The 63,035-nt window shown below is 47.2% G+C and overlaps 3 protein-coding genes across 4 annotated transcripts; 2 read left to right on the forward strand and 1 right to left on the reverse strand.

Moving 5' to 3' along the window:
- The first annotated feature begins 10,565 nt into the window (after positions 1-10,565).
- Positions 10,566-47,107, forward strand: notch3 (notch receptor 3). The gene is made up of 33 exons (XM_080856878.1): positions 10,566-10,836; positions 12,690-12,756; positions 25,613-25,755; positions 26,014-26,349; positions 27,377-27,499; positions 27,674-27,907; positions 28,072-28,227; positions 28,452-28,637; positions 29,932-30,045; positions 31,804-31,917; positions 33,560-33,793; positions 33,883-33,993; positions 34,147-34,339; positions 34,604-34,749; positions 35,201-35,434; positions 35,689-35,841; positions 36,102-36,330; positions 36,589-36,790; positions 37,081-37,237; positions 37,358-37,542; positions 37,649-37,781; positions 38,048-38,302; positions 38,411-38,523; positions 38,729-39,267; positions 39,538-39,864; positions 40,137-40,285; positions 40,440-40,665; positions 41,056-41,146; positions 41,256-41,424; positions 41,584-41,885; positions 42,129-42,276; positions 42,376-42,473; positions 42,694-47,107. The coding sequence occupies exons 1-33, from the start codon at positions 10,776-10,778 to the stop codon at positions 44,185-44,187; spliced, it is 7,422 nt and encodes a 2,473-aa protein (XP_080713004.1). The 5' UTR covers positions 10,566-10,775; the 3' UTR covers positions 44,188-47,107.
- A 1,362-nt stretch (positions 47,108-48,469) lies between these two features.
- On the reverse strand, positions 48,470-53,077 carry LOC308379661 (retinol dehydrogenase 8). The gene is made up of 7 exons (XM_080856895.1): positions 53,019-53,077; positions 51,605-51,739; positions 51,159-51,320; positions 50,490-50,669; positions 50,288-50,381; positions 49,819-50,002; positions 48,470-49,263 (listed from the first exon to the last, which is right to left on the reverse strand). Exons 2-7 carry the CDS (start codon positions 51,699-51,701, stop codon positions 49,048-49,050), a joined length of 933 nt encoding a protein of 310 aa, XP_080713021.1. The 5' UTR covers positions 51,702-51,739; positions 53,019-53,077; the 3' UTR covers positions 48,470-49,047.
- An 862-nt stretch (positions 53,078-53,939) lies between these two features.
- shfl (shiftless antiviral inhibitor of ribosomal frameshifting) lies at positions 53,940-60,218 on the forward strand. 2 transcript variants are annotated; one of them, XM_080856891.1, is made up of 10 exons: positions 53,940-54,058; positions 54,741-54,876; positions 55,022-55,071; positions 55,178-55,231; positions 56,834-56,881; positions 56,981-57,022; positions 57,701-57,856; positions 58,079-58,182; positions 58,325-58,482; positions 59,448-60,218. In XM_080856891.1, exons 1-10 carry the CDS (start codon positions 54,032-54,034, stop codon positions 59,702-59,704), a joined length of 1,032 nt encoding a protein of 343 aa, XP_080713017.1. In that variant the 5' UTR covers positions 53,940-54,031; the 3' UTR covers positions 59,705-60,218. The 2 variants fall into 2 exon arrangements, with proteins under 2 accessions (XP_080713017.1, XP_080713018.1); XM_080856892.1 differs by lacking the exon at positions 53,940-54,058 and adding an exon at positions 54,330-54,460.
- The last annotated feature ends 2,817 nt before the right edge of the window (positions 60,219-63,035 follow it).

Genomic DNA, 63,035 nt, shown 5'->3' on the forward strand with positions numbered 1-63,035 from the left:
TCCACTGTAAAGAGGAGAAGCAGCTGCAGGGCTGCGCTGTGTGATAATATCTCTCTGGATCTGCTCCTGCTGCTGCTGCTGCTGCTGCTGCTGCCAGCTCGCTGTTCGTGTCCCGTGCTGTGCCTATAGTGAGGAAGGTGAAGAGGAGGAAGAGTCTGTGGAAATAACCAGACATGTAATGTGACACCCCTTCAGTGAGGTTTGGACACAAAGGGCCAGGGGCCCCCATGACGAATTTCATGATCAGAGGCAGCTTTGCCGACAGAGCAAACAGCCCTGTTGACTTTGGCATCGAGTGATGGGCATCAGATTTGCCAGCACTGGCAAGATTCACGCCCATCCCCCAACAAGCCCTCATCCTCTCAATAAAACCATAAATGCCACCAAAAAAATGGCACATCAATGAAGTGCTGAGAGCTATCAGCTTAAAAGTGTTTACCGAGCTGCTCAGAACCAGTGGGCCAAGTATCTGTTTGTCTGGGAGATGTGGCGAAGATTACAAAACGTAACCTATGCCTATGAGTGCCTATGTCTTGATGAGTTCCTCTCACATCTTTGTGGCAAGAAGGTCTCTGTGTGGTGTGTCTTTGTTTGCGACTTGGATAATTAATCTTGAGGCGGCCAGGTTTGTTGTAGTTTCGGCACCTTTTGTAATGGTGGCTTGGCAAAGTGTCTGCCTGGCTGACGTTCAAAATCTTGTGCTGTCAGATTTGAACCACCCACCCCCTGCCTCCCTCCCTCTCTCTCTCTCCTTTCTATCCTTGTCCCTCTGCCCTTGTTTTCTAATGGAGAAATCACTCTGGAGCTTAGTGCAGAGCCGGAGGGTTGTGCAGGGACAGGTAAGGACAGGTGGGGCTGTGATTGCAGTTTCGCTCTGCCCACAGCGGAGGTGTGGGAACCGCGGAGCTGACAGTAGTGCATGAGTAACACGACCCCGAGGGAGTGTGGCGTAATCTAAGCAAACGCTTTTCTTTTCTCTTTCACCCGCTGATAAACACACGCACAGACACACTCACACACATGCCTGTGTACGCACACATACAAACAAACACACACACACACACATACACACACACACACATACAAACACACACACACACACACACACACACACACACACACACACACACACACACAAACACACACACACACACACACACACACAACTAGCTACACAGGCACAAACCACTAATGCAGGTATATTAATATGTGCGCCCAGACACCATCAACAATCACAAACATAACACGAAACACCAGAAAGGAGACCACACTTGAGAAGTTCACCTCTGCTACCAAAATAGCACTTATCATTGCAAAGGTTATATTTTACGACCCGCAACTACAATCAAACTGTATGTAGTGATCTTAGAAATGATGGGAACAATTAACTGATATTAAAAATGTATGAAAAATTAAGCCATAAGTTATCTTCAATACAGTTTCACAAGAATCACAAAATCAAAAGAAGCAAACAGAACAAATTACCTTAAATGATCTTTCACATTTTGTTCTGTAAACTGATAAATTAAATTAGGTGCAGGTTGCAGACATGGATACTACAGTTAGTACAAATGACACACAAACAGGCTATGACACGATACCTGTGCGATATTGTGGATAATTTACCAATACAGTGAGAGCAGGCCACGCCCACCATCTAAATGCCACCCACTGTCTACTGTGGTGACAAACTACAACACCCTTGTTTCTGCTTCAGTCACTAGCGCGCCACTCTCTCTGCGTGAAGAATTTCATACTTTCAATGCCACACGTCTCTGTAAGAGAAATGTCATCATCCTTGTCACCCATAACATTCATTGGAACTAACCTTGTCATCCAAAACATTCATTGTAGCTAACCTTGCCTTTTGAACTTCAGACAATAAATGACTTAAAGTGATCCATCCAGATCATCTATATAATTCTGCATAAATTGAAATGTTCAATCACTCTTGCTGGGATAAAATTAATATCTGTATTATGCAGGTCTACCATGATTGTGTTATTCAACGATAGGATAGCCTTGTAGAGAAAAGATGAAGAGGAGCAACAATAGATGATAGATATTATACAACATCATAGGATGGGGGTGTGGGCGGGTGGGTGGGATATCTTGGAGATGCTGGGAGTGGTGGGATGGGGCTGGGGGGGGGGGGGTGGGGGGAGGTGGGGGGGGAGTGCAGTGGGCTGGCAGCTGTCGCCGCTGTGTAGGGGCCCTTAGGTCCCGGCCTACCCCTAATGGCCAGACCAGCTGTCGTAGTTCTGCCTGTGAGGGCGCGGGGCTGCGGGAGGCGCGGAGGGCATGAGAACGGCCACCCCCCTGTCCTGGGGGGCGGGTCCCCGGCCTGTCTCCCCTCCTCTGAAAAGGGGGTGATTGATGGCGCGGGCTTGACACCAGGCTCCGGGAACAATCGACTCGGGGAGGGACAGAGGACCGGCAGAGCGCTGGGGTCCCCCTCCAAGTCTTTCTGCTCGCCAGGGCCTTTTTCTTCTCCCTCTCCACGCCGGGCACGGGGTTCAATTGAAGTTGTAATTCAGTCATTTTTCTCAATATGTCTCGTTCTGACGTTTCTGGTCGAACATATGCCACTCTTAACACCATCTTCAAAGAGCCCTTAACCACAGCCCCGGGGGGAATAATGCATTCCGCAAGTTGTTTGCTTTGCGATTATTTGTCAGATTATGACCAAATCTGGACACTGCTTTTGACGACTGGCTAGCGCAAGTGACCCCAGACATTCCTATGGACAAGACTCCCTGCCAGCAGCATGGCCTTATTTATCAGCCTCTGCTTGGCCTGTTTTCTTAACCCAGTGGGGCTGTGAGGGTGTGGAGCAGCATGACCACTGGACCCTTCAGGTGATGCCTCACAGCAGAGGCAGACCCCCAGCCCCGGGCCGCAGCTTTGGCTTATCTGTGGGCATCTGGGCTACGCTGCAACTCTGGGACCCTTTAAGCACAGTGCCTGACCCCCGTGCATAACCCCCCACCCACCCACCCTGCCTTAAGGAACACCCCCCCACACACACACACAAACACACACATACACACACAAACACACACACACACACCCAGGAACCTCTGAGCAGCCCTTTCAACAAGTCGCCAGCGCCTCCCGTCCTCCAGCGAGATTTACAGCGGCAGGGGAGGAGGAAGACGAGAGGGAGGAGGAGCAGGAGGAGGGGAGGGGGGTAGGAAGGGGGCCACTGTCCGGCAGCTGTTCGCAGTGGACTTAACCAGCTATTTCACACGGAAACACTGCCATGGCACGCTGAATTCCTCCAGCTGCCTCTGCTCCAGGACCATCCCAAACAGATACCCCACCACCCCCCAACCAAAAAAAAAAACCCAGACTTGTGCAACTTCATTGCAGAAGATATTGAGGATGATTCTTCAATGTTGGGGGGGTGGGCGGAACAAGGGGACTGAACTGCTTTGGGGGTGACTGTGTTCTTCGAAGGCAGAGCTGACGGGAGATTTAAGTGGGTCCCACAGCCCCTGAGGTCTCATAGGTTCCAGGGTTTACCCGGCGTGCCACAATTAAAGCCACTCAGAGAGCCACGGATCACTTCCAAACGGAGTCAGAGGAGGCGAGGAGAAGGGGAGGTGAGGGGGTGATGGGTAGGGGATGGGGGGACGCAAGAAAGAGCAGAGCGAGTCAAGCAGACAGAGACAAAGGGTGGGAGAAAAGAAGTGGGAAGTGATCCAGAAAAAGAAAATGTCTCCCTGATCCGGCTAAACATAAACTTCCCCTCTCTCCCACATACTCAAAGTCATATGCACACGGGCTTCAGCCCGTTTAATAAGCGTTTAGAGGGTTTGTGTGAAAGTCAAACACCTTTTCCCACAATCTGGGGGAGAGATCCATCACTCACATGTATTTACCTTAGACAACAGACCCCAGGGTTCTTGTGTGCCTGCCTGTGTTTGTGTGTGTATGTGTGCGTGTGTGTGTGTATGTGTGCGTGTGTGTGTGTGTGTGTGTGTGTGTGTGTGTGTGTGTGTGAGAGAGAGAGAAAGAGAGAGGAAGAAAGACGGAGGGGTAGGGGGGTTTTGAAAGGAGAAAAAGGAAAGACAGAGGAGGTAAGTAATAAGAAGGAAATCTGCCAAAGATACTTAGTGCCCACGCCACACAGTTTGTCATTTCCTTGTCATTAACAAATCAGCACACCAACAGAGACCATTTGGTGTGGACTGCAGCCTGACAGTGAGCCAGATTAATATCTTCAAACATTTATTGTGAAGTTACTGTTGGTGTGAAACAGCGTAAACGACAAGCATGGGATAGTTGTCAGACATCCCGTTGGGTTTGGCTGCACTTTCTCAGGGAGCAGGAGAACGGTTGTTGAGGAGAAATTGGACAAACCACAATGAGTGGGGACAAAAGGCCAGATGATATTTTGGCTTGCCTGCACTTATCATCCTGGGAAAGGCAGAGGTGTCTCAGCTCAGGGAGATGACCCACAAGTTTCCACTCTGAAAAACAAGCACCAGAGGAAATGCCTTATCGATGCAGGAAAAAAGGTGGGTTTATTTCCTCTAAAGCTGTTAGACTCTGAGACATGCCATATGTCTCAATGTATACGTATCGAAAAGATAACCTACTGACAGTATTCACTTTGAGGACATTTATCAGTCCTCGACTGATAACTGTACGTATAGTATTCAGGCATAAGACAACAATACCATATCCCAGGTGTCTGGTAGACCAAGCAAGCTCTTTAACAAGTTCTGTATGACGTCACTCTCAGGAACGAGCCTCACTCCAAATGAGCCTGTTGCTCTGCAGTCCTGGGTCTGCCTGTGACAGGACGAAAGATGGGGTGGGTATGCATCTGTGTGTGTGTGTGTGTGTGTGTGTGTGTGTGTGTGTGTGTGTGTGTGTGTGTGTGTGTCTGTGTGTCTGTGTGTGTGTGTGTGTGTGTGTGTGTGCGTGTGCGTGTGTGTGCATGTGTGTGTGCGTGTGTGTTATCATTGGAAAAGTGGCCAGGCACTGTCACATCACTTGGATTTAATCATGCCGTGTTCCATCAATACTGATTTCCATCATTTGGGAAAACACACGGCCAAGCAAACATTGCCTCATATTCTTATAATTACTATAAAAACAATCCTTCTCTTTATTTTCTCAAATGCAGTGAGTAAGCAGATCATTCCAAGGGCGAATCTGTCCCCATGCACTTATATAATATAATATAATTAACGAAGACCGGAGTCACACCCTGCAGCTTTAATCAGAAGAACTATAAGAGCGAGAGATTGGTTACGGAGGGTGAACACAAATACAAACACAGCCACCTCATTGGTCACAATGTGTGTCAGTAGGGGGGGCCCAGGCTCCTGATTGGCCGTGACGGGTTTGCTGGAGGGGGACTCTTAATCTGCTCCACACTCTCAGCGGGCGCCGTGAGGCTTTTCCCACATAAATCAGGCTGGCCTGGGTGGTAAAGTCATCACATCCTCTCCGTCCACAGGGGCTGTTAGCGCTCAGAGGTCATGTAGCATGTTAGCACACACAGTTCACACCAGACTTACATGGCCTCCGGAGACTGTTTGCACAACCAGGCCAACTCATTCACTTCCCATCAGCCGATAAACTTGCAAAGGAATGGGTTGCTTGATCCACGCTCACAAGAGGAAATTCATTGTTGCTTCATTTTTAAATCTTGATCTCAGCGAGGCTGTTTGCCAGCCTAAAGTACCGTGTACTGTGTTCAACTCTCCCCGCACGACACCCCACCCCCAACCAACTCTCTTGTTAGTGAAATCGCCTTTAGAGTTGCTCTCTTCGTAATTTTTTTCTTACTGACCCCCGCAGGGTATCAGGACCCTCTCCTGGGCTCTCAGAAAGAGAGAGAGGGTTAAGAAGCTAAGGAGAAGCTTGGGGGGGGGGGGGGGGGGGGGGGGGGGGGCTGAGGTAGAGAGGGGTGGGGGGGGTAAGGGGGCCGAGGATGTGTGGCTGGGCTCTCTCCGCAGGGTGGTCCTCTTTCACTGAGCGAGTTTAACCCCCAGCTTTCACTCGCCACAGGGCAAACATACAGTACCATTCAGAGGCCACAAAGGCATATACAAAAGCTACAGACCCACGTACAGGCCTGTGCTGCATCACAATAGCGGCAGAAACATGTGGGCAACGTTTGGTCTCGCAACAGTATTACAACAAGCTGTTTACACGATGACCAAGAGCATTTGAATAAACTGTTTTTAGGGGGGTATGAGGCAGTGATTGTGTTTTGTTCATAAGAACTATTCAAGCCATAATTATAAAGGACTTTTAATGAATTTGCATTTTTATATGAGTTTGGTTGTTTGTGTATGGGCATGTTTGACTGTGTGTGTCTATGTGTCTGGGAGGGGGTGTGTGAGAGAGAGAGGGAGAGAGAGATAGAGATAGAGAGAGAAACTGGGGGCTGTGTTTCACAATATAAATGTACTGCACTGCTGACCACGGTGATGTGAAGAGTTCACAGGAGGACAGGGGGATAGTTCATTCTTTTCCCCATCAGACACCAGGGCAATAAATCATGGCCGCCGCCATCCTCTTGTTTGTCTGATTTTACTTCCCTGCTGGGCCTTGCGAGAATCCTGTCACCTGCTTTTCCCTTGTCTGTCTCTCTCCCTCTTTCACACACAAACACACACACACACACACACACACACACACACACACACAAACACACAAACACAGAAAATACAGAAAGAAATGAATTCATAATTCCTTACATAGTATCCATTACACGTGATTTGACAAGAACCTGTTGGACAACATGCACAGAGTCAAGAGTTTCTATGTTGTTTTCATTCTCTATGAAAAGATCTCCTTGAGGGGTCGGATTCCACAAGCCAGACAAAAAGAGGAATGTGCTGATTTCAACCTCCCTACCCCCATATGTGCAACTCAATTGATCAGTTTTACACTGTGAACAGACAGTGTCAGATCTGCGTTGGAATGTGAAGCATTGAAAGTGCCAAGTGTTACGGCCAAGCCATAACAGTGAATAAAAGAAACTGTAACAATATAAGTTTAAGGCTTAATGTTGCAGAAACACAAAAATAAAGCTTTCACGCTAAATGAATGCCTTAACACCAAACGCACTGCGCTGGCAGAGCCAATTGAAATTATGGGGCAATATAAGACTTTCAGAGGGGATTCAGTCATTTCAACCATCCCTGAAATCACCCCGAGATACATCCACTATGTAGGCCAAGCATTCACTCGCAAAATGGTGTCCCTGCAGTTCCATCTCGGCCCAGGCTCTCTCAGACAATAGCACATTCACTGCTCCCTGAAATGTAAATATCAACTTTTCTCCGCAGTTGAGCTCGAGACATCCTAATAGAAGCTCTGAATGTAACGGTAAATAACTCAACTGTGATTAAGAAAAAGGTTTTCTCATGGATATTTACCAAGAATTCAAATTAAAAAATCACATCTAAAGAGTTTAGCCCTTTTAATCACACCAAAACAATTTGTTTCTATTTCGCAAAAACAATTTTATGTCTTACCCCTGTTTCATGGTCATTACATTTTGGCACCATGAGGCTGCACCATAAAGTAATTACCATCTCATTCAGTGAACCCCCTTTTTGGACCCCTAGTGCTTCAAACAGTCTACAAAGGCTGCCAGATCTCGTTACATTTTCCCAATTAAAGAGACACTCAACTTATCAGAAAAATGGGGGGGGGTGGGGGTTGAATCCGGGAGCTTTCACACATAGCCCTACATTTAAAAAAGCTGCGATCATTTTTTAACACTGTTGCCCATCTGTGAAATGGACAGCAGCCCTGTGACAGTCAGCGCTTGTACTGTGTTACCTCCGTCATCTTCAAAGCTGTGTCGCGGCAGAGCCACCTAAGTGGAACCGTGCCAAGCAGCCTGTCTGCCGTAACCGCAGGGTGACAGACAGACAAACAAAGCTCCCTAGCGCTTCACCAAGCCAAGCCAGTGCAGCCTGTAGCCATGCATGTATCAACTGCAACAAAAACAACACACAAACACACGCAAAACAAAAGAAGCGTCTCAGGGAAAAATGGGACCAGAGGTGGGACTATCCTTTCCTTTTAATCTCTCACTTCCAGTGGCGGGGAGAGAGAGAGAGAGAGAAAGAGAGAGAGAGAGAGAGAAACATAGAGAGAGAGAGAGAGAGAGAGAGAGAGACAGTGAGTTAAAGAGAGAGAGAGAGTAATCGGCCTCTCCGGCACGCCTCAGAGATGTGAAGGGAAGGGGCACATGAATGCTGGCTCCTAACAAGGGGTTAAGTGTGGAGTTTGACCTTGCTAAGGGCAGCAGGCTTGACACGGGGAGACGAGATGAGTTGAGTTCTGATCAGGAGATGAGTGGCAGAGGACTCATCTGTGTTCTGGTGAACTACCTCCACACTTGACATTGTTAAGAGGACATTGCAAAATTTCCCAGAAGGCTCTGTGGCCAGAGCCTGCACTCAGTTTCTAAACCACAGGACCTGTGACCGCATACTGACACACCCTATATCGCACTCCCACACATTGCTGGCCACTCAGACTCTTGTGCACCTGCTAATCCAAACTGGGAGAAGTACACATGTTGTAACAATGGCAAACTTTGGGGACACACCCTTCATCTACCTGCTTTTCTCTTGCACAGGGGCCTCGAGGTCTCTGCGCAAACTTAACTGTGCAACAGTACACAGACATACACATACACCTTCGCTCGATCTCTCGCACACACAGCACAGTACACACGCATGCTTACACACACAGTCACTTTCTCTCTCTTTCACACACACACACAGCGTATCTGATAGAAAAACAGACACAAACACCCCTCAAGGAGCTGGCATACTGCCCACAGTGAGAAAAGATTTCAGACAATCTATTACAGCGTATACAAAGACTGTATGCCACAGTATGACATTCAAAATCCCATCGCTTAAGGCTCTTGTGTACACTCCAGGCAGATTAAATTTAGTGTGACAGAGGTGGGTTTATTTCCTCTAAAGCTGTTAGACTCTGAGACATGCCATATGTCTCAATGTATACGTATAGAAAAGATAACCTCCTGACATGTATTCACTTTTAGGACATTTATCAGTCCTCGACTGATAACTGTATAGTACTCATTCATAAAGCAACAATACCATATCCCGGGTGTCTGGTAGACCAAGCAAGCTCTTTAACAAGTTCTGTATGACGTCACTCTCAGGAACGAGCCTCACTCCAAATGAGCCTGTTGCTTTCACAGTCCTGGGTCTGCCTGTGATTTATTCAAGGACAGGACGAAAGATGGGGAGGGTACGCATCTGTGTGTGTGTGTGTGTGTGTGTGTGTGTGTGTGTGTGTGTGTGTGTGCAGGGAGGGGCGCAGTAGGGCTGCAACATTTCTGAATGTCAGCTCGCTGCCCCCTCTTCCTCCAAACCCCCTGCAGAGAGAAACTATGTCATAATGCAGAACTCCTTTTATCATTCAAATCGCAGGCATTGTCTCTGTAAGCGACCGGCTCCGCGACGAGGCTGGAAACAACTGCGGCACTATACGTCTCACAAAACGAGTACACCCAGCGCAGGCTGCCTGAGAGCCCGAACAGAAAGAACACTTTCTTGCAGCTTGTGTGGAGTGGCATGAGGAGGAGGGGGGGTGGAGGCGGTGGGGTAACAGAAATGTCTGCTCTCATTTCCATCATGTAAACACAATTCATGCTTTTATCGGGGCAGCATCATGGGTAAACACACAAACAAACAAGCACCCATGCGCAGACACACTCCTTTTTGGATTACAAGGGCCCCAGTGTTTCAGAACAGTAGCTAATCGGCCTGTTTGAAGAATAAGTTATTATAGTCCCTCAATAATGAGAGCAAGTATAACAGACATTTGGGTGTAGATATGAGTTGACATAGTGTAGACATACAAATCAAATTCATTAAATAAAACCTTTGAATGAAAGGAACAATAGTTGGCCTAGAGAAGCTTTCTAAATTATTCTCAGATGCAGGCTCCAGTTTTATGCTGCCCAAGCAAGTACGGATGTAGACTGGATAATGGATCTAAATATGAAATCACTCCAAATGTGTTACGCAAGACAATAATTAGTAAGGCCTTATTTGAGGAATCCTGGAAGTACAAAATTTGCCAAAGTAAAAAAGACCATGTCCTGAGTATATGCTATGTCACTCAAATGAAACAGCTCATTAGGCCTACAATTCAATAGGAAATCGTTGACAATTCCAAACTAGTTGTTGAGCGCAGGTTACATTTTGGATTCCTCAAGACAAGATCAACTTGGTGTGCTGTCTCACGCGACTGCTGTCAAGAGTCTGCGTCGAAAAGACAGCCAGTGTAGCTGCTGCCTCATTAAGTATGAACATAACGTCACTAAAACGGCCATAAGGACACACTTTGGAGAACCCACATTCACACTTACGTAGCTTGTCTTTTTGTTGGGAACTACTTGCCTCAGGCGGAAGGACACGACTCTAGGAGTGGGATGTGCGGAATAGATTGAATAGAAGGGGCGGAGTAATACGAAGTTGCCCCTCAGTTCGAAGAGAGGCAAGTAAAGTTTTTCAAAAGTTCCTGGAGGTGTTTGTAGACGCACTGCTGCCTGTCCGAGCAGCAGAGAACTGCAATTGGATTTAATTTAAAACACCATTTTATGTTTTTAGTTAATGTGAAAATATTATAAATCTACTTTATGACGCTACGTATCGAAGTTTCTGGGACCTTTTATCTTTGCGTGAAAATTTGAAGGATGTATTATTGGTAACTCTTCTGAAGAAGAATTGGAACAAATTTCCACAGAAATGGGGATTTACAATATTTGGATATTTTTATCATTTTTATGTGTTGTACAACATGTTGATGGTAAGAACATTCACCAGTCATTTACCCTGTTTACCTTTTCAATTTCTTTCGTGATATGTTTTGTTGAATTGCACGCGCAGCTGCATGTCTGTAACAATCAACATGAATGTGGGAGAAAAGTGTCATTAGAAACATAATGTTGGCTAAAAGTGTCATTAGAAACATAATGTTGTTGTTGTATAGATGTTGTTTTAGTCACTTTCTTAACTCATGCTGGTAAGATTTATCCAATGGTTTGTGAAGACGAAGCTGGATTTTAAAGTTGGTGGTGAAGTAGGCTAATGTAGCCTACGAGTCTGAACGATACATATCGGAACGTGTCTTAATCAATGATGTAGCCTTAAATGTCTTGTGCATTTGTTTGCATAAACATGGATTGGTTAATTAGTGTGTCGATGACAAAGATTTACATCTTGTCCTCTGTTTTGGAAATAATTACGAGGGATGCTCTCTGAAGCCTGCATCTAGCCGGCATGTGGTGCAAGTGAAAAGACCATCTTCAGGCGAATATGTGCTAGAATTGAATGTATAAGCACAGATATTCAGATAAGCACATCCTTGTTTATCGGAATGGTTGTTGTGATGAGCTGTTAACTTGTGTGGCGTTAACTACAAGGGAACTGCATTGTCTGCGGATGCTCTCCATTGTGAATCACTTTTTTCCCTTGTCCACACAATCTGTGCTCACTGCTCCGTTGTTTTAAATGGGTCTGGGCATGTGGGTGATTATGACCGGCGGGGCCGTGAGAACAGCGCTGTGACTGCAATCGCAGGAAAGCAACAGATGAAATGGGCAACAAGTTGCATTCAGCCCCAATGACGTGGAAGAAGCGAACAGATGTGTTACAGTTTGACAGTGTATAAGCTGTTTTGGTTATCTAGTTTTCAATGAGACAGGGCCAGTATAGTTTAGTTTACGATTTTTTTTATTTAGAGGCTGCTGATTGCTTGTGTTCGAGCGGCAGTGATGAGCTTCAATTCCCCCCTACGTTTACGAACAAAGAGCTATTAACATTTTCATCAGGGGTGGGGGGGATGGGTTAATGATGGTGAGAATATTATCCAATAGATAAACTAACTACAGCCCTCACCTATGACGCAGGTGCAAGGCCCAAATAAGTTTTTATTTATTTGTTATATTAGTAAGCATATTGTAGAGCTGACCTGAGGTCTAGTAAACACAAAGTAAGTTGGTATTTTTTCTAATTAGATATTAATTTCTAATTTATAAAACGTACATAGGATAAACTGAATTTTAAATGGCTTAAATAGACTACAATTCTAAGTGAACGTAACGGTAAGATGTAAACAAGTTTATCAAAGTATTTATAAAATAAAAAACTATGCTGGTAATGGCAGGAAACTCACTTGAAAACCTTAATATCCCTATATCAAAATCAAGAATCTGTGTGAAAGTATTTGAATCCTATCTCATTTCCATGTGTACACCCATCACAGCACGCATCTTCATTCTCTTGCTGATAAGGCATTATCTTCGCTAGCTGAAAAGTAAACATGAGCTTGAGAGCCGACGGCGATGTTAAAATGCCTTCAAAGAAGCGGGAAAGGTGGAAAGGTTCATCTCCATAAAATGATGGAGTTTGAACGATGGAGGTATAAGACATTTTGTAAGAGTCTGTCATCTCAACAACTTTTTTTAAACTCTGACAACACCAATGTCCCCAAATCTTTCTGGATTAAACCCGGTGTTAACATTACCAAATCAAACACACACATTACAAAAATGTTTTCTGCACTCTGCTTACATTGGGGGGAAAAAATAATTTTGAATAAATTAAATATTTAAAAAACTCATTCCGATTCTTCACACCATTTATTCTCCCTTCCAACAGGACTCCGCTGTGTGGATTCATACCGACCCTGTGAGAATGGAGGAATGTGCATAGGCTCCAAATGCATGTAAGTTCTGTGCTGTTTCTTTAACCTTACTCCCAACACAAGGTTTTATATTGTGCTATTGTTTTGTACGAGGCCTTAAATGATTGTGTTTGATTTACCCCTCACTTTCTCCTGCACTTGGTTTTATTCCAGACTTTAGTTTATTGTGAAGCTAAAGGGACTCTCTTTGTAAAGTGATGGTTAATTTAGTTTGCAGTGATCTTGTGTATCAGGGCGATTGTCCGGCCTTGGTAACTAGTGACAGATTGAGTACATGGATACACTTGCAGCTGCGCAGCCCCAGAGAAAGGGATTGGAATTTGGCCAAACAAAAGGGAACGGTTATCACTCTTCTTTGCATCTTCAGAGGGCACACACACCACTGTGAGCTTTGCATGAAAGTGTCTCAACTATTTGGCAGCAAAAGGCTTTTCCCATCACACGTGTGTGTGTGTGTGTGTATGAAAGAGTTTTGTTCTGCACTGTTGGTGCACAGTGACCAAAAAATGAATCATAGTAGTCAGGCCACGACTCGTAGCCTCCATGACACACCATCCACTTGCACCTGTCTGGGGGAATTGAGAAACATAAATTACTGGATTAGAGTCCCTATCCCATGGTGTGAATGTGTGCTTTCTCCCCAGGCCTGTGCAGTGTGTCTCATTAGTTTTTTTCCCCCCTCTAAGGCCACTCTTCACTTCTGTGTGTGGATTCTAATGCAAAGTGATTGTTATCACATGAAAGCCCTGAGGCTGTTGTTTTTAGGTTCCCGCCTGATTTGGAAATGTGTGTGTGTTCCCTAACCCCTCATTCACGCTGGTTAGTTTTCTTTTTCCATTAGGAAAAGCTACGTGGGAAACAGTCTTTGCTGTTAAGTCCATCACCAGTGCGGGGCTATTAGGCTTTTTGCACAAACTAAAGACCGTACATTAACCCAATTGAAATGGAAGGTATACCTCCCCTGGTAAATGGCAGAATGTTGTGAGAAAACAAAGAGGGTGGTTTCTCTGGGTTTCTCTTTGTGATTTTCTGTGGATGGTTCGTCACCTCAGGCCCTTTCTACAGTAACTTTTATTACTTTATGGTTTGTGACCACTCCCTAGCCCTCAGTGATAAGGTCACAGCCTGGCGAAAGATTGTGCTCAGTACACCCATTGACATGGGAAAGAATACCACAGACTGCCAACAGAGTAGTTTGTTTGGCCTTCCACAAGTAGATTGTTTTGTTTTATGTGGAAATGTTCACAAAATAAGACATCTGGTAGGTTTTCTCTTACTTTTTGGTCCCTCTTTGATGAGTCCACCATTCTCCATTCACCATTTTAAATTTCATTGCCTGAGGTGTGCTTTTTTCACAGGGTAACGAGCCAGGTAATGATAGTCCATTGTTGTCAAAACTACCAGGCTCATGTTTCTAGAATGAAGTTGTTCCCATACCAATGTTGGAGAGGCTTTCTGTAAATTAATATTCTCATTCAGCCCTTTTATTCTTAAAGAAAAGCGGTGGTCTGGCGTAATGAAGAGAATGGAATCAAACATTTGAATCCGTCATAAGACATTAACTACTGAAAACCCATATAGTTATACATGGACATAGAAGTCCAGTGTACTTGCACATATGTGATTGTGAGGTCAGGTTGTATTACACAGACTGCTAGCAATACTAGGAAACAAGAACCTTACTCTTCCATTTTAATTTGTTGGAAGAAGTTATTGTGGGTCTGGAGACACAGGTCGTGTGTCAGTACAGAGAGCAAGCCTGACTATGTTCAATCATTACCCTGCCACGTCAGGGTGCATGGTGCTCAGGCAGCAGGTGGGTGAATGTGTAATGGCATTTACAGCCCTGAATTGTTCGCTCATTTACTATCCTTTGTCTGAGTTTGTGTCAGTCCTTTAGTTTTTCGCCAATGACCTCTAAATCAGAGCATTGGAGCTATTGTCTCCCCTAGTTTTCGTACATGTATGGGCCAGTGCTTACTCTTTCAGCCACTTTGTGTGTGTGTATATAACAAAAGGGGCGAGGAGGACTTTTGTAATGGCCCTATTTGAAATGTCCCTCTTGGTTAAACGCCAACAACGAATGGCATTTCTTTAGGTGAAAGAGTGGGTTTCTTCCCAAATGGGGACTGTAAAATGTCATACCACACAAGGTGGTAACATGACCATGCAGAGTGGCCCAGGCACTGGAGAGTTGTCAGACCAGTCTTGTGTGGTAGGAGGTTTGGGGCGACCCGCTCCACCCCACCCCCAGCCCCTTCACCCGCTCCCTCCCTCCCCTCGGGATACCAACGTAACCAGAGATCCAAAACGGCAGAAAAGAACCTTTATTCCCCCCAGATACCTCCCTGTAACAAGGCACCACTGGGACAGAGAACCGAAAGAAGGGGAGAGAGCACAAGAATAGAAAGGGCACCGGAGAGGAGGAACAAAACAAGAGGGAAAAGAGCCAGTAAGAAATGCAGTAGCGCGCAGGTAACTTCATCGAAGTGGGGCCCTCACTGAACAGGTGCAGGTTTCTAATAAACACCAATATAGGTTTCCAACTCGTTTTTATTAGTGCGATTCTCATAGGAAAAGCTTTAGGCTGTTTGCACTCCACCTGTTGAACATGAGTGTGTTTTTTTTCCCCTTCTTGGCCGTGAGCCAGTCGATAGTTGATAGGTTGTGCAATGGCTTTACACTTACTTCCTTCCTTGAAGTGTGAAAGCTCTCCGGTATCGGTAATATTATTTGAGTGTGGTTCCTGGGGCAGGTACTGTGTCTGTCTGTCCTAGATATACCCGTATCTGTTGGCAAACATACAACACCATACCTGGACTAGAGTTTGTGGGGGGGTGAGAGAAGGGAGAATGAAGACAGAAAACCCTCCTACTCCCCTCTGGTCTAGAGTTTCCCCTGCTCACCTGTAAGGACCTCAGCTGTGATCAGTCCTGAGTGGCGGTCTGAGGCTGTTGTTTAGCTGTTAGAAGATTACAGGGGTAATCCTTCAGAGGCCTGCTCCCCCGAGTGAGCCCATTCAAAGGGGCCATATTGAAGTGTTGTAAAAAAAGGGGGAGAATGTAAAGGAAGAGCAAGGCAAGTCTGTGCTGGTGGCAAAGACAGTTCAGCCTTATGGCCACAATCAACTTACCACACACAGGGTGGTGTGCCATGCTTTACTTCTAAGGACTGATTTGAGGTGTGTGTACGGGGTGAGGTGTTGCTGTCTAGCTCACTTCACTAAAAGTGAAAACCACCTGCTAACTCAAGTGGTGTGTGTGTGTGTGTGTGTGTGTGTGTGTGTGTGTGTGTGTGTGTGTGTGTGTGTGTGTGTGTGTGTGTGTGTGTGTGTGTGTGTGTGTGTGTGTGTGTGTGTGTGTGTGTGTGTGTGTGTGTGTGTGTGTGTGTTGGTGAACACGAGAGTAGGGCCACAGGACATATGTCGCAATGGCATTGTTCTCTTGTCTCTCGTGAAGACACCATGGAGTGACGTGTGCACTTGTAAATGAAGAGTCCAGGAGGGGGGGTGCCAGTCTCGGACGAAGAGTCAGGAAGTCTAGTTAAAGTGTAGCAGGGCCCCTGGGCTCATCCCGACCTGGCCTGGCCCCCATGTGCTGAGTGTGCAATACGAGTCCCTGTGTCCCTGAGCGCTCAGTGAACGCTCCGGGCCTGGAGGGAAGATAATTAGGCAGATTGAGAGGGTGTCATTCAGAAAGGATCCAGCTGGAAGAATCAGGGGTTTTCAAGAGAGGAGGGTGGGGGTGGGTTAGGGAGTCCTTTGGTTGGGGGGGTTGGGGACTGAGAGGGTGGGGGAGGTTTGGGCTGTGGTGCGGGGGACAGCTGGTGGATGTTGTGATGGTAATCCAGTGAAGTCAGAGCTTCACAATGGAGGAGTGGAGGGCCAGGTGCTGCCATTGAGCCGCCCGCGGCCCCCATGCAGAGACAGACAGGCTCGTGGAGGAATGGAGCCGGCAGCCTGCGGGCCCCCTTCCCCACACATGCTCACACGCGGCAAGAGGCGGACGCAAGGAGTCCAGGCCTTTGTCTCCACATTGTGTTCGTTCAGGCGGAGGACTCGAGCCTCTCTTTACTCTCTCTCTGTCCTACTCTCAGCTTCAGTCCGGCCTGGGGAAATGGCTCTTGATTCACAGAAACGGCACTGATTCATGAGATGTCAGCTCTCCTGCTTTAAGGGACAGACAGACAGACAGACAGACAGACAGACAGACAGACAGACAGACAGACAGACAGACAGACAGACAGACAGACAGACAGACAGACAGACAGACAGACAGACAGACAGACAGACAGACAGACAGACAGACGGTACTAGATACAGTGTGTCTCTATGGATTATGGATGGCGTCGCCTTGACCCCAGTGGCCTAGTGAGCCTATAAATTGTAAGTGCTGTGTTTTAATGACCCATGGAAGCTGCCTGCTACGTAGCGGAATGATAGATGAGCGTAGCGAGCTCTGTGTTGAGTTTGGAGCAGCCACTCCAAAGCCAGTAAACTTCTCAGGAGTGTCTGTTATGGTTTACACTTAACATCCCTGGGAGGGCCCCGGCCTGATTAGCATTGCGTGCATTCTCCAACACATAGCGCTTGTGTGCGTAAAAACCCAAATGCAGCGCTGGATACAGAAAAAGGGCCCTGGAGGCTGTGCCTTCTCCTGTCTCTTGAGGTACTTGAGTAGTGGATTAGGCAGGAATGCTTTGTAAGATTCCCCCACCTCCTCTGCCTCTATCGCAGTTACTGTATTGTACCTCACCTCCAGCCCTGCACTTCCAGACAGTCATCTGAGGAATGCCCCAGACAATGCTCTCAACCAGGTCCAATATTAAACGGGCTGGGGGGTGTGGTGATTGTGCTGCAGTGGGGGTCTGTGTGGGGATTGGGAGGGTGGGTTACTGGAATGTCTGGACTCATTCGCAGGCAAGTGCCATCCTCTGTTCATAAGCTAACACGCATTCGAGAGTGTGGGTGCATGGCTCTCTGTTTGACCGACAGATTAAGCTGTCTGACATTTCGGACGGAACAGCTGGCTGTGGTCCCATGAAGTCTCAGTGATTCTACTGAAAATGAGGAACCGTATTTTGTTTTAATCTTGAGTGAGGGGGACAGTGGTTGAGGTATGGGGTCTGTGGGATGGGAGATGGTAGCAGTGGTTCCCAGGCCCTATCGGAGGAAGTGGTGACTTCTGACCTGCCTCTTTTCACTCACATCCTGTATGTCAGACCCCCCCTCAAGAGAGCTTATGATAGGGTGCCTTTCTCACATCTCTGTCTCTCACTCACTCACCCACTGTTTTCATTGGGTCACATTTCACCAACAGTGCTACTGTCCTCAGTGTCACAGGTCTACATGGCAGGATAATTGGCTTCTGTCAGCCTCCGCTCTCCCACACCAAAGACCCAGCTCTGGTCTTTTCTTATCAGGGTCTGTAGATGTTGCAGTTCTACAACCTCTTAAAGCCAAGACAAAAACTCATGACTTGAGATGGCAAAATTCTCTTGTCTCTTTCGGGCCCCTTTCTCAATTTGCTGTGGTTTTCTCATTAAGCACAGAGCAAAGCCGTTAAAAAGGCAGAGCTCAGTAAAGTGGAGAATTTTCACAGTGAGGCCTGTGTTTGTCTTGGTGTTTAGTTGATGTTTGTGGAGATACAGGCTGGAACCTCACCCCTCGTCTTCAGCTGCTCGGCGGTTTACTGGTGACAGTGGTGAAGATAGCAGACATTCTTTGGTCTTTCTCCTTGCATTCTCCCCACAGCGTGTCGGAGGATCTCCGTTTCTCTCCACTCCGACCACTGCTCTAGAGGCTCGTATAAAAATATTTCTCAACTTGTAACACAAACAGGCTCATTCTTCAGGTCTTTCAACCATTGAAAATGTTGTTAAGGATCTCACTTGAGCTATTTGCTTGGTTTGATCACCATTACTGTATGGTGACAGTTTGACTGAAAAGAGATCTTTGACATAAACACAGCTTGGGTACATTTACAATCAGTATAACGAGTAAAGTTCCTTTCTTTTCAGCACAGATAAAGTTATCCTCCGCCCAAGAGATGACTAGTTTGTCCTACATCAAAATCATCCTGTCAACACATTGTATGTCACTGTCGTGCTTGGTTGCATGTTTACTCCATGCCCCAACAAGTTGAGAAATAAAAAATCCCAAACTTTAATTATGGACAGCTTTGAAGCATGACCTTAAACTCCCATCATGCATAGCAGTTTTCGCTCTTCACATTTTGTCTCTACAGAATTGTGCCATCTCTATTGATTTTTGTAGAGATTAAAACGTCCTGCACATAAATCTAGCTGACCTACTGGAAGTGCTGAAACAAAGCAGAGAGGTAGTGTGAGTTGGGCTCACTGCATGAAGTCACTCTTTCTTCCATTAGCCTCTCAGAGGTCTGGATCAGTTTAGGTATTGGGGTGGGGTTTTGTGGTGAAGCTGGCTTGTGGAACGTCTTGGAAGTTCTCAACGTTGGGAAACATACGATGTGGGTTATGGTCAACAGTTCGTTTTGTTTTGTTTCAAATGCCAGACATTCCTCCCCCTTCCCCCCCCTTAATATTGACAGTTTGAATAATGTTTCGCACAAGTGTGCATCTCTGTATAAAAATAGACCTCCTGCCAGTTGTTGGCTTCAACTAAGTTTTTCTCAGGTTGGCACGATGAAACCGCTGTTTACCAGCTTTTGCATTCAGTCAGTGTTTTAGGGTTAAGCTTTTGCACACGAGCATGATGGAGTATTATTATTCCTCCAGAAAAGAACCAAACCACACCCTGACCAGTGTCTGAACATGGAGATAGCCTCACCATGAGAGAAGGCCTGTGGAAGACAATGAAGAGACCACAGAGTACAGAGAGTGTCTTTTTCCATTAGCCCCATTTTTCCTTTTGCTCATTTGCAGAGGAGGTGACCACTACTTGTAATGTTCACATTGTTAATATTCATGCCACAGGGGTGAACAAGACCCTCCCTCTCTATAGAGTTCACTGACTCCATTGTCTGTCAAAAGTCTGTCCTCAAAAGTTAAACTCTAAACACAGAGAACGTTTTAAGATTTTTGTTTTCTTTTTATGTTTTGTTTTTAGAAACTTTACAGGGTTATATGCTTCTCAGGGAAAGCTCCTGGTGAAGTTTTTACCTTTCTGAAGGAGGTGATAATCTTAATCTGTCCTCACAGAACCCTGTCTTATATGCAGAATCCCCCCCTTTCCTAAACTCACTCACTTGCTCACTAGCCATGGGTTACTGTTGCCAGGCTACAGACGAGGCCTGTTGGTCTGTGTAAGCGAAGGCCTGAGAGCCAGGCTGTTTGGGTCACCGTTCCAACCCCTCCACACCCCCCCTCCTCCTCACAGAGCCTCCCTCACACAATGGGCTTCTGACTACTTTAGCTCTTTTATTTGGGCCACAAAACACTCCCCTGCCCCCACTTTGGTTGCTCTCTGAGAAAAGGGAGAGAGCAGGGGAGGGAGGGGGAAGTTGGAGCAGGGGGTGAGGAGATGAGGGAGGGAGGGGTTTTGGGTGGGGGGGGCTAGGCTCTTGTTGGCAGTGTGGTGTCAGTATGGACTCGCACAAAAGGAATGGAGCTTGGTTCTTCTTGTGAGGCTTTTTGGGGGATGTGTGTGTGCTGTGCACATTACAGTGAACCGGCGTGGTTAGTCTCTGAACATGTCTCCACTGCCTCTGAATAAACCCTGATGGGCATCTTTTCACTCACTTTTGGCTACATAGGGGAAAGGGATAAAAGGAAAGCGAAGTTTTAGTTGCAGCTGACCTGAATGGTTGGTGACCCTACAAAAGTAGTGAGGTGGAGGGGAAGGAAGAAAAAAAAACGAGAGCTTCCTGTGACACAAAGTGAAATGTCTGCCTAGAGGAATTCGGTGTCTTTGTGTCTGGCCTCGGGTAGATGTGGGACCAGGGTGCCTGGGGAGCTTGAGAGGCGAGGAGAAGGGGGAATTGTCTCATACTCACTGCCTTATGGACCATGACTGACCGGATTGAACCGTGTTGTCGCAGAGGGGCGGTGTGTTTTCGCTCCGGGTCCACAGGTGATGTGACCCCCATCCGTTGCAGGATGGTTCTGTTGGTATTGTTTCTGAAATAGGGCCGTGTCTCGTTACCTGCCACGGTTGACCCTCAGAGCAGGAAAAGTGGCGTCGGGTTACGAGAGTGGTGCGAAGGTGCTGAGATTCACACACATAAATCATGGAGGTCAGCATCTTCGGAGCCCTTGACGTGTGTGTGTATGTGTATGTGTGTGGAAACACTCCCTCATCGAGCCACCATGGTCCCATGAATCTGACAACAGACTTAACACAGACCATATGTTGGTGTTTGATATCAATAAAGTAATGACTGCCAGAGCTGATTTTCTTTTTTTCATGTCCGAGAGTTTTTTTCCCATTCTGTCTCACCTCATTCTCTTGTAGTGTCTCAGGGGAGTCCCACCTGTTGTGGAGGCTCTCAAGCTTCTTCCAGCACTTCCCATGGAAGGGTGCGTGTAAGTCTTCCCATGTGGTGGTTGCAGTGTTGCAGTGTGTGTGTGTGTGTGTGTGTGTGTGTGTGTGTGTGTGTGTGTGTGTGTGTGTGTGAGAATAGTTGGTTCCTGTATGCATGGGATTGATTTACGGGCTTATCTGCCTCGCTTTTGTCTTCATGATTGCCTGACACTTGACTTTTTTTTTTTCACTCACCGTCTTAATTGTGGCTGTATGGCCAAACCAATACTGTGTGTGTGTGTGTTTGGTGTTAACCCGTTGTTACTTACCAATCAAATATTATCATAGTAGGTGTGTCAGTTTGCGCTTTTGTGTAAGTGTGTGTGTTTTTGTGCAGTGACATGCATGAGGTGTTTTCTGCTTTGTATGGGAACTCTTTCCCTTCCTGGTTTTCAGGTGTGCCCAGTACGGTGTTTTTCCCCTTCTCAATCGAAGCTCACCATCACAGCTCATCCACGGGGGAAAAAGGGTCCATTGTTTTGCGCGCCAATCCCTGGCAGATCAGGCATTGAGTGTGCCGAGGGTGGGGGGGGGGGGTGCAGACGGACCAAGACTCTCACTGACAGATGTGGACAGATGTGCGGCGCAGAGCTGCAGCTGCCGCGGGCCTTCACCGTTGTTGTGACGTGCAGAGGATTACGGGCTCTGCCCCGTTCCGGCCCTCAGACCACTCCAGCCGTCCTCCAGCTCTTCCTTCCTCTCCTCAGAGGCCCACCACAGATTAAGCGGGGTGAAGGGGATTGCACAACACCCCACATATGCCCCCCACCCCCACCCGTAATTAGACACACAAACAAGCAGGTGGAGGGCAGTGCATTGATGTGGCGTGGGAGCGTGACCTCCTCCAGCTGAGTTATCTCTGGCTGATAGCACCCGTGGCCTTGCCACTCACGAGTGGCATGTTAGCCGCAGCCAAGGTTCAGACAAAAGAATGTGTGTTTTGGCTGCTTCGCTCAGTGTGCTGCCTCATGAACACACACAGATATGCCTACACAGGCATGGTCACTCTCAAACGCGCAAACACACACACTAGCATTGAGTGTGTAGCTAACGGCAGCTTCAAGCTTCCACACCCACCGTGTTTCCGGTTTGGGATGGGACTGAAATCCCAAATCTCAGTCCTCCGGAGACTTTCCCACACATTCCCCTCCAAACTCTTTTCCTCTCCAATTATTTCAACTGCTGCACTCAAACATTAAGAGTTTCCAGTAGTTTACCTAAGAGACTGTTGGAAGGCACTACGTTTTGAGTGCTTTGGTTGCACTCATCACATCTGGTGTAACCCCCCCCCCACACACACACACACACACACACACACACACACACACACACACACACACACACACACAAGGCTAGCTCTCTACCATAGCTGTAAGTTATTTTCCATCTCCTGTAGTAAATACCCTCGGTAGAGAACAACAGAGTGAAAAGATGGCTGTGCCACAACAGCCCCCCCCCTTTTAATTTTAAATGTCTGCTTTGCAGAAAGGACACATTTCTAAGAGTCTGAGAGTGTCAGAGAGGCCTGTGTGACACACTGAAAATTCTCAGAGCGGGTCCCCTCCCCACCCCCTTCTTTGTGCCACAACGAGGAGTGTCATTTTTTTCTTCTTTTTTTTGTGACACCCGAGATTCCAGACATAGTTAATTTGCCTCTAAATAAACCCAGCCAAGCCATGACAAATAGCCAAGGGGTAGGAGGGTAGGGGGCGATTGGTGGGGTGTCAGGCTTGTTCGGTCGTCTGTGAGGTTGCCAGGACGACGGCGATCTGGGATTCAGTGAGAGTGCGAGTGTTTTCAGAGCAGGAGACGAGGGATTACAGGAAATATGACATGACATTCTCTCTCTCTCACTCGTCTTTCCACGCTCATACACACACTCCCTCTCTATCTCACGCAGGTTTTCACTTCTCTCTCCCTGTCTGTCTGTCTGTCTGTCTCTCTCTGTCTCTCTCTCTGGACCAGCCCACCCCCTCCCAAATACCCATGTATGTTCTCACACACACACACACACACACACACACACCCTCATCCACTTATGCATACCGACACATGCTCTCAGCCCCACCCCCCCAGCTTCAACAGACACGCTGGCCTGGCCTCCTCTCCTCTCTGCTCTCCTGTGTGCTGCCTGCCTGGCATTATCATGACAATCAGACTGCTGCCCTTTGACCCCTGACCCCTCAGCGTGTGAGGGGGATCACTGGGAACGGCAGGCTTCTGCTCCTGGGGCCCGTTCTCTGAGGCCAGAGCAGTAGCCGTGGTAACTGAACAGGACCTCCTCCTCCTCGCAAGCATCCAGCGCTGCGCTAGCTTCTCTGTTGTTTTTTTCGGCCCCTCTCTTTCTCTCTCTTCTTTTTGGCACTAAGTCTGACCCCAGAATTAAGAACTAAAAGCTACAGGCAGCCAGAGTATGCAGCAGGGATGGCAGGCAGGTGTACTACTACACAACCGAAGTCCTATCAGCATCAAGAGTTGTATTCCTAACCTATTAACAGAGAGGAAAAGATGACCTATTAACAGGGAGGAAAAGATGGTTCCAGTCTGTGTTTTCGGGAGATCAGCAGCTGTTTGCACGCAGACAAACACTCCTGCTGCTCTGGGCGCTAGTTTACTCTTCTTTTTTAGTTTTTTTTCCCCCCTTTCCTATTTTTCCTCTCCTCCTTTCCTGTCATCCTGTGTTTCACTGCGGGGCAGTTTGCCGAACATTCTTGTGGGTCTGCCTGCCTTAGCCAGAGTAGAGCCTCGCGGTTCAGTCGTCTGGCCATTGTCTTGTTGTGTTGAGTAGGAGGAGGGGGAGCACCAGCACCCCAGAACAGAGCGGCTCTTATGAAACAGAGCAACGGGACAGCACAGTGCACAGGATGGAGGGGGTGTACATTGCCCTGTAATGGAGGCCCTCAGGCAGCGCCCCCTAGGGTTTGGCCAACGTCACCGCACTCCCTAGGCTCTCGTTGCCCTCGGGGTCAGAGAGAAACCCCATCAGATTCGACCGGGGAGGAAGAGTAGCAAAAGAGAAGCAGGACAATAGACCAATGAGATAGCTGAGTGTAAGAAAAGAGGGAAAGAGAGAGAGAGAGAGAGAGAGGGGGGGGGGGGGGGGGGGGAAGGGAGGGGAAAAATGGCTATCCTGAAAAGAGGAAAGGCCATTGTTGTCTCTGTTCTCCTAGGAGTCTCCCTCAGGCCCTCTCTCCTTTTTCACTGTAAAACAAGCCCTGGACAGTCATCACAGGGCCCCTGTCATCGACTTGAAACGGGCCCCGTTTGATGTCCGAGCCCATCCTGTGGCAGGGCGCCCTGCCCCCACCCCACCACTACCCTCCTGTGTGGGTGTTGGGTTTCGCAGCACACACTGGCCCCCCTCTCAAGCCGAAAGATCAGTGGCTGTACCGGCCGGCAGTCCCCGGAGAGAAGGACATTTAAAAAGCCTGTTTGTGTGGTCACTCCGAGCCCGCTGGCCAGATAATGCTTTGGTCCATGGACACAAACAGAAAAGGCAGGCAGTGTATAGAGTTCATCGCAGCCCAGTTCTCGACTCAGCCCAATTCCCTCATCAAATTTTTGCTTCTCACTATTCATTCAAATGAGATTGAAACATTGAGATTAGATGTTACTCTGTCTCTGAACACCCGGTATGGTACATGAAGTCATGTCTGGGGTCCTCCACTGTGATTAATGGTATCTTGGCGAAATGATGTGTCCTGACATTTGCATTTGGGGCGTCTTTCTGTTTTCACACAAAATAAATGGAAGGAGGAAGGCAGAGAGTGAACGGGTGCGGAAGAGGAGTAATGTCAGAGGAATGTGGACTGGTGTGGAGAGGGGAGATGTCGAGCCTCCCCAGCTGGAGAGAGGAGTGGGGGGAGCCTTTGTGTGTGTGTGTGTGTGTGTGTGTGTGTGTGTGTGTGTGTGTGTGTGTGTGTGTGTGTGTGTGTGTGTGTGTGTGTGTGTGTGTGTGTGTGTGTCTTTAATAGCCATAGGTCTTACTGAAGACAAGCAGTTGAGTGAGTGTGTTGCCATTGACAAACTGCATCGCCAGACACAAATGACGCAGGGCAATGATATCCATGTCCAAATTGCAGTGTATGCTTTGCACTGCTGGCCAAGACAAAGTGGGTCTGGACACTCCCACCCCCCCTCACCCCCTCCCAATACCCTTATCACTGGTCATGCCAGAGACAGGGCAGGGAGCGCCCGTCTGTGTGTCGGTCCACTGCCAGATTAACTTTTGGGAAGGAAGGGACAGAAATTGGCGGATTTTCCTTTTTTGGGTGGAGCTGCAGCAGTTTTGCACCGCCCTCTCAAAAACCTCAATTCACACAACCCCCTCTCACTGTCTGACCTGCCATCTCATGATTGTCTCTCCCTCAACCATAGGTGCCGACCTGGCTACATCGGACCTCTCTGCCAACACCTGGACCCCTGTCATCGTGGGCCGTGCCAAAACGGAGCCGTCTGCAAGAGCTCTGTGGCCAATGGCATCCCCCAGTACTCTTGCGTGTGCCAGCGAGGATTCCGAGGTACGTGTAGCAAACCAACATTTTTTTCCATAATTTCCAGAATGCTGAGAACATAAGAGAAAGGTGAGGCCTATCTGATTAGGCAAGAAAAGGTTATGTAGGTAGTCCAATTCATACACACTGGTAACTCAAAGTGCTTTTGAAAAATAAAAGATTACGGAGGTTAAAGTGCTTTAAAACAGTTAACAGAAAGTTTTAAGTTTGAATGTAACAGGCACAAATCTTATTAATGCGGCCTCTACTTTTCCCCTCCAACAGGCCAAGACTGCTCCCAGATTGATGCCTGTGCCACCAGCCCCTGTGCCAATGGCGCCCGCTGCGCAAACTGGAACAACCACTACAACTGCTCCTGCCCGCCGGGCTTCCAGGGCAAGAACTGCCGCAATGACATCGATGAGTGCCGCAAGCAGGGAAGGTGCCTGAACGCCGGCATGTGCCAGAACACGCACGGCTCCTTCACCTGCCGCTGCCAGCCAGGCTACAGCGGGCGGACGTGCGAGATCGTCACCCTTCCCTGTGCGCCCTCCCAGTGCCTCAATGGGGGCACATGCCACCAGATCAGCGACCACGCCTATGAGTGTGCCTGCCTGCCAGGTACTGATGCACACTTACATTTTTAGATATGCAGACTCGTATTCATGCATACTCCTAATATATAGATTTACAGATGGTTGAACACCGTATATTGAATTCAGACACACACAGATACAGACACACACACACACAGACAGGGGCACTGAAATGCATACAATTGCAGAAACATACATGCTAGATACGGAGAAGAATACACACACTGATGACACAAATACTCTCAGACAGACCCTAAAACAACACACACACACACATACACACACATAGATAGCTACACATAGACAATAATACAAATACACACACACAAATACACACACACACACACACACATCCTTTCCCACTCTGTAACCCCCCCCCCCCCCCATGCTGCCGTGCTGGGTTCTGGGTTTTCCCAGGCTGATCACAGTGCTGGAACAATTTAGTCTCCCTCTCCAGGTCAGACCCCCCAGCTTCTATAAATAGCTCTGTGTGGGTGGGAAGGAGTGGGTGAAAAAGAGGGAGAGTAAGTGAGTGAGTGAAGGGGGCTCGGCTGCAGCACCGCAGAAAAGGGGAATCTGCTTTATGGCCCCTTCTGCTTTCCCTCGAGGGAGCGGACAGGAAATGTCCCTCGCCAGAGAGGAAGTCATTGAAACTGTGAGAGATTATAAAACAAGCAAACACGGCAGGGAAGCGCAGCCCTCTGGAGCCTCCCGCTCGCTCCCTGGGCCCCGCCGCTCGGCCCCTGCCACTGTGGGAACCGCCATGAGAACGTGTAAACACTCCGACACCCTGCGGCTGCTAGCTACGCCGCGCCACGCCGTGCTGCTCTGCTCCTGACAGACCAGCTGCCTTCTATAGCCCTGTACAGCACAGAGGTTATGGGAATGAGCAGCCTGCCATCCACCCCCGTGTGTGTGTGTGTGTGTGTATATATGTGTGTGGGAGAGATCAAGGCAGGGGATATTGAGTCACTGTTGCCATTAGACTCGTCTCTTCCTGGTTCTCTCTCATCTCACCCTAACGTGTCATGTCATTTGTGCTTTTCCCACAGGCTTCGAGGGCCACAACTGCGAGACCAACGTGGATGACTGCCCCGGGCATAAATGCATGAACGGGGGCATATGTGTGGATGGGGTCAACACCTACAACTGCCAGTGCCCTCCAGAATGGACAGGTATGGAATCACTTGTCATTTTTAACTCCCGGTTTTACGTTGTGTGCAGTATTGTTGAGTACAATTTGGTTTTTGATTCTGTGCACTATTTTTGGTATGGTTGGACCCTCTATGTAAACCAACGGGAACTGCGCTGACCTCTCTCTCTCTCTCTCTCTCTGCTTGTGTCTGCAGGCCAGTACTGTGCTGAGGACGTAAACGAGTGCCTGATGCAGCCCAACGCCTGCCACAACGGCGGCACGTGCTTCAACACCATCGGCGGCCACACCTGCGTCTGCGTCAACGGCTGGACCGGCGACGACTGCAGCGAGAACATCGACGACTGTGCCACGGCAGTCTGCTTCAACGGTGCCACCTGCCACGACCGTGTTGCCTCCTTCTTCTGCGAATGCCCAGTGGGCAAGACCGGTAAGCCCATACATTCATCCAGTCAGGACCCCTATGGTTAGGCTACTGAGAGGCAGACTGGTTATGGCTGCTTTATTCATGTTGTCTAATGGGGGTAAAATGATTGACTCTGTGCTGAGGTGATGGTATCCATGTATAATGTGTGGGTGTTTGTGTGTCGTCAGGTCTCCTGTGTCACCTGGATGATGCGTGCGTGAGCAACCCGTGTAACGAGGGGGCCGTGTGTGACACCAACCCCCTGAACGGCAGGGCCATCTGCACCTGCCCTGCCGGCTTCGTTGGAGGAGCCTGCAACCAGGACATGGACGAGTGCTCCATCGGTGAGAGGGCTACTGCACTGCAACCAGGCAGACTTGAGCTGTCTTCTGTCCTTATGTGCCCTTCCTCGCTCTCACTCTCGCTCTCCCTCTCTCTTTCTTTCTTTCTTTCTCTCTCTCTCTCTCTCTTTATTCTCTCTCTCTCTCTCTCTCTCTCTCTCTGTGAACACCTACTTGAGAAGAAAATGATCTGACCCTCACATTTTTCCCCCCTCTGCCTCTGTTAGGTGCGAATCCCTGCGAGCACTTTGGCAAGTGTGTGAACACAGAGGGTTCCTTCCAGTGCCAGTGTGGGCGTGGCTACACAGGGCCGCGCTGCGAGATCGACATCAACGAGTGCCTGTCCATGCCCTGCCAGAACGATGCCACCTGCCTGGACCGCATCGGGGAGTTCACGTGCATCTGCATGCCAGGTTTGCATTCTACACCCACGCCACGGCCGCAGTAACCCACAGACACACACACACACACACACACACACACACACACGCTACGGGCACCCACTCGATGACACCATCTTAACAGATAGTAGGCTGTTAATAATTCGGCCTCTCCTGATGGAATCTCCCTGCAGTCAAAAGATGCCAAGTCACTGCCCAGAGCTGGAGCCTCCCCAGCAGAATAGTGTCCATTGCTGTTATGCAACACCCTTGGCCTAGGGTAGGGATGGGGGTGGTTTAGCGTGACCTGGCCTTAACCACAGACTGGCACCGGTGCCATGCCAACTCGCCAAAGGCACCAAGCTGCCCTCACGACGCTCCTGCTTCCCTGCAACACTCCTGCGCACCCTCACACACACGCTCCCGAAAGCCCCTGCACCCAGGCCCTTCCGTGTGTGCCGGGACTATACAAATTAGGGCTGGGAGCACGGTCTATAGGGCTGGATGAGAGAGATGGGAGAGAGCGGCTAGGGGGAGGAGTGTGCCGGGAATAATAATGAGCGCCGGAGTGGTGGGAATGGAGGCAAACAATAGGGCCCCTCTGTGCTCCACTTTGCACCCCTCACACACACACACACACACACACACACACACACAAAAAGAGAGAGAGAGAGCAAGCAAGGGAAAAAGAGAACTTTTTTCCCACCACCCCCCCCCCCCCCCCAATCCTCCCCCTGCCCCTCAAAAAACTCTCTTTAACATTCCCCCATTCCCTCCTCATACACACACACACACACACACACACACACACACACACACACACACAATCACATTTCCACTTTTCCGTCTTCCTCCTCGGCCTCCTCTTCCTCTGCCCCTGTGTGCCTGATTCGCAGGGAGCCTTCATTATGCCCTTGTCCCCTCACGCTGCCCCGGCATTCTCGCCGCTCCCGCACACTCGGCTTCACCCGAATGGGCTGATGCACAGGACCCTGAGCGCGCCGATTATGAGACATGTTCACGTCAAAAGGGAGAAATTACCCCCAGAGACCTTGGAGTCGCTCTCACTCCCCTCTGAGAGCATTCACAATCCATTGTCCTTAGTAGACAAATCTATGTCCCATCCCATCACATGTTGAGAGTTGGAGTTTTGTTATGGCTCTGTAATGGGGAGGGGGTGTCTGATATGTGTGTAGCTTCTGCACTTCGTGTGAGTCTAGGACCCTTCTTGAGTGTGAGTGTGAGTGCTTGTCTTGTAATTTTAGCTTCTGTGTACTAAATGTCTCTCATTCATTCTTCCTTCCTCTCTCTCTCTCTCTCCACTTAGGCTACACTGGGACATACTGCGAGGTGGACGTGGATGAGTGTGAGAGCAACCCCTGCGTGAACGATGGCATCTGCAGGGACATGGTCAACGGCTTCTCCTGCACCTGTCAGCCAGGTACAAGACTGTTAGCTTCCTTCTGTCAGACTAGCATTCACCTGCCCACCTGTTCCTTTGGGCCACACTATCAACCATGCTAAATGAATAAGAGCAACTCTTTAGGTGTAAGGTCTAATGGCCAATTGGCCAAAAAAGTTGATCGAAATTGTGGCTCGAAATTAGTCCAACTCTGTGCAATGGACTTCAGCAGAACTATTTAGAAAAGCCAGAAAACTCAGTGCCGGCCTATCTCCCTCTGCCTGAACAAAGACACTATTGTGACCCCAAACTCCCACCCCCCACCCCCACCCACTCAGCCTGAGTGCAGGAGAAGGGACAGCAAACCCGCCCCCCTCCCCTTCCCGTTTTTTTTTGGAGGGGGGTGGGACAGCAGTCCTGCTAATGAGATTCTTTTCCAGGTCCGCAATTTACATCTGGGGCAGACAACCCCCCTCTCCCCCACCCCCCCCATCTAGCTATTGAGCTTGTGGAGCAAGCACAGGGAGTGGGGGGATGTTGCCCCAAGAAAGAAAACAATTCCACTGTCTCACCGCCCCACAACCCCCCAACCCCCTGCCCCAAGCATCAGCACAGACCCCATCCCAAGACTGTTAATCAACACAAAGTGTTCCTTAGAGCCAGTCACTGACATTTCCATGGGGCCCCCCTGCCCATTTACTTGCATTTACTCATTTCTTTATGTATTTGTTTATTTATTGTAGCCTCTTGCCAGGTGAGTTTTTCCCAAGCAGTGCAAGTTTCGAAATGATCTTTTTTGATAGTTGCGTCGTCATCAAATAAAACCCCTAACTGCACTGTTGGGAAATGCACAGTGTGGTTTAATCCTGCTGGTCTGATGCCAGCTCACTAGTGCTCAAAGGAGACGCCGGTCTTGGGAAGCCATTTGAAAGCTCTGCATTGTCTAGACAACTCAGAATGAAAACCCCATCGAGAAACTCTGAAACAAAGCAACCAGGCTCTGTTCTGTCAGACCAACTCAAGCTAATGTAACGCAGTCGTTCTTTTTATATCTAAAAAACAACACCAATAAATCAAAAGTGTCTTGGAGCAGATCAGAATGTGATATTGTGTACATTCCAAACACTGTTTTTTATGGAAATTTGAACACTGATTTGCAGACATTTCTAATCACCTTGTCTGATGAAAACAGTCCAGAATATTTTTTTGACTGAGAAATTCCAGAGAAAGAAGGAAAGAAAGAAAAACAAACTACTACCAGTTCCAGAACATGGTTTCATGGCTTCATCCAGATCTTTTTAATACAGATATTGTTGTAGACCAGTTTCATACAGGTTATAGAACAGCCTGGTCTTATATCGAAATTCCAGAATCTCTTTTTGATACCATTTGAACTCCTTTAAGATAACCCCTCTAGAACATAGTTTGATACATATTTCAACAGAGCTAACATAGACATTCCATGATATGGGTTTGTAGCCATGCCTGAACATAACTTCACACCAGCATTCCAACAGAGGGGTTTTTATGCAGACATGCTAGCATGTTGTGTTGGACAGATGCATCCCAGACCATGTGGAACAATCCAGCATCCATCAAAGTCATTTCTAAGAATCACCCTTGTTCGTCATAATCCGAGTTCAGAGGGGACTTTCTTTGCTCTTGTCCAGACGTCCCTAGGCCTGGCCGGAGACCTTTTGGCCCCTTAAGGAGGCCGTAGTGACCCCCTGATCTCCTCCCGGACCTTTCTACTGCTACTTTAGTCTGACCCCTGGCCTCTGTGTTTGTATGTCCCAGGCTTCACCGGCACCATGTGTCAGATCGACGTTGACGAGTGCGCCAGCACGCCCTGCCAGAACGGGGCCAAGTGCTTCGACCGGCCCAACGGATACGAGTGCCGCTGCGCAGAAGGTAAGTCCCACCTAACCCTCCCCAAAAGATTTACGGTTACTTGTTAGGTAAATGGCACGTCATGGCCTGGTATGGCATCCTCAGCAGCACAAAAGCTCAGGGGCTAAGCTCACCTCCCCTCCTGGACACGGGCATCTCTGGCCCTTACTACCACCTGTAGTCTGGGAAGAGCTGACCCCGGCGTAGGTGCTGAGGGAGATTCAAGGTCAGATGGCTCCCTCCCTCGCTTTCTTTATGCCTCTGTGTTCAGATGACTAGGCAGACTGACGAGAGGCCCTTAATCCCCCTCTTCCCCCCAGTCGGACCCCAGGATCATGGGGTCACCGGGGTCCGGCAGCTGGCAGGGACCGAGGTTACGCTCGGTCGTCACCCCGACATCTGTTCATCTGTACCCCCACAATGCACACTCACACAGGATATTATGCCGCATCTGAGGGTCCCCTCTTTCGCTTGCTGCTGACATTCCTTAAATATGTCCGGGTGCAACTTTACATTTTATCTTCTTGGTAAAGACTGTGTTGTGTGTTGTGTGTTGTGTGTTGTGTGTTGTGTGTTGTGTGTGTGTGTTTGTCTATAGTAGTTGTGGTGTTTGGAGACGGCCGTTGTAAACGGGGGAGTGTGTTTGCATTGTTAGCTGAGGCAGCTGCTCGGTATTCCCCCATGGTCCTGCTCTCCTCTGCTGAGCAGGGCCTTCTCGCTGCAAGGCGGCCCATTGTTCCCTCTGCTGGCTGGGGACAAAAGCTGAAGGACTCTCCCTTCCATAGTCCCTGCTCCCCTCAGCACAGATGGCCCTGCCCCGATCCCTCTCACAGCCACACACACACACACACACACACACAGGAGCACACACAGAAGCACACACAGAAGCACACACCACAGCCTGTCGGCATGGAAACCTTGAGAACTGAGACTGCAACAGGACTGTAGGACTTTTCACACGAGAGAAACAAGGGATGTGAAGGAAGTAGAATGATTTAGAAAGTGAAAAAAATGAAGGCGAGGGAGAAAAAAAGAAACAAGGCATAAGGAAAGTGGAAGAAAGTTTACAAAGAGATGGGGTAGAAAAAAAAAACTTTGGGGAGAAAAAAGGATGTGTAAAAAAACTGTGTGTGTGTGTGTGTGTGTGTGTGTGTGTGTGTGTGTGTGTGTGTGTGTGTGTGTGTGTGTGTGTGTGTGTGTGTGAGTGTGTTGGAGTGAACGGGAGGGGTGGGCATTAGAAAGAATTTCAATGAAGCAAAAGGAAGTTTTCAGAGCTGAGACAAAAAAACTGAAATAAAAGGATAACCCAAACAGTCCGATGGAACAAGAACGTCTGCTGATAAAATGGAATAAGACAAGGACAGGCCGTTCTGAACTGGCTGAAATTTGAGGCAGCGTCTGATGTATTTGCACTGGTTTCCCCACGTTGGGGCACCCCGAGAGGAAATTAGAACTGACACACAGGAACTGCCCTGCTCCATGGAAAATAAAGGAGAGACGCTTTCCTTTGCCACCTGATCTCCCTCTTTACTGACACCTCAAAGAAGGCCTGGGAAAAACCTCCCTCAAATATTGACCTTCCTCCGTCTCTCTCTATTACTCTCTCGCTCTCTATCTCTCTCTCTTCCTTTCTTCCTTTCTTTCTCTCTCTTTCTCTGCCCAGGCTTTGAGGGGACCCTTTGTGAGAGCAACATTGATAACTGCCGGCCTGACCCATGCCACCACGGTACCTGCGTCGACGGCATTGCCACCTACTCCTGCAACTGCGATGCTGGTTACACGGGCTACCGCTGCGAGAACCAGCTCAACGAGTGCCACAGCAACCCCTGCCAGAGTGGCGGCAAGTGTGTGGACCTGGTCAACAAGTACATCTGCCAGTGTCAGCACGGCACCTCAGGTAAGACACGGAGAAAGGCAAGCTCACTTCATGACACTGTAAGTCTGCCGTGTCCCATCATCTAACCACATGTGCTGTTTTCCACACAGGTGTCAACTGCGAGATCAATTTTGATGACTGTGCCAGCAACCCATGTGAATTTGGTATGTGCAAGGATGGCATCAACCGCTACGACTGTGTCTGCGAGCCTGGCTTCACTGGTGAGAACCTTTTCGATCTTGTGCATCCACATCACACAAACATGAGCTTTAAGCCTAAGGCCAAACGCGATACAAATGAGACCAAGGCCTTATTGGATTGTACAGGAAGGACGGGAGGTCCTAAAGATCTCGCTCTTTCTCTTTTGCTCTCAGGCCCAAAGTGCAATGTGGAGATAGACGAGTGCTCGTCCAACCCCTGCCGTAACGGCGGTACCTGTGTGGATGACGAGAACGGCTTCCACTGCCAGTGCCCTGACGGCTTCCACCCGCCCTACTGTTACTCCAAGGTGGATGAGTGTGCCAGCAACCCCTGTGTCAATGGAGCCTGCAGAGAAGACCCCAATGGGTAAGGATGAAGTCCTTCACACACAACCCACGCACATTTGTGTGAGCACACATTTAAGTAGCTATTTAATTTACTTGTGTTCCTGTAGTTAAACTGGTAGAGAAAGGTGCTGACGATACCAAGCTCACGGGTTAAGTACCAATAGGAAACGCAAACAATACAGGCCAAATATACGTGTCAGTAAGTCGCTATGGATAAGGGTCTTCTAAATGTAAATGGTTTGAGCTGTGTGTGATCGCGACCTTCCCTGTGTGTTTCCCACAGCTACAGATGTGACTGTGAGCCTGGCTGGGTGGGAAAAAACTGCGACCTGAACCGCAATGACTGCTTGCCCAGCCCGTGCCAGAACGCCGGCACCTGCATTGACCAGCTGAACGGCTTCATCTGCAAGTGCCGCCAGGGCTTCAAAGGTGAGCGTGCTCAGTAGCAACCCCCTCCACTCATCCAGTGTAAACTCAAACAAGAGCCTATGTGGAAACACGTGGGAGTAATAGCTACTGGGAGGCCCTGATGTTTAAATATACAGATTACAAGAGCATCATAAACATCCAAACAATCTATGTATACAGACAAGATCAACTCTAAATGACTGAGCATTCGGATGCTTGCTTTTCTGTGAACGGCCTCGGCTTCTGTAAAGGGCACTTGAGGAATCCCATCTAAAATGTCTGCCTGGTAGAGATCATAACTGACTTAGGCTAGAACTCCTCCTAGTGGCCACTCTAGGAATAGCCGGTTAGAGAGGTTGTTTTCTCAGGGTAGAGTAGCCTTAAACTCAACATGACCATGTGCCTCAGAGTAGAACAGTCTTGTGTGTCAATTTGACCTCTCTGACCCCTGTGGCTGCTCTCTCTCCCTCAGGTAACCTGTGCCAGATGAATATCAACGAGTGCTCATCAAGTCCGTGTCTGAACGGCGGCACCTGTGTGGATGGTGTGGCCAGCTTCACCTGCCTGTGTGATCTGCCCTACAACGGCCCCACCTGTGCTGAAGTGCTCACTCCCTGCTCCCCCAACCCCTGCTCCAACCACGCCCAGTGCGTCAACACACCCGACTACCAGGGGTACCAGTGCAACTGCTTGTCTGGATGGCAAGGTGAGGGCGAAGCTCCTGTTTTCCAGGGAACAGAGTCCAGGCATCAATCATGTCGTCAACCTTGTCTGAGTTTGAACAAGTCAGAGATTGAGTCAGAGAGAGCATTTGTGTCTGTAGCCTTATTAGACAAGTGTAGTGATTGGTCTGATGAGCAACTGAGCTTTGAATGTCTGTGAAAAAGAGTGACTCAAGCTGTGCAGTGACTGAACCGGTCTCTTTTCTTTTTCTCCCTTTCTTCTTCTCCTCCCCAACAGGTCAGCTGTGTACTGCCGATGTGAATGAGTGCATCTCCAACCCCTGCAAAAACCGCGGCACCTGCACCAACACACTGGGGGCCTATGTGTGCTCCTGCCGGGCCGGCTTCACCGGGGCCAACTGTGAGACAGACATCAATGACTGCTCACCGAGTAAGACATCATTGCCCTGCCTCTTATGGCCTGTGTTTTTGGTGATTTAGTGTACATTTGTTTTCCTGTGGCTCAACTGGTAATGCAGCTGGTAGGCAAGGAGCCAACACCACCAATATCATGCGTTTGATATCTTGGAAACTTGCAATACTGATGGAAATGTGTATCTGTACTTCTAGTCGCTTTGAAAGCCTTTGCTAAATGAATAAATGTGATCTCTCCTTTAATCATTTTCTGTCCTTCCTTCCTCTTTCCTCCAGACCCCTGTCTGAATGGAGGCTCGTGCTCAGATGGTGTGAATAGCTTCCAGTGCAGCTGTCTGCCTGGATTCACTGGCCCGCGCTGTGCAGTGGAGGTGAATGAGTGCCAGAGCACCCCCTGCAGGAATGGAGGCACTTGCACTGACTACGTGAACAGCTACACTTGCACCTGCAAGCCTGGCTTTACGGGCATCCACTGTGAGACCAACATCCCTGACTGCACTGAGAGGTGAGTAATAAGGGAGTAATGCAGTTAGTGTACAGTTATAGGGTTATGTCTTAAATACGCTGAGCGACTGTAAATGCACATACAGAGATGCTATCAATGCTAAGCTTCTTGTCTAAAACTGTATTTGTATATTATGGACTGTTTGTATGTCTGTTTGAATTTTTACAAGATGATATTTGCATGTAAGACACTGTGTGTGTGTGTGTGTGTGTTTGTGTTTGTGCACGCACTGATCATGATAATCTCTTTCTTCCGCAGCTCTTGCTTCAACGGAGGCACTTGCACAGACAAGATCAACGGCTATACCTGCTCGTGTCGCCCAGGCTTCACCGGCTCACACTGCCAGTACGAGGTGAACGAGTGTGACTCACAGCCTTGCCTCAACGGTGGCCTGTGCCAGGATGCCCTCGAGTCCTTCCGCTGCTCCTGCCCCAAAGGCTACACCGGCAACCGTTGCCAGGTAAGGCACTACCCTCCAACCCCACCCCACCCATGGAGGTGTTGTATAGACCTCATTTGATAGTTACCTTATTTAAAACTCTGTCAAATGAGTAAATGGAAATAAAAAATAGATCTAAAATAGATTCAGAGAGAATGTCATGCCTTTGCTGAGCTAATGCGATGCTCTAGGGTATTGCGGGTGATTTACACCAGCAAACAAAAGTTTGATCCATTGGGACGACCATGTGGTGCCTTTTGTCAATGCCACTTTTAAAAGTGTGTGTGTGTGCGTCTCTGTCTCACCCACAGGTCCCAGTGGACTGGTGCCGCCGCTCCAACCCTTGCCAGAACGGAGGCCGCTGCCGGCAGAAGGACGCCGCCTTCACCTGCGAGTGCATGGGCGGCTGGTCGGGCCGCTACTGTGACATCCCAGGGGTGTCTTGCGAAGTGGCCGCAGCTCAGAGAGGTGTGTAAACGCCATCGCAGCTCATTGTTTTGCGGTTTTGGTATCTTGTGTCAATTCTGTAACCCCATGGGTCCATATTTCCCACCCTGACTCTTAAGCTACATTTGTGTGGACCCACAGGCTATCAGACGGACGAGCTCTGCCACCACGGCGGGCACTGCGTCAACACGGGCAGCAGCCACTACTGCAAGTGCCCAGTCGACTACACAGGCAGCTACTGCGAGAGCCAGGTAGACCACTGTGAGGACAAACCCTGCCGCAACGGCGCCACCTGCAGGGGCTACGTGGGAGGATACACATGCGACGTGAGTTCCACAACATTCCATTAAAGTCACATGAAAAGGGTTTAGCTGTTTTGGAAATAAGTGTCACGCTGTGGACTAACGCTTCACTGTTTGTCTTCTCTCTCAGTGCATGCCAGGCTACCATGGAGAGAACTGTGACATGGAGATTAACGAGTGCCAGTCTCACCCGTGCCAGAATGGCGGCACCTGCATTGACCTTGTGGGGCATTACATCTGCTCATGCCCACCTGGCACTCTGGGTAAGCTCACATTTTTAAAAATATACTTACAGATGTCCAGCAATTCTGGCTTGACGGCCAGTAATGTCAATGACCAGGCTATTGGATTCCATATATGTATCACCATATGCCAGCTTGTGTGTGTGTGTGTGTATACCCAGTTGCTTTACAGTGGTTGAAAATAAGATTTGCTGAGTGTTTCAACAGTATGGCATTATTGTTAAGATTCCTATCACTGTATGATGGCTTTTTTCTTATGTAATGTGTGTCTTGTGTTGTCTCTGCAGGTGTCCTGTGTGAGATCAATGAGGACGACTGCTCCGCCCCAGCCAGGCCCCGGGGCACCCCCAAGTGTCAGAACAACGGCACGTGTGTGGACCGCGTGGGCGGCTACAAATGCAACTGCCCCCCTGGCTTCACTGGGGACCGCTGTGAGGGAGACATCAACGAGTGCCTGTCCAACCCCTGTAACCCTGGCAACAGCCTGGACTGCATCCAGCTGCCCAACGACTACCAGTGCATCTGCAAGCCTGGCTACACAGGTAATGGACTGCCTACATTTCCTTACAGCCCTCATTGGGTTCACTTTAGTGGTCCAGTCCACCGTATAAGTAGGTAACCCGAGTTTTCATTGAATTCTTTTTGTACAGGTCGACGTTGCCAGAACCGTTTCAGTGTGTGTGAGTCTCAGCCTTGTCAGAACGGAGGCGCCTGCAGTGTCACCAGCAGCACAGCCTCAGGATACACCTGCACCTGTCAATTGGTATGTCCTGTAGTCAACCCCAGTTCACCTTTCTTTCAATAAAGACTTTTCCCCCTCTCTTCTCTTCTCCTCCCATCTTGTTTCCACAACAATCCTCCCCCTTACATTCATCTATCAGTGTCGGTTATTGTCATCTTCAAGCTTGTATGCTTTAGTAAACCCTTACTGCCTCTAACCCCTCCTCTCCTCTTCCTCCCTCGATCAGGGCTACACCGGCGCCAACTGTGAGCGCAGCATGTTGTGCCGTGAGCTTTCCTGCTACAATGGTGGCAGCTGCACGCTGACATCGCGCGGCGCCCGCTGCAGCTGCCTGCAGGGCTACGCAGGGCCACAGTGCCAGCACCGCAGCAACGAGGGCTGCTCCGCTCAGCCCTGCCGCAACGGCGGTCTGTGCACAGAGGAGACCTCCTTCCCCTTCTTCCACTGCCAGTGCCCCGCCGGCTTTACCGGCAAGCGCTGTGAGCAGCCCAACGGACGCTCTGCTGACCCACTGCCACCGCCGCCTGCCTGCCCGCTGGCCGACTGTCCTGGCAAGGCCAATGACGGTGTGTGTGACAAGGAGTGCAACACCTTCGCCTGCCGTTGGGACGGCGGTGACTGCTCGCTGGCCGTCAACCCGTGGGCCAACTGTCCTGACCCGCGCTGCTGGCGTGTCTTCAACAACAGCCAGTGTGACGAGAGCTGCAACAATGCTGCCTGCCTCTACGACAACTTTGACTGCCGCAGTAAGGAGAAGGTTTGCAAGTAAGTCTCCACCACTTTACTTTACTGTACTGTTCAGTGGCATTAGTGAGTGTGGTGAGCATGCTAAAATAGCTGCAATTATATAAATTTGGTGGGTGCTCCATTTTGATAGTAGGGAGGTGAGTCCCTTGTATATGAACTTACTGTACTATGGGTGTTGGAAAAAGCACTATACTAAACTATATAAATTGGACTCGTTAATTTAAACTGGTGAATTTACTGAATTAGCCGCAGCATCTAAGCTAACATCTCTGCCTCTGACCCCCTCAGTCCGATCTACGAGACATACTGCATCGACCACTTTGCCGATGGCCTCTGCGACCAGGGCTGCAACACGGAGGAATGTGGCTGGGACGGCCTGGACTGCGCTGTGAAGGTGCCCGAGAACCTTGCGGACGGCGTGCTGGTGGTCACGGTGCTGCTGCCGCCCGAAGAGCTGCTGCGCACGGGCACGGCCTTCCTGCAGAAGCTCAGCGCCATCCTGCGCACCAGCCTGCGTTTCCGCCTCGACCACAACGGCGAGGCCATGATTCGGCCATACACCCGCCGCGAGGCACGCCTCAAGCGCGAGCTGCAGCCTCATCAGGAGGTCATTGGGTGAGTAGGGTGGGCACTGCCAAGAGGAAGGGGGGTGTGAGTGTGTGTTGTTCAATCATCAGGCATGCTGCAGTTGTCAACATCAAAATGGCGGCAAATTACATTAGCAAATCTGATGGCAGGCCTTCAACTCAATGCCATGAATTAAATATAAGTAGTACCTTAGCGGTGGTGTGAAAGTGGAATGGCCCCCCATCATTGGGAGTTGGTATGGCTCTGTCCCATTCTCTAACGGCGCAGTCTTTAATGCCCCCATGTCATTCCCCCCGTAGGTCCATCGTGTATCTGGAGATAGACAACCGTCTGTGCGCACAAGGCTCTGATGGCTGCTTCCCCTCAGCTGACACAGCAGCAGAGTACCTGGGAGCCCTGTCTGCCACGGAGATGCTTCGCTTCCCCTACCCCATCAAAGCAGTCCGCAGTGAGTACAGCCTTTATGTTCAACCATACCTGCGAACAGATCTCAAAAGCCTACGTAGTGGTGTAGGCTATTATAATGTTTGAGGGGAAAGCGCGCAGTGAGTGTTCATAATGTAAACAACTCTTTTCTCCCTCCCTTCCTCCTCACCTCTCAGCTGAGCGGATGCGACCCGAAGATGAGTTGCCAGAGTGGTCCAAGCTTCTGCTGGTGGGCGTGGCAGCCGTCTTTCTGCTGGTCATCCTGGTGTTGGGCATGCTGATCGCGCGGCGCAAGCGGGAGCACAGTACGCTCTGGTTCCCCGAGGGCTTCTTCCTCAAGAAGGACACCAGCAGCAACAAGAACCGCAGGGAGCCTGTGGGACAGGACGCCCTGGGCATGAAGTGAGTCCATTACACCACACTTCCTCACCTCACCCTCATCCTTGTTCACTCTCAAATCACATTATTTTAATACTGTATAACATCATTGGCTTTGTACCCATACTCTGCTCAATGATGATGAAGTTGAATTGAATCTAATTTAGTCTACTGGCACAATGGATTTGCATAACAAGTGTGATGAGATATGGGCAATATTTTTGTGCCATGGTCTTGTTGAGGGATCATAAGCCACGTTTTCAATATGAATATTGTATACTTCCGATGAAAGTTATTATGGCCACTGACCCAGTATAAAGCTCACAGACATGACTCATCTCCTCACACCTAGGCTTGGGTATATTCCGTTTGCCCAGTCCAGGTTTGTAAAGTTATTTTTTTTTCATTTCACAGGCACATGCCAAAGACAGTGGAAGAGTCTCTTCTGGGAGACCACAGTGACCAGTGGATTGATACAGACTGCCCTGAGGCCAAGAGAATGAAGGTAGGTGCTGGTGTAGACGGCTGGCGCTGATGGCTGGCTGATCATGATAATAAGTGAGGGCACTGGTAAGGGGCTGGCCAGAGGACTGAAATGTAATGATTGGTCACAGGTGGAGGAGCCCAGCATGCTGTCGGACAGCGAGGACCCAGTGGACTCCAGGCAGTGGACGCAGCACCATCTGGCAGCCGCCGACATCCGCATGCCGCCCTCCATGGCACTCACGCCTCCGCAGGGAGAGTTTGACACTGACTGCATGGATGTCAACGTCCGAGGACCTGGTAAGATGCCCCACAATCACAATCCCAAGCTTTTTTTCATGTGTTGGTTTTTTGTCCTGTGATTTATTCTGTGTTTGTTTTGTCAGATGTTCATATTTTGTGTATTATTTTTGTGTATTGGTTTTGACTGACTGATTATTCTGTGTCGTTTTGCGGCAGACGGTTTCACTCCTCTCATGCTGGCGTCGTTCTGTGGAGGCGGCCTGGAGCCAGAGGTGCAAGAGGAAGAGGAGGAGGAGTCATCCGCCAACATAATCTCTGACCTCATCTACCAGGGCGCCTCGCTGGCCGCCCAGACAGACCGCACCGGGGAGACAGCCCTGCACTTGGCCGCCCGCTATGCCAGAGCTGACGCCGCCAAGAGGCTGCTGGATGCCGGAGCTGACGCCAATGCACAGGACAACACCGGACGCTCACCGCTGCACGCAGCTGTGGCTGCTGATGCCCAAGGAGTATTCCAGGTATGACACACACACACACACACACACACACACACACATACATACACATGCTTGCATGCATGCATACATACTGTATATAAATGCTCACAGGCACATATACACATAAACATGTACATGTTCATGCTTACAAATATATAACTACCTAGCTTTAAGCTGATATATACCAGAAGTCTATATTCTCAGGCCCGATTCTCTTGTCCTCTTCATCCACTCATTTCTCCCTTTTAACCACGCTTTCTGTAGATCCTGATCCGTAACCGTGCCACTGACCTGGACTCCCGCATGTACGATGGCTCCACGGCCCTCATCCTGGCTGCCCGCCTGGCAGTGGAGGGCATGGTGGAGGAGCTCATTACCTGCCACGCCGATGTCAATGCCGTCGACGAGCTGGGTAAGGGTTTTAAAGCAATGAGGAGGTGTAATGGGTATGTTGGTGTGGTGTTAGGCTCCGGTGGTTCTAAGTGTGTATTTGTGGTTTTGTGTTGCTCAGGTAAATCTGCCCTGCACTGGGCTGCTGCCGTCAATAACGTGGAAGCCACCATTGCCCTGCTGAAGAACGGAGCCAACAAAGACATGCAGGATCTGAAGGTAAATAATGAAGTCTACCTTCCTTCCTCACTCACACACTCACACACTCACACACTATCGCTCTCTCTCTCTCTTTCTCTCTCTCTCTCTCTCTCTTTCTCCCTGTACATGGCTAAATTTTCTCCTCCCCTTCTTGCTTTGTCTTCCTCCCTCTCTCACTAATAACTAAATGAACGATGTCCATTTCCTGACGGCGTGTTTTATCTGTTGTGTCCATTAGGAGGAGACTCCTCTGTTCCTGGCGGCTCGCGAGGGCAGCTGCGAGGCAGTGAAGGTGCTCCTGGCCCACTTTGCCAACCGCGAGATCACCGACCACATGGACCGGCTGCCGCGCGACATCGCTCAAGAGCGCATGCACCACGACATCGTGCAGCTGCTGGACGAGTACAACACGGTGCGTAGCCCACAGGGACACAGCGCCGCCGCCCACCACCTGGCCGTGGCCGCCGGCGGGCACACGCTCTCGCCGCTCATGTGCCCACCCAGCAGCTTCATGCAAGGCCTCAAGACCACTCCGCAGGGCAAGAAGAGCCGGCGTCCCAGCGCCAAGGGCTCGGGCGGGATGGTCGGGCAGCACGGCGGCAACATCAGCCTGAAGGAGTCCGCCAAAATGCGCAACAAGAAGCTGACGCTAGACATGCAGAGCGCCCTGCTGGAGAGCTCGGTCACGCTCTCGCCCGTCGACTCGCTCGACTCGCCGCACGGCGGCACCAGCAACGCGGGCTACATGACCAACCCCACCTCGCCGGTCGCCATGCCCTCGCCAGGCCTCTTCCACACCTCCATGTCAGTGCCCAACACTCCCATGGTACACAGCGGCATGCTGGACGGCAGCGGTCCCTTCGCCGTCTCCCTGGCACAGCTCAATGACCTGGGTGCTGGGGGAGACGGCGGGCTCTCCATGCACGCCCGAGTCTCCATGGCATCAGCGGCGGTGGTGAACCCACACAGCTACGTGCTGAACTCCGGCCAGCTGGGCATGACCATGGGCATGGTGAACCCGGTGAGCGTGCCCTTCGACTGGCACAGCCGCATATCCGCCTCCCAGTGCGGCCAGCCCGTGGTGAACATGGTGCAGGCCGGCATGATGCCCCAGACGCCCACCATGCAGCAGGGTGGCCTGCTCATGCACCAGCAGATGTTCCGTGCAGCCCAGCCCATGCTCCAGCCAACGCCCATCTCCTCCACCCCCACCGTCAGCCCCATCAAGCTGGCCTCCATCGCCGAGCAGCAGCAGCCGCAGCAGCAGCCACAGCACCAGTCTCAGCACCACAGCCACATCCTGGCACGCATGGGCACCTCCAGCCCTCCCACCCCCCAGCAGACGCAGCCCCCGACAGTCTTCTACCACCAGCACTCCCCTCAGCAGCCCCAGCCAACCTCCCAGGCAGCAGCAGTGGCGGCCCAGCCGTCCCAGGCTCAGGCCCCCCAGCCCGGAGGCAGCAGCACGGGCCTGGAGGATTACCCCACCCCACCTTCCCAGCACAGCTACACCCCCACCATGGATGTCACCCCCAAGCATTACTTGCGCCTGCCCAGCGAGCACCCCTACCTGACCCCCTCCCCAGAGTCGCCAGAGCCCTGGTCCAGCCCCTCCCCGCAGTGCGTGTCCGACTGGTCTGAGTCCACCCCGAGCCCAGCCGTGTCCGGACCCGCTCAGACCCAGATCCCCCACGTCCAGGAGTCCAACGGAAAGATGCAGGTGTTCGCGTGAAGAACCCACCATCGCCACTTCCACACATTCCCATCCCCTACCCTGAAAGTGTAAGAGCCAATGAGAACAGAGAAGGGAGCTCTCATTAGGGCTCTGGTTTAGTTTTTATGGGTCAGCCAGTTTCCAAGATTTTGAATTGGATCCGGATTGACTGTGTTGCATCAAGAAGACCGTCTGCTGATGTTGCTTGCAGAGGAAAAAAAAGAGTAAAGGGAAAAAATAGTTGTTGTTATTGTTGTCTTAAAAGAAAAGACAATATAATGAAGTAAGACTTATTCTGTCTCAGATGGACTTGTTTTTTTATTATAAAAAAAAGTATATGAAGAAAGCCACGTCTTTTATTTCAAAGACTTGGGGGACACTTTCCTGAAACTAACAAACTTTTAGTAGATCAAGAAAGAGAAAAAAAGCAAATGTTGAAGGAAATTCCTTTCTTTTTTATTTATTGTTTTCCTGTGTTCCTCCTTTTTAAGAAAAAGAAACTGCCTCGTGGGGCGTTCTCTCCCTCTCCTGTGTCCGAAATGAGCGGCCACTCCATGGCCCAGACCTGTTACTCTTCACAGCCTCAGCCCGGAGGCGCTGCGGTTATTCTCCAATGTCATGTCCGGTCCGACTCACATTCATATTGTTTTGAAAAATGAAACCCGAATATGAGGGCGTTGTCCCTCTTAAAGGTGATTTTATTATTTCAGGCATTTTCCTTCTTCTCATTCAGCCCTTGTTTTCAGTCAGTACCATAGAATTGTTCCTTACCCTATGGCCTGTACCTATTTATGAAGCAGAAGTGGCCAGTATAGATTACTTGTGGCATTTGTTCTTTTTGTTAGGCTATGTCCTACATGTCACAGACAAACATCAACAGATATATCCAGTTTAATCCTGTCGTGTTAGTCAGTCACACACAGACACGATAGGTTTGGTGGCCTTGGGCCGCAGACTGATGGAGAGAGGGCACTCAGTGTTTGTTATTTATTTAGGCCAGAAAAAAAAAGAAACTGATTGGCACTGTGAACAAATTACAAAAAAATTGCTTAAACTAGGTAAATGTCAAATTATGTTGGATGAAAACAAAAAAAAGTATCATTAGTCAGTTTAATCCATTTCTCTAGGTATGTATTGCGTGTAAGAATGTATAGGGACATTTCTGAAGCACTTCTTGGGGCGAACATGAGGGCAGTGAAAGTGAGCTGGGCTCTCCCTTCTTGCAGTAATACCAGTGACCACATGCTCTACAGGTCAGCCTTCAGAGGAAAGCCAGGTGTGATTCCGTGAGATGTCCCTTTCCAACTGCCCCCTCTGTCTTACTCTTTCGTGGCTCTCAGTCCTGGGCTCTTCTCCAGAGAAGCCAGCTGCAACCTCCATTCCTTCAGTATTTCAGCTTAAATATTTATGACCAGTATAGATGAGTTCATTATTTGTTTTGCCATTACTAAATCAGCCAGTCACTGCCTTTTAAAGTGCTCTGTTGTTGTTTTTTTATCCTTTCTGTTTTTATTTGTTTTTATTATGATGATTTTTATCCTTCTACTGAAAACATGGTTACCTTTGTGAACATCGACGAGATGTACTAAGCTATTATTTTATTTCATGATTTTCTTTCTTATTGGCTGCTGCTCGCTGTCACTCTAAACTGTGACACCTGTGTGTCTTCTTCTGAAAACATTCCTGCTCCCCCCCCCCCCCCCCCCCCCTGCCCTCTGCCACCCGCTCGTGTGGAGCTGCAGTGTCTGCTGCTACCCAAACTCGCACTGTGCCTGTGCTTTTTTTCTCCCCCTCAGAGGCTTTATCTGGCCTCAGCAACCGCAAGTTTATAATATCTGATGTCTGACGTGATGTTTGATGCCTCGTTTTACATCCAGCGTTCCTTTCGCAAATCACCCAAGTGTGTGCAAGGCCACAAAAATGTTCCCCCAGCAGGTGTTGTTTTTTGTTTCCACCCTTCCGCCTGCGGGTGTTTGGGAAGCTGTGTTCAGCTGGAGGTCTGCCCACATGGGGAGGGCCGTGGCTGGGGAGGGCTGGAGCTGCTAGTGCCCTGTCACTCCTCAGGGAGGCGTTATAAGGCATGCAGGGACAGGAGAGAGAGAGTGTCTGCTCCCCCTGCATCTTTAGCAGTGGTCCCCCCCTCCCCCCCCCCCCCCTCCTTAACAGCTGGGAGGGAGAGGTCGTCTGTGTAATTGGAGATGATAACCCTGGATCCTGGAGCAGGAACGCTGCTATGTAGTGCTGCCCCTCCGAGATTAATTTTAAAAAGAAAAAAAGATTTTAGGCGTTCTCCTCTCCCAAGAACTCATCTTCAGGGCCCCCGAGTTTAAGATTGGTCAAACAGCTGCGTTGGGTTATCAGTCACATTTTCAGTGTCTTTCCTTACTTTTCGGGTTGTCTCTTGAAGCGCAGGTACTCTGCCAGTATCAGACATTCTCAGAAATTGCCATTTAAAAGCATGTTAAAGGTGTTTTCTCTGTTTTTGGGGCACTGATGATTTTTTTTGTTTATTTCGTTTTTTTAATGTTTTTTTTTCAATTACATTTCTGCTTCTGTTTTATGACATTTCATACACTTCAACACTCCAGTCTCCTATATGAGCATTTCATCAACCCCATTATCTACCTGTAAATATGTTTGTCTTATTTAGATCTACTTGTTTAAGAGTCTTATTTTGCTAAAATGATTATGTACTAAAATGATTATGTACTTCCAATTAGCCTTATTGTCGAGAAGCTGAGAGGACTGATGTTCTATTGGTCTCACTTTATTAGATCGGATTAGACGTTTTCTGTTTCATTATTAATTTCTATACTTGTTTAAAAGTAGTTTTTTAAAAGCAATATCGTTGTATATAAACACCTTTTCACATTGTTTCTCTCTACAAACAAAGGTTGTAAAATAAGGTACTTCTAATAAAAAACAGTAGGGATCTACATTCTTGAGTTGGGTCTTTTATAAATCATCTTTTGCCTTGTTTTGCAGAACAGCACATTTTAAATTGTAATGTTTATACAAGTACTTGACTCAAATTTGACTTTCTAAGTATTTGGGCACTTGGCGAAGCATATATTTAAATATGTCCATATGTTTTAGCCAGATCTGCTTTTTCCTTTTTCCAGTAGATCTTCAAGAGTTTCATAACTAAATAACTTAAGGTCTCAACCCAGTTTTCATAAACATACTCTACTAACTTTACATTATCCTTGATTAAGTCATCTGAGAAGGTAAAAATTCACTCCAGTGCATCAAAATGGTTACATTCTTAAAATCCAGAGCAAACATAAAGTGCCCTCCACAATTATTGGCACCCTGAGTGAATGACAGGCTATGATCAAATATGTGTTTGCTGTTTATCCTCTTGGTCTTTCACTCAAAATATTTACAAAAATCTTACCTTTTCATTGAAGTAAAATTATTGAAAGATTTTTTTTAAATAAATAAATATTATTCTCCAAAACAGGTGTGCCACAATTATTGGCACCCTTTAATAAAATGTTTTGAGCAGCCTCCGTTTGCCAAGATAACAGCTCCGAGACTTCTCCTATAATGCGTGATGAGGTTGGTGAACACATGGCAGGGATCTGAGATCATTCCTACATACAGTATCTCTCCAGATCCTTCAGATTCTGAGGTCAATGCTTGTAGACTCGGCTTCAGCTCTTCCCACAAACTTCCCACAGGACTCAACTAACCTTTGCAATTCTCCAGCTGTGATCCTTGGAGATTCTTTTGCCAGTCGAACCATCCTCCTCACGGTGTGTGGGGTCAATTTACAGACAGGCTGATTCCTATTCCAGGCTGAGCAGGAACATCTCCTGTCGCTTTGAACTTCTTACCCATTTCCACAATGGGTATTTTCCACTGTCTATATATTTTCTTATATCCTTTTCCGGATTTCTGCAGCTCAACAACTTTTTGTCGCACTTCGACACTGTGTTCTTTTGTCTTTCCCATCTTGATGAATGACTAAGGGTATTTGGCCTTTGTCACCTCATATTTATACCCCAGTGAAACAGGAGGTCAGGTTGACCACTTAAGTTCCTAATCAAACAGGTGAACTTAAAAATGTAAAATATGACCGGTTATATACTTAAGTTAGATTTTAATTATACATTTTTCTAGGGGTGCCAATAATTGTGGCACCCATGTTTTGGGAAAAATATTTTATTTAATGTCAAACCAAAAAAAAATCATTCAATAATTTGACTTCAATGAGAAGGTAAGATTTTTGTGAATATTTTGAGTGGAAGACCAAGAGGATAAACAGCAAAGATGTATTTTTTCATAGCCTGTTTAGGTCACATTCACTAAGGGTGCCAATAATTGTGGAGGGCACTGTACATATTTGAAAGTGATTTAAATGAACCGGCATTCTAGTGCAGTCAGGCCATCTAGTAGTCAGGCCATCTGTTAACCTTAATTTGACTTATTTTGTTGACAAATTTCACTAGTCTTACAGTACTTTGCTTCAGTGTTCAGTAATGTCTCAGGAGGTAATGGCTTACTATTATGAACTCCAGTGCATACTGGATATTGCACTGGATACTCAGTGCAACTGCTAGTCTTGACAAACCTCAGCAAACGTCATAAATAAACCTCAACTGATGACCTGAAAATGTCTAGTCAGTCGATCAACTCTGATGCCATCATTATTGATTAGCCCTCTTCAATGAACCCTTCCCCAATCAACAACAGTGTTTTTTGTCCATGTTTAACCGACCAATCCTTAATGAGTGTCAACAGGATGTTAGGACAAATCTACCTACAGATCTACCCTTCTGCTTAAATACATTCTGCTTGAGTAGCGTGAGGTTTTCACAAAGGTCCCTGGCTTGCTGGGGGGGGGAGATCCAAAGGGTGGGGGGGCATCACTCTTCACCCCCCAGTCTTTCCCATCTTCTTCGTCATCATCCTCATCATGCCCAGGATTGCGCTGAACATGCGGTCGTGCTTGAACACCAGCTTGTAAAAGGTGTCGATGGGCAGCCGGCCAGTGGGGTCGGCGTGCTTCATTGCCGTCATGGGCATGTACAGCCGGTTGGTCTGGTGGCGGAAGGGAGGGTCCTTAGCCACGATCAGCTCAAAGGTTTGCTGCACACAGACACACACAGAGGCAGGTAAGAAGGGAGGGTCTTTGGCCATGATCAACAGAGTTCAATTCCTGCATGTCTTCCGGTGATCCCATGCATCACACTAGCTATGATCCCATGCATTACACTAGCTATGATCCCATGCATTTGATGATCCCATGCAATACACTAGCTATGATCCCATGCATTACACTAGCTATGATCCCATGCATTTGATGATCCCATGCAATACACTAGCTATGATCCCATGCATTACACTAGCTATGATCCCATGCATTTGGTGTTCTAAATATAAAATCCAGACGGTTGATGAAGACTATTGAAGGCGCAGCAGCCAGCACTGTCATTAGCGAACAGAATGTAGTGAACAGAATGAACAACGTCAGATAGAGTAGTGTTACCTATTGTGGGGTTTCCCATTACAGCTAGACTGAGAAGCTGCCTATTGTATCCTTGAGGAAGGCATCTTTTCTCCACGTCAATTGTACAACTGCAAAAACTCAAAGCTAATGACAGGATGGACAAGTCTAAGGTGAGATCAACGCAACCTCTTTACCTCCGCCACCTCCTCTGGGGTCTGCCCAAGAGATGTGAAGACCTTGCGAGAGTACGGCAAGTAAATCTGTTTGAAGATCTTGGCCGTCTCCTCATCTGTCCCCGACAGGTCCATCTCTGCAGCCTCCTGATAAACCTTTCTCTCAAACTCAGTTGTCACTGGACCTGGCTCCACCAAAGTCATCCTGGAGACGAAGGGAATATGCCTCCAGTCATTCACGTCTAAGTAGAAGGGTAGTTATGTATTTGGCTAATTAAACATAGATCAGTACATCAAGGATGGATATTTCATACAACACAAAAAATTGAGTGAAAACCCTGTGGAAGAAAATGTGAAAGTGATTCATTGTATTTGTAGGGCACATATTACAAACATCCTCTAATGGCATGGCATCAGTCTCTCTAGCTCGCGGTTGTTGGATAAAGAGGACATTTAAACAATGAAATGCATGCATTTACAGTAAACTCACTTAATGTTAAACTTCATGGCTTGCACAGCCAGACTCTCACAAAATCCCTCCACAGCGAATTTAGAGGCGGAATAAACATCATTGAAGAGAAGACCTAGCAAGAACAAATAAAAAGTAATGACCAAGTGTAAAGGATGTTTTAGATTTTTCTCAAACAATTCTCTGTATGAAATAGGACCTGACCTAAGCCTCAGGTGCTCACCCTGGATGCCCATGACGCTGCTCATAACGACTATGTGCCCGCTCTGATGTCTCTTCATGTCTGGCAGCACCTCCTTGACCAGTCGTGCCAGGCCGAAGAAGTTGGTGTTGAAGAGCTCCTGCATGGAGCTGATGCTCTGGCACTCCAGTGGTCCGATCATCCCCAAGCCTGCGTTATTCACTGGGAGCGGAGCGAACACACTGCCAGAGGTCACTCAATAGAGTGAGAAGGCATGTGCGGACAACTCTGAAGTGTTTGTGGAGTCTTCATTGGTGTGTGTGTGATTTAGGTCTGTGTGCCTGTGTACATGCATGCATTCTGCGTACATGTGTGTGTTTGTATTTGCATTTGTCCCTGCGTCTGGGTGTATTCAGAATATGTTTTCTGTGTGCCATATCTATGTGTGTGTGTGTGTGTGTGTGTGTGTGTGTGTGTGTATGTGAAACTATGTTTGCATATGTGCATGTGTGTGTATGTCTGTATATGTATGTGTATGTGTGTCTCTGTATCTGCTTTCAGCTGAAAGTGTGTGTGTGCGCGTGTCCTTTTGTATTGGTGTCCATCCCTGCATATGCATGTGCATGTGTTTGTATGCGTGTGTGTTTTAGTGTGTGTGTGTGTATGTGTCCCTGTGTGTGTAAGTGTCCCAGTGCGCGTGTGTGTTCTCACCCAGAACATCCACCCGCCTGTCTGGCAGGCTGTTCACACACTCTCTGATGGAGTCCTCACTGCAGGCGTCCAGCTGGCGGATCTCCAGTGTGCGGTTCAGTGTCTCCCCAGCTGCCCTCTCCAGAGCCTGCCTCCGCTCCAAGTCCCTCATGGTGGCCACAACTGCCACCCCCCAAATCCCCCCAAAACAAATCTCAGTCAGGCCACTGAGTCACCACACACAATGCTTGTGCCGAAAAAAACACAAGCACACCGCCTGAAAGTGGCTACACAAAACAGACACACACACACACCCATATACACTAGCTGAACATGGCTATGTAAAGCTCACACAAAAACACATTCCCCCAAAGACAACACCCCCCCCCCCAAAAAAACTACATGGCAGTGTTTTTTACATTCTGCCATGGTGTTTTTATACTGGAGGGGCCCCGGGGGTCTCTCACCTTTGAACCTCTTCAGCTCATCCTTGGCCAGACGCACCGCGACAGCTAATCCAATTCCAGAGGAGCAGCCAGTCACCAAAACCCTCCTGGTTCCCATGGCCTCGGCTGCTTGGGCACTCTATCCTGGAAGCAACACTGGGCCATTGTTCAAATGATGGGAGTATTCATCTCTATGTAATAATTATCTTATTGCATATTAGTATACTAAATATTATAACTGCATAACAGTGGTAATGTAAGTACTGTAGTGTAACTAGAAAAGAACTGCTTGTTTCACAATGAAAATCTTTTGACTTTTTAGTTAGATTTTAGTTTTTACACTCCAAAAAGCATCCCTTGAGAACACATTTTTTCTATATAAAAATGAGGGTGCAGCTCTGAGAGCATGAAGATAAGGGTCCTTTATGTTTTAAGAATTGGTTTATCACGCCATAATGTTGCAGTAAATTGTTACTATAATCAAGCCTCTAGATTAAGAACAATTATATGACATGAGAGTATGAAGATATATCCCCACTGGTTATAAACAGTCTCTATTCTCGTTCTGTCCCCCTTACTGAATTTGTTTACATTTCTGTAGTCTTGTGAATTGTAAACAAATAATTAACAAACACATGGAGCAGACAATGTATATTGTGCACATGAAGACTAAGAAACATCCTCTTTTCATTGCTCTAACAGATTGACATTATTATTGTAAATCTACAGACATTTTAGTTTCTTGACAAATAGCTTTCTAGGCCTATAAACTGTACCCATAGGACTTCATGATCATACGCCTCCGTGGAATGTCCCGTTAAACCTCCTTTACTGTGATTTTGCCGTAGATTAGTCTAATCCAGATTATTTGTCTCACATGACGTTTATATCTCCGCAAATCTAATTAAGTGAGGTAGGGGCCCTATATCGCTTGTTTTTCACATACATTTAACGAGATACCTGGTTACTTTTCAGAAACCTTAAGTATCAAATACTTTTTGAAATGTTTTTGTGTCCATCTAATAATGGACCACATTGTGTAGCCTACTGGAACATTTCGAAAATGTTAAGAGTAGACTACATTTTAAGAGAATATTATTTTTTGCTAACCAACCTTCATCCAATCTATTAACACTAAACCCCGAATAAGATGCGCCAGACAATCATTACGCTATAATATTAAAAAGCAAGTAGAATATAGCCCAGTCTTGAAGTTTTGAATGTCCCGGACAGTCGTCTCGTTCGCTCGTTTCCATAATCCACATATTTAAGACAGGCTATTTGAGAGGCTTCATTTATGCTTCACTGAACATTCAGCCGGACACAATCATATCGGTAACATGTAGGCTACACCTCTTGAATACATAATAATAATAGTATATCATCGCATACATTCTGTGGTCCTTTAAGAATTGAACGCCGTCCACGTACAGACCTTAAATGTCAGTCCAGCATGGCTGTATGCAAGACCTGTAATTCAAGGATATAGTTGATCCGATGTAAAACGTCTCACTTTCGGCACAGTGCATGGTGACACAGGGTGAACTGTGTCACGTAACGTACCCAACGTATAAAATTGGGTCATGCGGCAGTGCGGCGTCTGGGAATTGAAGTTCCGAACAGAAGCGAGTTTGCTGACATGTAGAACTAACTGAATCCTTCTGAGTTAATGTGTTCTAAAATAAACAGAATTATGATAAATATCTGTATGCTCATAATGTAAGTCACTGGCTGAATGTTTGAGAGTGATGTGTTGGTGTAGGTGAGCGAGAGTGTGAGCGAGAGGGTGGGGTCACAGCTAAGAGCGCCTCCTGGTGTTCAGTCGAGGTCAAACCGACGTCTGTCTTGATCAGTGTTGCCAACTTAGCGACTTTGTCTCTATATCTGGCGACTTTTCAGACCCCCTTGGCGACTTTATTAGCAAAAAGCGACTAGCGACAAATCTAAGAGACTTTTTTAAAAGTCATTTGGTGGATTATTGTGTTGACAAAGTACTGTAAAAGCATCTTGCATATCCTGTTCTGCAGTTCACGTAACAACTGTTCTCACGAGAGCTGAGAACAGCGAGGGCTGTCATGGTCTCCTCTCCACTCACACAGCTCCTGCACGGCCAGTCTGACTAAATAACAGCAAAATATTAGAGCTTTGTATTCGCGGGAAAAATATTAGTGTAACCGTGCTCAGCCTCAGAATGGCACATTGTGCGCATGCGCAGATTATTTGCATATTATGCAAATTATTCGAATGCGTCATCTAGCGACTTCTGGAGACTTTTCGGAGAGCTAACAGCTACTTTTCTCACAGAAAAGTTGGCAACACTGGTCTTGATATCAAACTGAAACTGATCCGATCCGAACAACAGAAGTAGATCAGCTGAAAACGGTTGACACATGGTCAGTGTGCCCTGTTTAACACTTGGGCTGTCATCTTTTTAAAACTACCATAAACATGAGTCGTCTTCAAGAAGAGGTGGAGGTATGATCATTTCATTTTATGATCAATGATATTGTTGTTTAATGACACCCTCTACAACTTGCAACTTGAGCAGTTGGAGTGTGACTCACTGAGTTAGCCTACAATGTCCGAGCTTTTAGTGAAAACAAAAGACAGCGTTAACAAAACTGGAACCCTAACATAATTAGCCTACTTGTCGTCGAGGATGTTCTAGGCGACTTCCTAATACTACCGAACGCGACAAAGTAGCCTACCCGGTTACAGCCATGTAAAGAGAGCGATGGATACATAATCAGGCAACTGGATGTGTGCTATTTCAGTTGAGTCGAACATGTCAACAGTTTCGTGATCTAGTCAGTCGCCTGGTGCACACAGGCCTCTTATGAATACGAGAGGATTCTCTGTGTTGCTATTTAATATTAGGTTGGTATCCGGTTTGACTGTAGGTTTTGGAAAAGGGGAAATACTTTGACCACTGGGCTCGGATGTCTTTAAAAGGCGTCCTAGACACACGAGTAGATCAGTGGATTTGGCTAATTCTCAAAATGTTCACCATAGGCCTAATATTTGATACTGTCGACCTTCCTAATGACCATCAGTTAAACTCAAATTTTACACAGTTACAGTAGTGCTACAGGTGTGTTTTCAAGTACTAGCGGAGATCGTGTTAATGTCCTTCACTCAAACATCTTTTTTTTTTCAGCTGCAAATAAGTGTCAGACGACTCCGAGAAAAATTTCATGGCAAGATTTCGATTGATAAGGCTGCTCTACTCATGCGCCGTTATGGCAATGACCATCGGCGCATAGCCATGGAGATTGTGCTGATGAAAGACAGAGGTATAAAACCCATCTGGCCTACACCTAATAATTGTCATTTTAATATCTTTTTTTTTGTTTTGTTTCGATATTTATTCAGTATGAATAACACAGAAGCACAACGTTGATGAGCTTTGATAAACGTTTCTTATATCTTGCTGTGTAGAGCTTGATGATGAAGACAGACACGATTTAAAGAATGATATCACAGTTAAGGTAAAGTCTTGTACTTCAGATTATGCCAAAGTTACCTCATGAAGCATTGTAAATTGTGCTGTGAACTCTGTGTCCATGTTTGCACCTTCATCTAACCCTGGTGCAGAATGTCGTGGAGAAACTGAAGGCTGAAGAAAAGAACCATGCAGGGACAGGCCAGGTAAGAGCCCACAAGAGAATTTAAACTTGTAGTGTTGCCAGTCTCCTGACCAAGACATGGCAAGAGGGACCGAAGATAATTACTAGTTTTGTTACTGTTTAGCAGAATGATTTGCCATCCAGCCTTGAATGTCCTAAAGTCCTTGAAACAGTCCAGATATTCCCTAGGCCTAGACTGTCATGGGAGGTACAGCTGTGAATCATCAGCATAGACGTGACAGGAGACACTTCCTTATAATGTTTCCAAGCGAGAGCATGTACTGGCAGAACAGAACTGACCCCAGGATTGATCCCTGAGAAGGCTTCATCATGAGAAATGCAGGAATGAGCACAGAATGTATAGTGCTGAACAGAATTTTAGGTCCGTGAGAATGTTTGCTGATAATTAGAGAAATATTAAGCCATGGCTTTTTTGGCTGCTGTATGATTGGTATTGGAAGTAATATAACAACCATAGGCAGGCCAACACCCAGGCCCATCCTTTTACAGATAATAAACCTTTTATGTATCAATCATGGTCTGATAATGGTGTATTCAAACTGAAAGACCTCTTTAATGAGCATGGCCTTCAAAGAACATTCCAGGCTATAAAAGAGTGTATCATGTACCTCTGACTAAGATACCCCCATCCACTTATTAAATGGCTGAGTGGGTCAGCCCTCAGTAAACTGTAAACTGCAGGAAAAGCAACCCCAGGTTACACAGAGGACATGAGAAGGTGGCATTGAATACAATAAGCATGTTTCGGTATTGATATTATCACTAGAAAACACATAATTCATAATAAGGTCAAGAGTATGCCCTAGTACATACATGTATTGTGTAGCCATAGTTATACGTTGACGAAGGCCAGATTAATGAGATTGTTTGCCATGGGTTTACCTGGACAACAGACGTGACTATTCAAAACATCCCAGCTCAACAGTCTGTCGTGCAGTGGAACTATTCGAGACAGGAAGTCGAGACCAGGAAGTCACAGGTTCAGTTTTAACAGTATGGGATTCAAATGTACTGCTTCAAATGTACTGCTCCTACTGCTACAGTGTCTGTTATTTAAACCAATTCTTGAAAACAATGGGTTGCCAACACACTTAGAGGTGCTACTGTAGAAACTGTTGGAAAATCATAATCACAGGAGGTGAAAAAGTAATGTGAAAGGAATGTCTTGTTGGACACAGACCTAGCATTAACCAGAGCAATTTTGGACGGGAAACGACTGGCCGTGACTGTTGAGCCTAGTCCAGTGGGCGGACGTTTAGGAAATGTACCCTTTCGCTTCAGATGCGCAGTCTTACTGTAGCAGAGCAATCATGTCATGGTCAGGGAAGTTGGACTGATTACAAGACTATCTCAGGCCTGCCACATCAGAGTTATAGAACCTTAACAACAGCAGTGAATACAATAACATGATAACACACAGTGATGAGAAGCAATGAATACAATAACATGATAACACACAGTGATGAGAAGCAATGAATACAATAACATGATAACACACAGTGATGAGAAGCAATGAATACAATAACATGGTAACGCACAGTGATAAAAAGCAATGAATACAATAACATGAAGTATTGACAGTTGCACTCAATGCCCCTCTCAGGCAGCTCCACAAGAAAGACAAGACCGATCTCACAAACCTGGTAATAAGGCAAGTACCTCTGTCATGATGGATGCAGTATTTAAATATGTTATCCTAAACTCTGCTGGTTGTTTTTACTAATTTCAAACCATCTTCTCCCCACTGCAGTCCAAAGCAAACAAAGAGCCAAATGGGGACAAGGACATCCAGGTGGGGGAATTTGTTTAAACTGGCTTGGCCTTATTTGCATTTCACATGGTAGCCAATGTATTTAGAGTACTGTTGTTGTGACATTGTTTGGTACTGGTCAGGGTCCTAGCCAATCACATTTATACGTACACTCTTGCCAAAATAACAGTTGTCAGGGGACTGAGCTGGTAGAATGCAATACCATTCTTTCGTATTAAACCAGATTGATGCACCTTCGTGATGGTGTTGATAACTGCTGTGTCATGCAAGTTGGCAAAATCTCTTTGCTCAGCATGTCTTGAAGTTTGTAACAGAGTGGTAATCTCTTATGATGTCAATGCTTTTATTATGCTAAGGATTTTACAGCTGTGCTGTGGAGAGTCCCCTAGTTCATTTGTGCACACCACAGAATGGGACTGCCTTGATTTGTTGGGGTCCAGAACTCCCTTGGTATAACCTTGACCAAAATCAGCCATTTTCCCCAAACCTTTCCTCTCATAGTTCTCTGTCTCTGTACAATATAACTGCAGCTAATTTGGCAGAAACTGGATGAGTCCATCTTCATGACTAAAGCTGTGAAATTCTACACCTTTATAGTGTAGAACAGTGATTGACTAAGATATGGATGTCTTTGTTTATGTGTGTTTTGTTTGTGCATGTATGTGTGAATTTAATGTTTGTGTGTGTGTGTTTGTCCAGGAACTGGGTGAGCGCCTACGCATTCTACCCCTGACGCAAGAGAACATGCGCATGTTTGACAATGCGCAGCGTGACCTTATTCCTGGCGTCCTTCACCAGTTTGCCTGCGAGCGATGTGACAATGACTGGTGGCGTCGCGTTGCACAGAGGAAAGAAGTATGACACACACTTCCTCTGAAACTTCCTTATTGCTTTATGGCATAACCTAATCACCTCCCGAGGGAGAACCTAGAAGCTCTGTCGCAGAAATCACAAAAACACCTTTAGCAAGTAAACAAGTGTATCCTTTGACCTGCTTTTCCGAGCAGATAACACATTGTACAGACCATACTGTGGGTTGATCTAGATGATGATTTAGTGTGTGTGTCCACACAACAGGTGTCTCGCTGCAAGAAGTGCAAGAAGAAGTATGACCCTGTACCCGAGGGGAAGATGTGGGGCATTGGGGAGTTCCACTGCCCCAACTGCACTCGCATTTTCAGGTTTGGATGCTGGACATTCAAGTGTTTCCAGTGCTGTGTTTATTGCATGTAGATTGGCAGGAAAGAAGACTAGAGCTTCAGTGTGTGTTCTGTGTTTCCGAAGTATGAGTTGACATTTGGTCTCTCTATGTGTGACAATTAGGGGGTTCGGAAGGATGGATTTGGGCTCACCTTGCTACGGATGTCGCTCCATCATAACCCCGACAAAAATCTTACCGCCTCGTCGCAGCATGATGGGAATGGGACCAAGAACAAAGAACCCACACAGCTGCCTTGCAGAGGACTGTTACAACAGACAAGGTATGGGTTTGCAGTAATCAAGACAGACCACTAGAGGGCAGCCTTCTCAAGCACTGGCAATGACTGATGCCCTGAACTTAAACTCTGATATAGTTAACAATACCAAAGGTTTAGGTCTACATCTCTTTAAAGGTCATAGACCAGAGGAAATTGTGAAAGTCATTGTACATTGTTGTGACAGTTCAATATGTCCTTGCTTGATTTATAGAAAACTTCCAATATTGGTTATGATAATAATATACCAATATAATGACAATTATATGCTATGATTGGTATTGGAACATTATTATTATTATAACAACAATAGTTAGGCCAAATCCCAGGCACATCTTCTAACTGATAAAAAAAACCTATTGTGTTTCAGTCAAGGTCTGATAATGCCGTATTAGTACTGAGATACCTATTTAATGAGCATGGCCTTCAAAGAACATTCCAGGATTTAAAAGAGTGTTTCATGTACCTCAGACTAAGATTTCCCCCATCCACTTACTAAATCGCTGAGTGGGTCAGTCCTACAAACCAGTTCCTGTGATCAAAATAATGGACAGTGAATTATCTAATAAATGTGGCTGCACCCCTTATTAGGCATGGATATGCATGCATGGTATCCACTATGGCTCATGTACATGAGAGTGGGAATTTGGATAGTGTATGACCTCCTTTTGAATGAAAACACAAAGAGCATATCACCATACTGACCATGTGGAAACCACAAATTGTCATGACGCTACATTTACAGTTACACATATGATATATATATATATATATATATATATATATATATATATATAAAAATAATATTTGACACAATGTTTAACATTATGTGTTATAAACCATTACTTATATACAGATATATGTGATAAATCATCTATGGCAATGTAAGTAAATTCAAACTTGGTTTTGGCTAGCTCTTGCTCCTTAGAACTAGTTCTCTTACTTCTCTCGGATGGTCCTTGTTCTTGCAGAACCTCATGTTCCCGGGACGGAGTGTGTCCATCCCCGCAGCCGTCAGAAGAACCACAAGCCCCGCGTGGTGAACGCCAGCCCCACGCACTTCAGCTCTGGCTCCACTGTCAACACCTGCCTGAGCCAGGGAAGCATACTGGACCTGTACGAGCTGGTGCGTGAGGAACTGGATGACGTCATATATGAGGACTCGGAGGAGGAAGATGAGGAGGAGGAGGAAGAGGAGTCTGACAGCAGCACAGACAACCCCAGATAGAGATGATGAAATTCTCGCTCACTGCACTTAAAAAAAATCTATCTCACTGTGCCTTAAATAACGCAATGGCAAAGTCTACCACACTTGCATCTTAAGCAGCTTCTTATAAGTTTTCAACATTTTCACACGTCTCTATGTAATCAGGGATGGTACACAAATCCTGGTACACTGGGCCAGCCTTCTTTTCTTTGTCCAAGAACAAAAAGGAACCTAAGCCTATTCTTCGTAGTATACATGCACACAACAGCAGAGGAACTCAATGAACTGTGCGTTTTCTGGAAATTCACCAAAGACAGAGCTGTGCTTTGTTAATGACTGCTCTTGTTAGTGACACTTAATGCACATTTGGGTTAATCTCATAAAAGGGAATACAGCACCTTACTTATGGATTACCACTGTTAGTCTCACGCCAAACTATAACATAAGACAGGGACATTGTGGGTTGGATGGTTGGAGCAGGAGGGATGGGGGTTAAGTTGATTGTTCCACCTGCACCAAATAAAGGAAAAAGTCCAAAAAAGAGCTCTAATAGTATGTATGTTGTAAAATGTGTAAGATGGCTACAACCAAACAAGGCATTACACGCAATTATGTAAGGGATAACGTGGGCTAGTGCCCCGGTAAGTTTTGGAAAATAAAATAAATGCTTTAAGGACGTCATGTCAGGATTCATTTTCCTATACTGACCGGCAGACTATACATTATCCCACTTATTATATGGCGGAATGATTTGAAAGATGTTATTTCGAAGCACAAAACCTTTTGCCAATGATAGCAGTTATGAATTATAAAGAAATATCAGACTTCTGAATGTTGGGGTAGCCTATTCAATTCAATGGAACGTTTTGCAACATTATGAGGAGCCGTATAATAAGTCTGCATAAGGCTGCAGCCTGAAATTATATTGTGCTTGTTGTGTTCTCAGGGATCTACCCCTATTCTGTATCACCCAAGGATCTGAAAAAAACAGGACATGTATACTTTGCAACTCAGATGCTTTTACCATGTGGTCTCCTGTGTGTCTGTATGCCCCGAGATCTAGGGTTCCGCTGCAATATCGTATGTGGGGTGGACACACCTGACCCTTTGTCCTGATAGAGAAAAGCACAGGGATTACACTTTGTGTGTGAGAATGGGGGACAATAGAGACCTCACAATTGGTCTGAAACTAGGTGATTATCAGTTCCCTTCTTAAAGGGTGAGCGACAAAAAGATGTTATGCTCGTACCACCCTACACTTCCCATGCATGACAGCTGAGTCGAAACTCAGTTTGCCCCGAACCCAAGGGATTTTTTGGTTTATTTAGAGCTCTTCTGCGAAAAAAATAAAGAAGGATGCAACAAACTGTCTTACACCTGCAGTAGAGACTGAGAGAGGAACACAGGTAAACATTTGTCGACAGAGTTGTCCCTGATGAAATCAAACCACTCAGGTCCCCATTTTGGAGTTGTGTTAAGTGTCTCATATTACTGCACAACAGTCGACAGGATGGCACACAAAAATTACTCGTACGTAATGTTTACCAGCCTCTGGCCTCCTATATGACATCGCATAGACTAGTGAAAGGAGGTTGGGTGCATTTGTCAGGTCAAAGCCTTGTCTCTTGAGAGTATGCGCTGTCTTTTGTCCACAAGACAGTATTCACCTATTGAAAGGTGTTGGCTTTCAGACCCTGACTGACCCTGACTGTGTCATTGTGTAGTTTTATTTTGATGTTCAATGATGGGGGTAAGAAGAGAGTCATTTTTTTCAGAGCTGCAGCATTCGGGCAGCGCCCTGTTTGTGCACATTCTAACCTTTTCTAATAAATAAGAGAGACACTACCACTAAAACTATGTTTCCAGGCGGCATATTTATACGTGTGTGAATGGTACAGGAAACTAAAGATGTTGAGATTAGAAAATACTAATGTGATTGCACGTAACCTATACCTAACCTATCCTTAGGTGGATGCATCTCACAAGGCACAGGTCAACGATTCTCTAGCGCCAATGACCCACTGACACTCTGGCACGTAAGCAGATAACACACTCTATTCAAATATTAATCAGACTATGTTCGAAATAAGTTAATTATCTCCATTCATTGTGTGCAGTGCATCTTAATGAGATCTAAGAACGCGACCATTCCGTTTCCCTGAGGACTGTCTGTCTATTATCTGTGCCGTCTCTCCACAGCAAGAGATGGCAGTCAAGACTCTTTCCCTTAGTGGGGCCTCTGTGGTGCAATGGCCTACCTAGTGCTATCTGATCAAGTAACAGCCTACATTTAAAGAGTATCCCAAAATGTTTAAAGACTCTTCTCTTTAGAACTCATCTGTCATTCTAATGTATTTGTTACAAGTCCTACAATTTTTATATTACAAAAGGTATTATTATTGTTCATTTAACTATTATCTGACAATACTGTTATAAGCATTTTATTGTATTGTGCATAATGCTTTAAACAATACAAATAACACCAAAACTATATTTTTGCTGTTGCAGCCCCTAGACTGTGGAACAGTATCCCCCTGTCTATTAGATCAGCCCCCTCTATTGACTCCTTCAAGTCCAGGCTCAAAACCTACTTTTATTCCTTAGCATTCGGATCCCCCAGATTTTAGTTGATCATTTGTATATTTGCTTTCTTTTAGAGGTGTTTCTGTTATTTTGATGTGTTTATAGATGCTTAGTTGAGTGTGTTGCTTCTGTTTTTATATATATATATTTTTTTGTGATCTATTTGTTTTGATATTTAATTGTATTGTGATTAATTGTAAAGCACTTTGGTCAGCATGATGCATGAGCTGTTTTCAAATGTGCTATATAAATTAATATGACTTGACTTGACTTAAGAAGAAAAACTACAACAATAGTAAAACATATCTTGCGCAATCACAGCCACACCCAATACCCTTGGGGAAAATTATGCCAGATAAAGCTCCCTAGTGGAGGGCCTTGATTACTGCAGCGTCTTTAGACTCATCAATCCTGGCCCTTAGACAATGCTGCTTGATGACAAAGAGAGTAGGGTGTCAGGTTTGCCCAAGTGCATTAAAATAGTTTCACGTTTCATCCAATGTTCAGTACCCATCCAACAAATAAATGATTGTGAAGTTCTTTGCATATTTAACATATTTCCTTTTAGATTCTACCGGTCTTTCTTTTTAATGGTGTACTGAGATTTGGCAGAGTGGTATTTAAAAAAAAAAAGAAAATGCAGCGGAGACCTAGTGGATTACGAAACAGTTTACCTTGTTTGGTGATACGCAACGTGAATAGAAAGAGAAGTTACACAGCTCCATTGATTTCACATGATTTCCTCGTTCTCTGTTATAACACTTGAGGT

This window comes from Sprattus sprattus, assembly GCF_963457725.1.
Source record: "Sprattus sprattus genome assembly, chromosome: 18".
NCBI lineage: Eukaryota > Metazoa > Chordata > Actinopteri > Clupeiformes > Clupeidae > Sprattus > Sprattus sprattus.

What these genes read in the sequence shown, in the direction of transcription:
- notch3 (XM_080856878.1), top strand. Translation starts at nt 10,776, where the DNA reads ATGGGGATTTACAATATTTGGATATTTTTATCATTTTTATGTGTTGTA. An exon ending in CATCAATGACTGCTCACCGA is followed by an intron (nt 35,842 to 36,101) that starts GTAAGACATCAT and finishes TCTTTCCTCCAG; the next exon opens with ACCCCTGTCTGAATGGAGGC. An exon ending in AGTGGCCGCAGCTCAGAGAG is followed by an intron (nt 37,238 to 37,357) that starts GTGTGTAAACGC and finishes GTGGACCCACAG; the next exon opens with GCTATCAGACGGACGAGCTC.
- LOC308379661 (XM_080856895.1), bottom strand. Translation starts at nt 51,701, where the DNA reads ATGGGAACCAGGAGGGTTTTGGTGACTGGCTGCTCCTCTGGAATTGGA. An exon ending in CAGCGTCATGGGCATCCAGG is followed by an intron (nt 50,382 to 50,489) that starts GTGAGCACCTGA and finishes TGTTCTTGCTAG; the next exon opens with GTCTTCTCTTCAATGATGTT. An exon ending in GCCATGAAGTTTAACATTAA is followed by an intron (nt 50,003 to 50,287) that starts GTGAGTTTACTG and finishes CTTCGTCTCCAG; the next exon opens with GATGACTTTGGTGGAGCCAG.
- shfl (XM_080856891.1), top strand. Translation starts at nt 54,032, where the DNA reads ATGAGTCGTCTTCAAGAAGAGGTGGAG. An exon ending in AACTGCACTCGCATTTTCAG is followed by an intron (nt 58,183 to 58,324) that starts GTTTGGATGCTG and finishes TGTGACAATTAG; the next exon opens with GGGGTTCGGAAGGATGGATT. An exon ending in GGACTGTTACAACAGACAAG is followed by an intron (nt 58,483 to 59,447) that starts GTATGGGTTTGC and finishes TTGTTCTTGCAG; the next exon opens with AACCTCATGTTCCCGGGACG.